Source organism: Pan paniscus, chromosome 1 (assembly GCF_029289425.2).
Source record: "Pan paniscus chromosome 1, NHGRI_mPanPan1-v2.0_pri, whole genome shotgun sequence".
Classification (NCBI taxonomy): domain Eukaryota; kingdom Metazoa; phylum Chordata; class Mammalia; order Primates; family Hominidae; genus Pan; species Pan paniscus.
Window position 1 is genome coordinate 47,936,697 of NC_073249.2, and position 70,026 is coordinate 48,006,722.

The following is a 70,026-nucleotide window of genomic DNA, read 5'->3' on the forward strand; positions in this document are numbered from 1 at the left end:
TGCTTCCCTTCTACCAGCCTCCTATGGTCTGACCACAAAGAGAGGTTGCAGGATCTCACCATGCCTCTGCTTTCTCCCCTTCAAACTTTTGCTTGCGTAGCTCCCTCTGCCTTTCTCTGCAATCTTAGTCAGCTGGGGCTGATAGAACAGAACAACATAGACCCGGTGGCTTAAACAACAATTTATTTCTCGTAGTTCTGGAGAACTGTGAAGGAGGCTGGGAAGTCCAAGCTCAAGGTGCCGGCAGATTCTTTGTCTGGTGCGGGTTCTCTTCCTTGTTTGCAGATGGCTGTCTTCTTATTGTATCCTTACATAATCAAGAGAAAAATAATCTGTCTCATGTTTCTTCTCAAAAGGGCACTAATTCCATTCATGAGGGCTCTACCTTCATGACCTCATCACCTCCCAAAGGCCCCACCTCCTAACACCATCACATTGCAGGTGAGGATTTCAACATATGAACTTTAGAGGGAGGCTGGGCGGGGTGGCTCACATCTGTAATCCCGCACTTTGGGAGGCTGAGGTGGGTGGATCACCTAAGGTCAGGGGTTCAAGACCAGCCTGGGCAACATGGTGAAACCCCATCTCTGCTAAAAATACAAAACTTAGCTGGGCATGGTGGCAGGCTCCTGTAATCCCAGCTACTCAGGAGGCTGAGGCAGGAGAATCACTTGAACCCGGGAGGTGGAGGTTGCAGTGAGCCAAGATTGTGCCGTTGCATTCCAGCCTAGGTGACAAAAGCAAAACTCCATCTCAGAAAAAAACAAAACAAAACAAAACTGTAGAGGGTCACAGTTTCAGTGACCCTCACAGTTTCAGGGTCACAACATTCAGTCCATGGCACCTGCCTGTCCTCACACCCTCCTCCGGTCTGCCTGTTCAAATCCAATCTATCCTTCTCAGAGCCTGCTCCATGGTGAGACCCATCATACTCCAGAGCCTGCTGCTTCTTGCTCTCCTGCCCCTTCCCCTCTCTCAGGCTTCAGACGCCTGCACTAAGGTCACCGTCTGGACTCCCTGGCCCCAGACAGCCATCAAATCCTTCCCTGGCCCTGAGTGTCTCTGTGGAACTAGGCCTTGCCTGCCTCAGCCCGTTCCCTCCCTCCCATGGGCTCTGGGCCTGGGGAAGCAGGGTTTGCAGGGGCACAGCTGGGAGAGAGGCTTCCAGGTGCAGGGAGCAGGAATGAGACGAAGATGCTGGGAAAGCTGCTCTGGTGTGTGAGATCCAGAGGCAGAGAGAAGGCTGGGCATCATAAATGTAATTGCCTCTTTGACTTTTTTTTTTTCAGAAGAGGAAAGGGACTTCAGTTGAGAGCTGAATGGTTTTTAAGTTGTTTTTGGTTTCCAGACATATATTTTATGTGCATCCCTGACTCAGAGGAGCCCTAAGACAGGCATGGGTGAGCGTGCTTCCTCATCCTCACCCCACCCCACCTGGCCCCCACTTTTCCTGCATTTTAATAAACACCCTTACCTTTTCCTTCCCTGAGAAAGCCAACTATTGGATGCGCTTAACCTGATTCCATAAAAATGCCCGGCTTCTCTCTCTCCACACCTCTCTCCCCTCCTGCCTCAGGGATCATGTTCCTTTTCCTGTTGAAGCCAATCTGGCCACTGGTGCTCTTTTCTTTTTTCCTTTCTCTTTCAATTTTTCTTTATTATGGCAAGTATGCTTAACAGAATTTACCATATTAACCATCCATGTTTAAGTGTAGATTTTCGTGGTGTTAAGTACATTCACATTGTTGTGCAGCCATCACCACTGTCCATCCACAGAACTCTTTTCATCTTGCAAAGCTGAAACTCTGTACCCATTAAACAATAACTCCCCACGCCCCCTCCCCAAGCCCCTATTCTACTTTCTGCCCTACGAATTTGACCACTCTAGGAATCTCCTATAAGTAGATCATAAAGCATTTGTCTCTACTTTTTTTTTTTTTTTTTTTTTTTTTTTGAGACTGAATCTCACCTGGTTACCCAGGCTGGAGTGCAGGGATGCGATGTTGGCTCACTGCAACCTCTGCCTCCTGGGTTCAAGCGATTCTCCTGCCCCAGCCTCCTGGGTAGCTGAAATTACAGGCATGCACTATCACGCCTGGCTAGTTTTTTTTTTTTTTTTAGTAGAGACGGGGTTTCACCATTTTGGTCAGGCTGGTCTCAAACTCCTGGCCTCAAGTGATTTGCTGGCCTCAGCCTCCCAAAGTGCTGGGATTACAGGCATAAGCCACCACACCAGGCCTGCATTTGCCTTTTTGTTACTGATTTATTTCACTTAGCATAATGTTCTCAAGGTTCACCTGTGTTATACCATGTGTGAGAATTTCTTTCGTTTTTAAAGCTGAATAATATTCCATTGTATGTATATATCACATTTTGTTTATTCACAAGCTTATTGGTTTTAGATGGGGTCTCTTTCTGTTGCCCAGGTGTACAGGTATTCCATTGTATGTATATATCACATTTTATTTATCCATTCATTTGTTGTTTTAGACAAGGTCTCACTCTGTCACTTAAGCTGGAGTGCAGTGGCACAATCATGGCTCACTACAGCCTCAACCTCTCAGGCTCAAACAATCCTCCTGCCTCAGCTTCCCTACTATAGTAGTCCCAGCTACTTGGGAGGCTGAGGCAGAAGCCACCATGCCTAGCTAATTTTTTTTTTTTAAATTTCTTGTAGAGGTGGGACCTCACTATGATGCCCAGGTTGGTCTCAAACTCCTGGGCTGAAGTGATCCTTCCACTTTGGCCTCCCCAGGTGCTGGGATTACAGGTGTGAGCCACCGTGCCCAGCCTCCATTCTTTTGTTGATGGACACTTGTGTTGCTTCTACCTTTTGGCTATTGTGAATAATGATGCTATGAACACAGGTGTATAAATATCTCTTCAAGATCCTGCTTTCAGTTCTTACACTCAGGAGTGGAATTGCTGGGTCATATGGTAATTCTATTTTTAATATTTGAGGAACTGCCATAGTGTTTTTCACAGTGGCTGTATTTCTGTTCCCAACAACAGTGCACTAGTGTGCCAATCTCTCTATATCCTCACCAACACTTGTCATTTCCTGTGTATTTGATGGGAGCCATCCTAATGAGTGTGAGGTGGAATGTGGTTTTGGTTTGCATTTCCCCTATCAATTAGTGAAGTTGAGCATCTTTTCATGTGCTTACTGACTATTCATATATTTTCTCTGGAAAAATACCTGTTCAAGTCCTTTGACCATTTTTTAATCTGGTTGGTTGTTTTTTTGTTGTTGAGTTGTAGTTCTCTATATGTTCTGGATATTAATATCTTATCAGATACATGATTTGCAAGTATGTTGTCCCATTCAGCAGGTTGCCTTTTCACTCTGTTGGTAGTGTGTTTTAATGCACAAAAGTTTTAAATTTTTATGAAGTCCAATTTGTCTATTTTTGCTTTTGATGCCTGTGCCTTTGGTGTCATATCCAGGAAGTCATTGCCAAATTCAATGTCATAAAGTTTTGCCCTACATTTTCTTCTAAGTGTTTTGTAGTTTTTAGCTCTTATATTTGGGTCTTTGGTCCATTGTGAGTTAATTTTTGCATGTGGTGTTACGTAAGGGTCCAACTTCATTCTTTTTCGTGTGGATATCCACTTTCCCCAGCACCATTTGTTGAAATGACTGTCTTTTTCCCACTGAAGGGTTGTGGCACCCTTGTCTAAAATCATTTGACCATATATGTGAGGGTTTGTTTCTGGACTCTCTATTCTATTCCATTGATTGATATGTCTGTCTTTATGCCAGTACCACACTGTTTTGATGACTGTAGCTTTGTAGCTAAGTTTTGAAATCAGAAACTGTGAGACCTCCAGCTTTGCTGTTCTTTTTCACAATTGTTTTGGGTTTTAGGGTCCTTTGAGGTTCCACATAAATTTTAGGATGGATTTTTCTATTTTTAAAGAAGATGTTGTTGGGAGGCACTAATGCCTCCCAACAACAATCCTCTGTTCCTGTTAGCTCTTTCTCCACAGGCACCTTCTCTTTGCTATAAACATGCTCACTTCTTTGTCATCCTAACAACTATTCCTTTGACCCCATGTCCACCTCAGATATTTGTTCTATTTATCTTTACATATTTTAAAATCCAACCTCCTTGAAAAAGAAGCTCACTCTCTCCTTCCCCACATATGCCCACGTGCTTCTTTTTATTAGCTGATTTTAATTTTTATGAAGACAATGAATGGCCACAGTTTAGAACGATGAAAAAGTGCCAGATTTCTTATAATGAAAACAGCAGTTTCCTGTGCCCCACTCTCCCCAAAGGCAGCCACTTAATTTTTCTGATATTCCAATGTGTATTTGCAACAACAGCCTGATAGTGCTCTTTGTAGATTTTTCAGTTTAAATACTATCTAGCCCAGGTGTGGTGGCTCATGCCTGTAATCCCAGTGCTTTGGGAGGCCGAGGCGGGATCACCTGAGGGCAGGAGTTTGAGACCAGCCTGGCCAACATGGCAAAACCCCGTCTCTCCTGAAAATACAAAAATTAGCTGGGTGTGGTGGCAGGCCCCTGCAGTCCCAGATACTCAGGAGGCTGAGGCAGGAGAATCACTTGAACCTGGGAGGCAGAGGTTGCAGTGAGCCGGGATCTTGCCACTGCACTCCAGCCTGGGCGACAGAGCGAGATACTCCATCTTAAAAATAAATAAATAAATAAATAAATAAATAAATAAATAAATAAAATTAAAAAAATAAATAGATACTATCTAAACTGACTTCTTGTGACAGAAGGCAAGAACAGTGCAAACCTCACCCCAGCCCTCATGCAAACCCATCCCCCATCCTCTCAATACATTTAGTTTCATCTCAAGTTTTGGTTAAGTTAAAAATAGTTACATAACTTTGATTAGATAAATTTTCTTACATCCCATGTAGTATATTATGATTAACCTTCCCTACTTATATGATTTTTGGTTTTCTCTGAAGTTAAGTTTTGCCATGTTTTTATTTGCTTAGTTGTCTATATATGTTTCATGACTAAATTAGCCTCTTTTTCCTCTTGGCCTAGAGGGCTCAGTAGATCCAAACCTGTGAGGAAGTTATGAGCATTCTTCTCTCTTCTCTCTTTTCTTTTTTTTTTTTCCTTCCATACCCCTCGCCTGCCCCCAGTCTCCCGCTCTAATCTGTGCTAGTTACTTACTGGGCCTCATATACAGCTGTTAGTGATCCTAGAGCTTCCCTCTCCACTGTCCTGGGAATTCCCTTTGCCTCTTATCTACAGGATCCCAGATTCCCTGAACCCCATGCCTGCCTTTTGCTGATTTGCTCCTTCGTTTTGGTGAAACCCAATCTCTAGTACCTTCCTGAGAAAAGAGGCAAGAGAATTTAGAAACTTTGCATATATGAAAATATCTTTCTTCTGCTTCTTTTTTTTTTTTTTTCTTTTTTTTGAGACTGAGTCTCAGCCTGTTGCCCAGGCTGGAGTGCAGTGGCACCATCTCGGCTCACTGCAAGCTCTGCCTCCTGGTTCAAGTGATTCTTCTGCTTCAGCCTCCAGAGTAGCTGAGATTACAGGCATGTGCCACCATGCCTGGCTAATTTTTGTATTTTTAGTAGAGACGGGAGTTTCACCATGTTGGCCAGGCTGGTCTTGAACTCCTGAGCTCAAGTGATCCGCCTGCCTCAGCCTCTCAAAGTGCTGGGACCATAAGCATGAGCCACCACGCCCAGCCAGAAAATATCTGTCTTCTACCTTGACAGTTAATTGATAATTTACCTGGGCATACATAGAATTCTAGTTGAAAATTATTTTCTCTTAGAATTTTTGGGCCAGGTGCAGTGGCTTACGCCTGTAATCCCAGCACTTTGGGAGGCCAAGATGGGCATATCACTTGAGGTCAGGAGTTTGAGGCCAGCCTGGCCAGTGTGGCAAAACCCCATCTCTACTAAAAATACAAAAATTAGCTGGGCGTGGTGGTGCGTGCTTGTAATCCTTCCTACTCAGGAAGCTGAGGCAGGAGAATTGCTTGAACTCGGGAGGCGGAGGTTGCAGTGAGCCGAGATTGTTCCAGTGCACTCCAGCCTGGGTGACAGAGGGAGATTGTCTCAAAAAAAAGAAAAAAAATTTTTTTAAAGAGATTTTTCTATTGTATTCTAGTTTCCTGTGTTGCTCTTGAGAAGCCTAAAACTATCCAACTTTGAATCTTTTGTATGTGACCCATTTTTCTCTTTGGAAGTTTCAAGTGTCTTCTCTTTGTCTCCCGTGCCTTAGGTCTTTGTGAATAATACAGCTGGGACTTGGTAAGCCCTAGCCCCTGGAACGTTGTGCGTTCAATTTCTTTGGTAACTATCTCCATTTCCAGCTCTTTGTTTTGTTTTTCTGGAGTTCCAAGTAGTAAAATATTGGACTTCCTGGATGATCTTGAATTTTCTTATCTTTCTTGATCTATTTTCCATCCTTTTTTTGTGCCTCTGGAATCTTTCTTCAACTTTATTTTCTAGCCCTTCCAATTAACATGTTATTGTTGCTGTCATATTCCTAATTATTAAGAGTTCTTGCCGGGCGCGGTGGCTCACGCCTGTAATCCCAGCACTTTGGGAGGCCGAGGCGGGCGGATCACGAGGTCAGGCGATGGAGACCATCCTGGCTAACACGGTGAAACCCCGTCTCTACTAAAAATACAAAAAATCAGCCGGGCGTGGTGGTGGGCGTCTGTAGTCCCAGCTACTCGGGAGGCTGAGGCAGGAGAATGGCGTGAACCCGGGAGGTGGAGCTTGCAGTGAGCCGAGATCGCACCACTGCACTCCAGCCTGGGCGACAGAGCCAGACTCCGTCTCAAAAAAAAAAAAAAAAAAAAAGAATGAGAAAGAGTTCCTTTTGTTTTCTGAATGTTATTTTTTCCTTTTTTGTATGGATTCTCTTCCCATTTCATGGGTGCAATATTATCTCTCTGTCTTTGGAAATATTAATCATAGTTTTTTGATGTTTTGTTCTGCTGTTTGCATTGTATGTTTTGTAAACCAACAAGTGTCTGAGACAGATCTCAGTCGATTTAGAAGTTTATTTTGCCAAGGTTGAGGACACGCTTAGGAAAAAGAAACACAAACCACGGTAGGATCTGTGGCCTATGCTTTTTTCCAGAGAGGGTTTTGAGGACTTCTGTGTTATATTAATTATTAATAAAATTAATAATATCACATTAATTAACTATATTAATAGTCCCTTCAGGACTCTGTCTCCCCTTGACTTCTGTGACATCATACTAATCTTATTCTAGCCCTGTCTCTTTTTCTCTCCTCTTCTGAGTTTCTTCCTCTGCCTCCCTTTAAAACACATCAATGGTTGGGTGTGGTGGCTCACACCTGTAATCCCAGCACTTTGGGAGGCTGAGGAGGGTGAATCACCTGAGGTCGGGAGTTCGAGACCAGCCTGGCCAACATGGTGAAACCCCATCTCTACTAAAAATACAAAAATTAGCCAGGCATGGTGGGCGCCTGTAGCCCCAGCTACTCGGGAGGCTGAGGCAGGAGAATCGCTTGAACTGGGGTGGGGGAGGTTGCAGTGAGCCAAGATCACACCACTGCACTCCAGCCTGGATGACAGAGTGAGACTCTGTCTCCAAAGAACAAAACAAAACAAAACAAAACAAAACAAAACACATCCATGCCCCTTGGGGCTTATTCTTAACCTTCGTCTCTTCCATAGCGAGAGTAAACTTGCTAGAGTTCCCCACACACCATGCTTTCTTATGCCACTGTGCCGTGGCCAGGCTGTTCCTTGGGTCTGTAGTGCCCTTTGTCCTTGGTTGCCTGATGAACTCCTATACATCCTACAAAACCTGGCTCAGGGCTTATGCCCCCTGCAAATCTTCTCTTGAGTCCCCTCTGAGAGAATTAATCACTACCTTCTCAGTATGACAGTAAAACACGTTATTGCATGTATTACAAATGTTTGGGGAGTTTTTATATATTCATGTGGCCAACAAGGCAGGAAAAGCAGGCTTCCCTTCTGTCTGGATTTTAGACTGAATCACAAAAAATTCACATTTATCAAGGTAGGTGGAGAGGATACCAGGGAGGGTATAGCAAGAGTATACTTAACTCCAGGCTGAACCCCCTGAATTATTCTGAGGTGGCTGCACCTGGAGTTGGGAGTGAATATCATTTTGTTACAGGCTGTGAGATTCTTGGCTCCCTGGACTCCGCAAGGCACCTTGGGAAACGGGAATTTTCTTCATACCTCAGTCTCCTGAGGCATCAGGGACCATCCACTCACTCCCGGCTCCACATCTCCCTCTAGGGTCAGCCGCCTTCTCTCCAAGCTCTCTCCACTTCTCAGTGTCCCTGTTGGCCACGCCCAGAGAGGAGCAGGGGCTACTGCAGCTGGTGTCTCTTCCTGGGATGAAGCATCTTGAAGTCTTTAGAGACACTTGTGCACACACTACAGGCCTCCTTCCCGTGTGTGTCCTTGAATGGGTTCCAGAGGGTCTCTGAGCCCGCTGGAATTGGTGTGGAATAGCTTTTGGCTTTTCAAAATGATGTGTGTGAATGCTTTTGCATTGCAAAAGTTTTCAAAGGAAGCTTGAACCCCCTTCCAAAAGTTAAGAACCATAGAACACTTAGATCCTCAAGGGAATTCTGGGATTACAGGGAGACCTCACTTTAAGAAAGATAGGTCCAAAGCAACTATGTTGGGGTTACAGTAACTGCATTGCAAGACGCTTCTCTCAGATGAACTGTATTTGTTGCTCTCCAAGCTTTAGCCCTGGAATCCACCCAGATCACCTAGCTGTGAACAAGCGTGCAGGGAAGGTTCAGGGAGTGATGAATAAGAGGCTGGGACTGGAAACACTTTTGATTGTTTATCATGTGGGTGGAGGAAGGAGGGACATTCACATACAATCAGCCACTTTGAAAATTTCACACCCAAGCGATCTCAGGCATATAGTCAGTCACAAACAAGTCACCCACACGTTCTTTCCCTTTCTCTCTCTGTTTCTCTCTCTCTCTTCACACACACATACACACACACAGGCACGCGCACACACATGCACACACATGCACCAAGGCTCACCAATGCTCCCTCTGGTGGCAAGAAGAAGAACTTTATCTCTTTATTCCAGGAATAGAAATACAGCTCATGGGACTAGGTCAGCCAATGCCAGGTTTTTCTCACATAACCCACACGGAGTACTGAAACAAAATTCACAGTTTTATAATGCCACTGTTTCATGCAGTGCCTTCAGGGCATTTTATTAAACCACAAAATACCTGGAGCTCACTAGCAATGACTGATCTTACACACAATAACTTGGATATTAAAAATTCTTGGGCTGGGTGCGGTAGCTCACGCCTGTAATCCCAGCACTTTGGGAGGCCAAGGTGGGCAGATCACCTGAGGTCAGGAGTTTGAGACCAGCCTGGTCAACACGGTGAAACCCCGTCTCTACTAAAAATACAAAAATTAGCCGGGCGTGGTGGCTGGCGCCTGTAGTCCCAGCTACGTGGGAGGCTGAGGGAGAAGAATCACTTGAATATGGGAGGCAGAGGTTGCAGTGAGCCAAGGTTGCACCACTGCACTCCAGTCTGGGTTACAGAGAAAGACTCCGTCTTAAAAAAAAAAATTATTGGTTGAATCCTGTTATTGGCTGCCATTGGACATAATTAAAAATCATACTTTATGTTTTCTTGATTATTTCATCTTTTATGTTATTTTGTAGATGATAATGTGAATCAGGATAATAACAATAATAATCTGCTAAAAACATAGAATGTTGTTCTCAGATTAATACTAAAGGGTGTAAAGTCAGGTCTCAGTGTAGCAGCCCCGGGTCACCAACTTTGAATGAAACATTTATACGCCTGGCCAGGTGCAGTGGCTTACACCTGTAATCCCAATGCTTTGTGTGGTCAAGGTGGGAGGATTGCTTGAGCCTAGGAGTTTGTGACACTCTAGGCAAGAGAGGGAGACCCAGGACTGCTTTACACCCTTTGTTAAGGACTCCAAAGACCTTTTGTTTAAGTCAGTTAAATCTATCAATATTCTCCATATCAGAAATTAAAACTGAGAAAAAAGGTAAACATATATATGTTTGAGACAGAGTCTTGCTCTGTTGCCCAGGGTGGAATGCAGTGGCACAATCTTGGCTCACTGCAGCCTCCGCTTCCTGGGTTCAAGCGATTCTCATGCTTTAGCCTCCTGAGTAGCTGGGATTCCAGGCATGTGCCACTACGCCTGGCTAATTTTTGTATTTTTAGTAGAGAGAGGGGTTTCACCATGTTGGCCAGGCTGGTCTTGAACTCCTGAGCTCAAGTTATCTGCCCGTCTCGGCCTCTCAAAGTGCTGGGATTAAAAGTGTGAGCCACTGCACCCAGCCTAAAATATATTAATTCATTTAGTAGTTATAATAAGTCCATTTTACATGTTAACTTATTTTATTATATGTCATAAATAATGTAACAATATATTATACATTATAATGTAAAAAAAATACAAATAAAATATTATTATTTAATATAAATAAAAGTTTTTGTGATAAAATTACAGAGCAGAAATACCTAGTGAGGAGTGGCATTTTATTACATTTTTACAAATCCTTTTACTTGTCTGGCCTAACAGAAAACAGTTGGATTCTCATATCTGCTTTGCAATCAATCTGTTTGTTAGAAATACAACAAAAAAATATCTAGTCTTGCATAGATATGTAGTCAGAAAACAGAAGTTTTTTTTTTCAAGACAGATTCTCATTCTATTGCCCAGGCTGGAGTGCAATGGCATGATCTTGGCTCACTGCAACCTCCACCTCCCTGGTTCAAGTGATTCTCCTGCCTCAGCCTGCTGAGTAGCTGGAATTACAGGTGCACGCCACTATGCCCAGCTAATTTTTGTATTATAGTAGAGACGGGTTTTACCATGTTGGCCAGGCTGGTCTTGAACTCCTGACCTCGTGATCCGCCCACCTCAGCCTCTCAAAGTGCTGGGACTGCAGGAGTGAGCCACTGTGCCCGGCTGAGAGAAGTATTTTAACAGCTTTTTCAGAGAATTGTGGATATTCTTGGGTACTACATCAAAACTCAATAAGTGGAAGTTTCTTAAGGGTTAGCTACAATGTACAATCTGAAACCTATCAATAAAGTTTTAATACTCTGGATTTTGTGACATTATGCCTTGGTCATTTGGAGGATATTGATGTTCCGAGTTATGCATATTTTCCAAATGTTGATGCATTTCATACATTAAACAATGATAAACAATTACATTCTTAATATCACCATTGATCTTATCTGAAAAGTCTTTACGTGTTTGGGAACCTGTCAAGCTCATGATGGCAGATAGAACTTTTCAAGATTCAAATTTTTGTTGGAAAGCTTGAATTTTAATTGGCAACAAGTACTCTGAACTGTTTTCCTTGGAGTTACAGGCTTAGGCTGGGTGCGGTGGCTCATGCCTGTAATCCCAGCATTTTGGGAGGGTGAGTCTGAAGGATCACCTGAGGTCAGGAGTTTGAAACCAGCCTGCAACATGGTGAAACCCCATCTCTACTAAAAACACAAAAAATAGCTGGCCGTGATGGTGCATGCCTGTAATCACAGCTACCCGGGAGGCTGAGGCACAAGAATCACTTGAACCTGGAGGGTGGAGGCTGCAGTGAGCCGAGATTGGGCCACTGCATTCCAGCCTGGGTGACGGAGCAAGATTCTGTTTCAAAAAAAAAAAAAAGTTACAGGCTTACTTTGTTCATTTTTGAGAAAATAGTCAAGTCCAATTAACAGTTTTTCTTTTTCTTTTCTTATCTCTTTATTTTTTTTTTGAGACAGGGTGCCCCTCTGTTGCCCAGACTAAAGTATGGTGACTTGATCTCAGCTTACTGTAGTCTCGACCACCTGTGCTCAAGTGATCCTCCCACTTTAGCCTTCTGAGTAGCTGGGACTACAGGCATGTGCCACCACGCCTGGCTAATTTTTGCACTTTTTTGTAAAGACGACGTCTCTCCATGTTGCCCAGGCTGGTCTCCAACTCCTGGACTAAAGTGACCCTTTCACCTTGGCATCTCAAGGTGCTGGGATTACAGGAATGAGCTACTGCATCCGGCCAATAGTCCCCTCCCCTCCCCTCCCCTCCCCTTTCCTCCTCTCCCCTCCCCTCCCCTTCCCTTCCTTTTTTTTTTTTTTTTTTTTTTTTTTTTTTTTTTTTTTTTGAGATAGGATTTCATTCTGTTGCCCAGGCTGGAGTGCAGTAGTGCTATCTTAGCTCACTGTAGCCTCGACCTCCCAGGCTCAAGTGATCCTCCTGCCTCAGCCTCCCAAGTAGCTGAGACTACAGGTGCACACGATTATGACTGGCTAATTTTTGTATTTTTTGTAAAAATGAGGTCTTACATGTTCCCCAGGCTGGTCTCAAACTCCTGGGCTCAAGTAATCCTCCCACCTCGGCCTCCCAAAGTATTGGAATTACCAGTGTGAGCCACTGCATCCAGACAATAGTTTTTCAATCAGTCCTTTTCTCAAGTAAAAATGATGCCTTGGCTGGGCGCAGTGGCTCACACCTATAATCCCAGCACTTTGGGAGACTGAGGTGGGTAGATCACCTGAGGTTGTGAGATCGAGACCAGCCTGACCAACATGGAGAAACCCTGTCTCTATTAAAAATACAAAATTAGCCAGGTGTGGTGGTGGATGCCTGTAATCCCAGCTACTTGGGAGGCTGAGGCAGGAGAATCGCTTGAACCCTGGAGGTGGAGGTTGCATTGAGCCGAGATTGTGACATTGCACTCCAGCCTGGGCAACAAAGGCGAAACTCCGTCTAAAAAAAAAAAAAAGATGTTTTATGATGGAATACAGCACTTATAGCTTACATAGATATATAGATACGTATTCCATATACTTTGGTCTATGGCAGAAGTGCTCTATATTCTAAACATATTTAATTTAATACAATTAACATTTTTTTCTGTTTCATCAAGGACGCTTAAATAAAACTGGCTTTTTGGCCCCAATGACTGCAACATGGGAAAGAATAAGTCACCAGTTTTACCCACCATTGCCTTCGCACTATCAGCCCACATGCCAATCCAATGCAAAGACAAATATGGTACCCCCAGGAGTTGGTGGGCCACTCTTCGAGAAGCATTACCACATCGCAAACCCAGGATAGTCTGTGACGGGGCGGAGAGGGGTCTGTCTTAGGGGGCCTAATCCCTCTCCACCTCCTGCTTTGGCTGGGGAAATTCATTCCACCCCCAGCTCCCAAGGCCCCTGTTTGGTTTCCAGCCTCTGCTGCAGCAGATGTACTCTGGGTGTAGTTATAGGTCTGCAGTCCCGTTCCCTGCTGGACTGACAGTGAGCACCTTGGAGCTGGGCTTTGTGTTACCAATTTTCCTATAGCTGAGCCCTGATGAGCAGCAAAGAGATGGGTTGAAGTGTGGCTGGGAGTCTGCATGTATAAGGAAGCAAAGGGAGGCCTCCTCTTTCTTGCACAGAGAGGAGGGTAGCAGCTTGCCCCTCCCCCTGCCCCATTGTGAACAGGGTGAGACCCCATGAAAGCCCTATCCTCAGAAAGAGGCTCAGCCCAGCCTCAGAGTTTTGGAGAGGTTGTCCTATCCTGGCTAGGGTCTGGAAGGATCTTCATTAGATCTGCTGACTGAGAAGGTCCCACCCTTCTCAATTCCTCCCCAAACCTCCTGCAAAACAGTCATGGGGTGGGGGCAAGGGCGTGAGAGCAGGGAAGAAGGACAGCTGGGGTCTGTGGAGTTGTGGGGCTTTGGAGGAGAATGGAGCGGGAGGAGGAAGCAGCCAGGGAGGTGGGAATACACACCAGAAACAAGGGCAGGGCTCTTTGTCTGTGTTGGCACCTGCTTCCCCCTGACATTTCTGGCCCCAGGCTGGGCACAGGGTGGAGGGGTGGTCATAGTTCAGGGTGACCTCCCAGGGCCTAAGTTTAACAACAACAAAGGCCCAGTGCCCAGCTGTTGTTTCTATGTGTGTCCGAGCACATTGTTGGAGGGGCGAGCAGTTCATCACCTATGTCAAGGTCAGTGAGTAGCTGCGGCTGCTTCTCTCTGGGAGAGGGGGCATCTGGTGCCCAGACACTCCAGGTGCCAAGAACTTTAAAGAGATGGCTTCTCAGATGGCCCTTTCCCTGTACCCTTAGCCATGAGCCTCCTAGCCTTATTTCAGGACCCTGAGAAACAAGCAAAGATCCCTCCTGAGCCATGAAAGGCAAATTTCCTGCACTGTGTCTGGCCAGAAGGTGCCTTTCTGTGTTGGTTACTTGTCCATTCGTTTATTCAATGAGCATCTACTATGTGTCAGGCACTGTGGTGGTCACTGAGAATATAAAACTGCATAAGACATAGTGTTGACACTCAAGTTTCTCCCAGATGAGTAAATAGATGACTTCAATATTGTGGATGCCATGTAGAAAGAGGGACATACAGGGCTATGGGGCCTGGAGGAGCGGCTCCTAATGCAGTCGGGTGGTCAGGGTAGACTTCCTGGACGAGTCAGTGCTCCACTGAGACTTGGAGGAGGGTAGGAGTATAGGTGGATTGGGAGAGAAGGGCCTTTGGAGAAGCCTCTGGTGATCTGGGGATGTTGAATACTTCTGTGCAGCTGGGACCAGGGGGCATAGGGGCTAGGGAAGCTGCAAGGGTGTGATCACAAAAGCGCATGTGACTTGACCACAGGTTTGCATTTTATCCTCATATTGTCATTGAAGGAAAGTGGTTCGGGCGGCAGTGGGATGGAGAGGCTTCCGGAGCAGTCAGCTGGAGCAGTGAGGAGGTTGCTGCCATGAAGTTGGCAGAAGACAGCGGCTCAAACAGATACGGTGGCGTGGGTCTGTGGAGGAGGGCAGGTTAGGAGGCCTCGAGGGGAGCAGGACAGGACTTGCTGCTCTCCTGGCTGCGAGGAGGAAGGGAATGGAGCAGAGGGGGGGACCCTCAGATTTCTAGTTTGGCTCAGCGGCTGTGGCTGGGCCTTTGTGTGACAGGGAGAAGAGGAAGGGAGCAGATGGGGTTCAGGGTGGGGCCATCGAGTGAGGAGGGGCTTGGCGGTGCCTGAGCCAGGGTGTTGCCCAGGCAGCTGGGCACATGGGCCTGGTGCTGGAGTGGGCCAAGCTGCCCCAGCAGGCCCCAGGGAAGGACAGCAGGCTGGGATGCCGTCCCCACGGACTCACTCTCCTCTCTTAGCCCTGGCACTAAGTGCGTTCCTCTGGCAAAGAAGAAAATAATTTCTGTCCCTCGCCATCTGCTGCATGGGAAGATGGGAATGGAGTGAGCACGGTATGAGGGGATCAGGAACGTCAAGGGGCTGTGTCCAGCTGCCCAAACCATCCAAGAGGCCGGCACCGTGCTGAGGACAGTGGCGGGGACAGGAGCCAAGGTTCATCATCGTACCCCAAGGCCTGGGTTGGTGCCTGATAAAGAGTGTTTGGGGGGCTCCAGAGTTCTCTGGGTCTGAAGCGTAGGGTGGGGAGGGCAGCATGGGGGATGGACCAGGGCAGGGGCTGCCCATGCCCAGTTCAGGGGCCCCACTGAGGGGTGAGCACAGACAAAAGTGTTGTGTCTGCCTAGAAGGGGTGCTTTTAGATGTTTTTTTTTCAGTCTTTCTATGATTATATTTTCTTCCTTTAACCATAATAATATGATATCCAAAGTTTGTCTTAACTGGTGGATGTTATACAGGCTTATCCATCCCACTTACAGGCAAGACAAATGCTGCGTCCTGCAATGGCCCCACCATGGACCCTCGTCATCCAACCGAAGTTGCCCCCTTGCCTGGCTTTATCTTCACTATATTGTGAGGCTGCTTCATTGAATCTTATCCCAGACTTTAACTTTTCCATGACTGCCATGACTTTGCCATGTTGTTCACACAGAATGTGTCTGACCTTAGCTGCATTGCCACCACCTTTGGGACCCTGAGCCTTCTTGCCAGCACTGTCACTCCCAGAGGTTGCTTCCACTTTCCCCTTTTCCAGAACCACTTGTTCCTTTGGGTGGCATCCTGGAAACTTGCTGTTGAAGTCTCAACTGCCTAAGTGGTTCTTCAAGGGAGGTCCTCAGGCCACCACCTGAGAAATTGTTAGAAATGCAAGTTTCTGGGCTGCATCCCAGACCTGCTGAATCAGAAATTTGGGGAGGTGAGGCCCAGAATCTGTGTTTTAACAAGCCCTCCCCAAAATTCGGATGCCCTATAAGGGTTTGAAAACCACTGGGGGTGGGTGGGGGAGTGGGCAGAGGCCTGTTCTGCTGCACACCATGCTGGGTCCAGAGTGAACAGATGGAGGGGAGAAGCCCCATCAGCTGCCCCTGGGGACAGACTTTTCAGAGGGAAGGTAGAACTGTGCACCCAAAAACACAGGGGAGGCAATGCCTAGAACCAAGTGAGCATCGGAGACAGAAAGTCCTGTGTGGGAGAGCTGGGTGGAACCTGGTGGGTGGGTAGCGTGGGGCAGAATTGGGAGAGAGACGCAGTGACCTGGTGTCCCAGTTCCCAGGGTTGCTAACTGCTCACGTGCCAGCTTGAAAATGATTAGTTTCTAGGGAGGGGTCTACACCCAATTTGCTAGCTCACTCTCCATCACTGTCCTCCACATCCCCCAGTCCCTGGACATACAGGGTCAGCCCCACCGACTTATTATGGGGATTCCTGGAGAGGCAGCCTGTTTTGTGGGGACCTGTCAAGGCACTGCCAGTCCCGGGCTCAGGGTGTGGAGGCTCAGCGGCAGCACAGAAAAAGGGAACCTGGGGCGGGAGTGGGGGTGGTCTTTGGGCCTTCCTCCTTCATTCTAGCACTGGGCTGATGGGAGAAACTAGATGAGCCAGAAGAGAATTCAGGGTGTGGCAATGCTGAGCTCAAGGAGCTGGTAGTTCAAGAGAGAAGTGAAGCAACAGGTTTGGCAGAGGGTGGCGGGTGTGGGGGGGGGGTCGGGGCATGGGGAGGTGTGTGGAGGGCGCAGAGGGTGAGAGATGTACCCCTACCTGCCCAGTGCTGGGACCTGCAGGGACTCACAAGACCCTCAGCCTCTTCCCTCTGCCCTGTCTCTCCTTCACTTCCACTCACCCCATCTCTAGCCCCACCCAGGCCTCTCTGGAGAGGAAGAAGAGCCTCCTCTCATGGCGTCCCCGTGCTAAAAAGAGTGGCTAATATTATTTGTTATTACACAGCCAAACCTCTTACAATAGGTACATCAAGAATCAGTCATTCAAACCATCACTTACGTTTTTTTTTGTTTTGTTTGAGACAGGGTCTCACTCTGTCGCCCAGGCTGGAGTGGCATGTGATCTCGGCTCACAGTAGCCTTGACCTCCTGCTGGGCTCAAGCAATCCTCCCACCTCAGCCTCCCGAGTAGCCAGGAGCACAGGCTTGCACCACCACACCCGGCTAACTTCTGTATTCTTTGTAGAGATGGGGCTTTTGCCATGTTGCCCAGTCTGGTCTCAAACTCCTGAGCCCAAGCCATCTGCCTGCGTCAGCCTCCCAAAGTGCTGGGATTACAGGCCTGAGCCACCATGCTCAGCCCATTTACTGTGTTTAATGTTGGGATGAATTATACAGAGCTTTGGGGTCACAACACTGGTCCATTCCAAGTTCCCTGTGGGAACCACAGTGTTGGCTGAAGATGAGAACATTAAAGTCATAGCGATGGCCCCCGTTTACTGAACACTTACTATTTGCAGGAGCACGGACTTTGGCACCAGAGAGCTGGGTGCAGCTCTCAGCTCTGCGTCATCCTTGCTGTGGGACCCTGGGTTATTGCTGAGCCACTGTGAGTCTGTTTCCTCGTGGGTATAGTAGGGTAAGTAATAGTGCCTACCTCAGAACATTAGTGTGAGGCCTCGAGGGGTATATACTAAGAACCAATATTTGTTCAGCATTTGCCTTGTGCCAGGCCTTTGCAATGCCCTTTATACACAACACCTCATAGGAACCTCACAGCAACCCCCTGGGTGGGCACCATTATTATCCCCATTTTACAGATGAGGAAGTGGAGGCTCAGAGGGATACATTGCTAAGTTTCATTAGTGAGTATTCCTGGCAAGTGGCAGAGCCGTCTACTTCCAAAGTCATGTGTTGACTCACCTCACTATGCTGTCTCTAATGCCACAAACCTTCATGTGAGGCTGATTTGTGGTGAAAAATTGAGGGTGACAGCTTTTGGTTTCTTTGTTCCTTCTGCTCTAGTCCGCTCAGCCCCCAGCCCTGCCCCCTCTCAGAACTCAGCCACAGAAAGCTGGCCCTGGAACCATGATGAGCTTAACAGGGGGTGGGCGGAGAAGGTGGGGAGGGGTGTGGGGTTGGCTGTCACTGAAGCGAATGCCCCTGTGTAGTGGCGGGAGAGCCCGTCTCAGGAGGGGCCGCCCGGAAGACAGATGGTCTGGGCTTTGCCACTTGCTAATTTGGGCTTCTGTGCTTCCCAAACCAAGCCAGGGCAGCCAGGGCTGACAGGTGTCAGCCTCTGAGGTGATAGGCCCTGACTCCACAACCCACGGCCTTACAAGGCTTAGCTCCTCTGGCCAGACACTTCCTTCCCTTGCCCTGTGGCCTCCCCAGCCCTGGGAGGGACAAGGATGATACTGGGAGTCAGTGGCACTAGAGGCTGGAAACCCCTCCAGGCCTTCCCCTCTCACCGACGCCCATCTCACCATCCGTCTTTCCTGGACTTGCCTTTTCCTCCCGCGATCTGGCCAGCTCTGGGTCTCACTCCTTCTCCTGGCAATTCTTCCATCCATTTCCATTGAGCTGGGCAGTCACAGAAGATCTGAGAGGGTACTGACCACAGAGGCCATTCTCCTGAGGCCTGGATTCTGGTCAAGGCTGCCTCAGCCTCTACCTGGACTTTGAAAGAGGATAAAGGGGGCCAGACATGGTGGCTCATGCCTGTAATCCCAGCACTTTGGGAGGCCAAGGCAGGAGGATTGCTTGTGCCCAGGTGTTCAAGACCAACCTGGGCAATATAAGGAGATGCCACCTCTATAAAAAATTTAAAAAGCCAGGTTAAGGAAAAGCCAGCAGCCTTGTCCCAGGGAGGGGGACCTCATGGAAGCCGGGCTCAGCCTCAGGTCCCTGCACACCCTTAACCCACTTTACAAATGAGGAAGCCAAGGTTCAGAGAAGATGCTGCATAGCTGGATCAATTCTGCAGTGAAGCTAAATTCAGCTTAGTGTCTAGAAGGCCTGCAATAAGGCTAGGCCAATGCCATGAGGGGAAACTCATGTGGTATAGACTAGGGCTTGGAGATGAAGCTGGATTAGGAATTAGAACAAGGTCAGTTTTAGCATTTTGCATGCTGTGTGCAGAATGGATTGAGAGGGCAAGCGGCCACCTCAGTAAACCAAGCAAGAGAGTAGAGAGCAAGAAGGTGAAGGTTCTAGTAGGTTAGGGATAAAGACAGGGGCAGGGATTATACTGGGGTTAAAAGGAGAGTTAGGGCTGGGTGCGGTGGCTCACGCCTGTAATCCCAGCACTTTGGGAGGCCGAGGTGGGTGGATCACAAGGTCAGGAGATCGAGACCATCCTGGCTAACACGGTGAAACCCTGTCTCTACTAAAAATACAAAAAAGTAGCCGGGCGTGGTGGCGGGTGCCTGTAATCCCAGCTATTCGGGAGGCTGAGGCAGGAGAATGGCGTGAACTTGGGAGACAGAGCTTGCAGTGAGCTGAGATTGCGCCATTGCACTCCAGCCTGGGTGACACAGCGAGACTCCATCTCAAAAAAAAAAAAAAAAAAAAAAAGGAGGGTTAGTTTTAGGATTTGAATTGGGCTAAAGTTAAGGTTAGGGAAGTGTCTTTGCTTTGTGGGCAGCGTGACAGAGCACTGGGCTGGGAGTTAGGAGACCTAACCCCTCACCCTGTGGCCTCTCCTCGAGGGGCCTGGATTTCCTCACGGGCACATGGATTGGACTGGACGGTCTTCCTGCTCTGGCGTCCTGCGATGCTCTCGGCAAGATCAGAGCTGGCTTTCTGGAAGGCCAGGCCCTGGTAGGGCTGGATTGTGGCCCACTCTTCCTCAGGGCTGCCTTGCTGTGAAACCTGGGCTGGTTTGTTTCACTGACCCTCCCAGGTCACTGCTTTCCTGACTGGTCCTAAGCACAGCCGGAACCATGAAGTCCAGGGCCCATCAAGGCACCGAAGAATGTATTAGTTTCTCATTGCTGCTGTGGCAAGTCAGCACAAATAACCCAAGTTTATTATCTTACAGTTCTGGAGGGCAGAAGTCTGAAGTCAGTCTCCCTGGGCTGCAAGGCAAGGTGGTGGGAAGCCTGCTTCCCCCTGCAGGCTCTAGGGGAGAAGCCATTCCCTGGCCTTTTTTGGCTTCTAGAGGCTGCCTGCATTCCTTGGCTCATGGCCTCCCTCCATGATCAAGGCCAGCAGCATAGCATCTTTTCTGACATCTGCTTCCTTCATCGCATTTCCTTCTCTCAACCTTGCTCCTCAAGCCTCACTCAGCTGAGAAGGACACTTGTGTTTAGATTGGGCCCACCAAGATAATCCAGGATAATCTCCCCATCTCAAGTGTCTTAATGTAATCACATCTGCAAAATCCCTTTGCCATATAAGGTAACAGATTCACATTTGCATTAGGGCATGGGCACCTGTGGGGGCCATTATTCAGCCTAGCGCAAAGGGTGCTGCCTGGGGCTCTCCAGGGCCAGGAGCACTCTCTCTGGCTCTGTGTCTAGGAAGGGTCCTCCCTGACCAGTGAGCATCTGTGTCAGACAGAACCTCAGCTCTGGGACAGCTGTGTCTGCTCTGCAGGGAGAATAGGAAGCCTGGCCCCAGGGCAGATGTGCACTGAGAAGGGGTGACCTTTTCTGTAGGCAAGGAGGGGAGGAGAAAGGCTGCAGAGGCGCACTTGGCTGGGGCAGTGAGTGGGCCACAGGGCTAAGACCTCCAGTGGCGGCCCCTCAGCTGGGTGTGGGCGGCCTGAATCATTGGGGCCTGCTCTGCACCCACTCCATACATGAAGGAAGATGGGGGTCAGGGGCAAGGACAACAGGGCACTGCATTCTTGCTTTTGAAGGCCACCTTTGAGAGACTGCAGGAGAGAGACACTAAAGAAGTCAGTGTGTGAACTGGGGTCAAAGGTCAGGGTGGATCTGAGAGGGTGAGCTGGAGGCTGGATTCCACATGGTGTGCAGGGATGGTGGGGATGGAATTGGGACACTGGGGTGAGGGGTTCTGGCCCCATGCTGTCCAACAGAGTGTGAAGATGAATCACTCCGAGTCTGAGATTCTCCATGGCTCCTGCCCAGGGAGGGCCCCTGGCTGCACTATGTTCTCCACGTCTTGCTGCGGACATCCGGCCACCTACTTTCTTGGCTTGTGTTCACCCTGCTTTGTTCTTCTATTTGTCAGACTGTCTTCTTTTATTTTTCCTTTTCAAAAAGCAGGATAATTCATGCAGAGAATTCATTTTTTGAGAATATCAAGGCCTTTTAAGAAAGTTATTGTATAGGCTGGTCATGGTAGCTCATGTCTGTAATCCCAGCACTTTGGGAGGCCGAGGCAGGTGCGTCGCTCAAGGCCAAGAGTTTGAGACTAGCCTGACCAACATGGTAAAACCCCATCTCTACTAAAAATAGAAAAAATAGCCAGGCATGGTGGCGCGCCTGTAGTCCCAGCTACTCAGGAGGCTGAGGCAGGAGAATCACTTGAACCCGGGAGGTGGAGGTTGCAGTGAGCCACTGTACTCCAGCCTGGGTGACAGAGCCCCTGTACTCCAGCCTGGGTGACAGAGTGAGACTCTGTCTCCAAAAGTAAATAAATAAATAAATAAATAAATGGAAAGTTATTGTATACATTATAATAAGCCAAGGCAATAAACTCCAGTAGGCTCATCTGCAAAGCCCCTAAATTCCTTCTCCCCTCTAGCTGCTCCTTTTGACTGGAGCCCGCCTTCATTATCCATCCCAGCCTCTCCACTTGGAATCCTATGTCCCCAACCCCTATGCCTCCCCAGACCCTGTCATTTCTCCCTGGCAGCCGTCTCACACAGAGGCTTCTCAAAGTTGACCCGACCAGAACAGAATTAGAGCAACCTCTATTAGGCAGCAGAATGTCGGTGTAGAGAGGGCAGGGCCTTTACCTCTGTGGGCACTGGGGTGTGTCTCCTTAGGACACCCCTGCCCATTACTCTCTCCCTCTCCAAATGGGGAGCATGGCTGGGGCTCCCTAACCTCCTGCTTGCGAGGCCTCTCTCTGGCCTCTGAGAGGGTCAGCGTCCTGCCCCAACCCATGAGATGACAGACTATAATAGCCACAGGATTAACATAGCAGGCATTGTCTTTCTCTGACTATAGGGTGGGTATTATGTGTTCATCAACTGTCCTAAAAATACCCGGTAAACAGGTGCAGCCCCTGTGGCTCCAGTCCCCTGGGATCTGTTGGCTTCTGGCTGGAGATGAAGATTAGGGCAGAGGAGAGGTGAATTAGTCTCACTGAGTTCCAGGCATGAGACTCGGGTGTCTTTTGGAACCTGGGAAATCTAGATTCCAGGAAACCCACCTGGAGGGGGATGCAGAGTGTCTGCAGACCCTCAGACCTCCGTGAGCATAAAGGTGTGCCCTGCTGCCACTGCCATTCTGCTCAGCCCTGGAAACACTCATTGGGGTCAGCCTGCAACACTGCTCACATCACTCCCCACAGCCAGGCACCCTCCTATCCCACGTGCACCAGAGCCACTGAAAAATCCCTGAAAGCTGAGTCTTTAGCCCTCTTGGGCTTTTGGGGCATGGGTTCGGGGGCCTCATTTCCATATTGCCTTATAAGAGATGCAGGGTTAGCCCAATGGTCCTCTTCCCCCAGCTGCTACTTGCCCCTCTGGGCCTTCACTGTGGCCCTTTGCTCTCCCTCATTCCCCCTCCCGGTCCCATCTCCGCTCAGTCCCCACACCTGGTCTGGCTGCTCATTCTTTCCCTTTCTGCAGCTCAAGTCTCCCCAGGTGGGTGCTGGTTTCACTCAGTTGGTGGCACCTATGTGCACAGAATTTGCCTCTGCTCCTGAGCCACAAATTCACATGGCTTTCCGCCTGTGTGCCTGTTGTGTGCATCGCAGCACGCATCTGCCCTGTGAGGTGTGTGTGTGTGTGTGTGTGTGGGAGGGGTGGGAGGGAGGAGGGGCAGCAGGAGGGGGCAGTGGGTCTGTTCTATTTTTATCAGCCAGTTGCTGCTGGACACAGTTTTCATAGCCTCCCCTCGGCTCTGCCCCTCACAGTCTGCAGTCTACGGCGAGGCACAGGCCAGCCCAGCTCCACGAGGACTGAACAAGGTAAGCGTCTGCAGCCCAGAACTTCAGATGTAGGTTGATCCCAGGCAGAGAACCTGGGGCTTTTGTTTAAGGAGAAAGCGAGGTCTTGGAGCTGGAGAAAACCATTTCTTGCCTGTGCAGTTGGTTTGTTGGTAGAACATACTAAAATACTAAATATTAAAATACTAAATACTAAATACTAAAATACTAAAATACTAAATACTAAAATACTCCCACAGCATTTTGTCCCACAGAATGGCATCTCTCCTGCAAAACTGTTGTGAGAGGTGAAACTTTTTCCTGGCCATTTGGAGGCTGTGAGCAAGGAGCCGAATCTTCCGTGAGGTTCCTTAGGTGCCCCAGGGCAGAGCCTAAGGGATGATGTTTTCACACAGGATGCCCAGCAGAGTGTGGGAGGGAGAGCGCACCCAGGGGAAGGGGTGGCCCTGGGATCAGAGAGCCAGGGTGAGTGCTCAAAGTCAGCAATGCCTGCAGCGGAAGAGAAGGAGGGTGCCTGGCGCGCAGGACTCCCAGGGAGCCTAGAAGGCAGGGCCAGAGCTCCCTGCTGACCAAGGAAACCATCTTGCTTCTGTGTTCTTTGTCTCTGAGCGACACTGTTAGCTCCCTTTGCCCATCCCTCTGTACTGTAGCACAAGAGCAGGGGAGGGCAGACCGGCAACCCCTCTTGACTGCTCCTGCTCAGAGCTCCTGGCTCTGAGAAGCAGCAGTAGATACTGGGGGTCCTCTTGGAGGAAGGCAATGGTGGCCGCATTTTGGGTTGGGGCACAGGAGCCAGTGAACACATAAGCCAGGGCAGTATCTACAGGGTAACCCAAGGCTTGGGGCAGGGGGCCGTGTGGCGGTCCCTGACTCAGGTGGGGGCTGAAGGCAGCACCTGCCACCAGGTTTGGGAGTCACAGTCCCACAGTAGCTCTGAGATTAGGCTTTGCTGTTCAGAGCTCAAGATGGGGGCAGCCCAGCGCCATGGGCTTGGGAGTGTTAACCGTCAGTCAAGGAAGACAGGGATGCCCTTGAATGGGGGTCCAAGGTCGGGGGCGGGGAGCAGGGGGAAGCACATGAGCCTAACTAGATACTTGTGGACGTGATCATTGGGTGTGCAAAGAGATCAGTTCTTTCCCCTACACATACACTCTCTCTCTCACACACACACTCTCACACACAGTCACTTACACACACTTACACACACAGACTCAATCTCATAGTCTAGTGGATAGTCCCTTCCACGCTGCAAAGCCTCAAGGAAGGGAAAGCCCAGCTCTGAGGCAACCACCAGAGACTCTTTGCTCCCTCCCTCGGGGGGAGGATTTTCTCATTATCTCCTTGCTTGCTACTTGTAGAGGAGATGGAATCCTGGCTCTCCAAGCCTTCCAGTGGCTGCTATCTTCATCCTGACTTATCAGTCCTTGCTTGTCTTCCACAGAGCCTGGCAAGGGCCCCCGTCTGGGGGGTGTCAGAGCACAGGCTGAGGCCTCTTGCCTGACGTGGGACCCCTTGGTCTGGCATTTGTCAGTGAGGCAGGCTGGGGGCAGGCCCCGGAGCTTGGCAGGAGGTGTAAACTGGCCTTGGAAGGTAGGGCCCCACACTGGGGACAGTTGGCTCTCTGAGGGAGACAGGGAGGCATGATCACTGCCAAATGCCCACCAAGGACAAGGCACATCCCAGGGAGACAGACGCAGACCTGGTGCCCTCTGGACACTGGCATTCCTGGAGGCTGATGATGGACAGATGGGCCTGGAGGTGGCTCTTCGCCAGCTGGTGTTTGCTTTGGACTTCCTCAGTGTCTTTGGAGAAGCAGAGCCCTCAGAATAAGCAGCTGCCTATAAAATCTAATACCAGCCAAGCATCTCAGGAATTCATGGATTGTCTCCATACCCCTCCCTCTGTGCCCCAGCATGACAGCTGAGACTCTGGGGTCACACTACACCTCCATCTCCTCCACCCCAGCCTTACCCTCCCCTGGTGGCGGAGGCAGAGGTGGAGGGAGGCCCAGAAGGCTTTCTGACCCATTGGGAGATTCAGGGGAGGTGGCCAAAGCTGTGTTCACTGGGGTTGGGATAGTGCTTCATGGGCACAAAGGGAAAGGAGAGAATTAGGGCAGAGGAAGGGGTGGCTTTGGGATACAATTATTGGCAGGCACTTTACAAGTGTCTTTTAATTCCCCACTTCCCAGACCCCACAACGAGGTTCTTGAACCAAGTCCAAACTCCTGCCCCCGAGCTCCATGCCTGCCCACTCCACACACACTAGGCTCTCCCATCCTTCATTTCACAGCCTGGCTCAGGGCTCCTGTGCGCCCCTGCACACCTGCTCTCCACCTCAGCTGTCCCCTTCCTTTCCCTGAGCTTTTGCACAGTCCCTCCCTTCCCCTGCATTGGAATGCCCTGTGTCCAGGCACAGGCAAGACGGTGAATTATGTCTGGTTTTGGAACATCTCCCTCTGCAGCCTCACGGACCCCCTCTTTGGCCTGGGCCCCAGGATCACCTGGTCAGGGGGCTTCAAATTGTATTCCACAGCCAAGTGTCCTCACAGAAGACCAGAGGGCTGCTATGGGAGCCCCCTTCAACCAGTGCCATTTGGCTCTTTTTGTTTGTTTGACTTTTATTTTAAGTTCGGGGTACATGTGCAGGATGTGCGGGTTCGTTACACAGGTAAACATGTGTCATGGAGGTTTGTTGTATCAATTATTTCATCACTCAGGTATGAGAGACGTACCCATTGGTTATTTTTCCTGATCCTCTCCCTCCTCCCACCCTCCACCTTCTGATAGGCAAAATGCCATTTTGCTTTTACTGATTGAATTTATTTTACTTCCAAGTAAGATTTGGTTAGAACAAAGGATTCAACCAAATAATATTAATTAAATATTATTTTAATTACTTATTATTAATAATAAACATCAAGAGGAAACCCACTGATTTAACCCCTAATTTTGCAGAGAGGAAAACCAACCCAGAGAGGGGAAAGACAGACTAGGGTGAACACGGGATTTGCCCTGCCTTGCGGCTTATTCTCTCCTACTCAAGGCCTCCCACTGCCCCACCCTGGAGGTGCCAGTTGCATTGCCATCTGTGGATGGAGTTGTGCCATGTGGCAGCTACCCGTTTTCCAGCATCCACTCTGCTCATTCACTTTCTAGGCCTTCCTCTCTCTGAGCCCTTCAATGACCGCCCTTATTCCACAGGATAAAGTCTAAATTCAGCCTGTCCTTTAAGGCCCTCATGAGTGAGCTACACTCTCACTTATTTTTTTTTTTTTTTGAGAAGGAGACTCATTCTGTTACCCAGGCTGGAGTGCAGTGGTGCGATCTCGGCTCACTGCAACCTCCGCCTCCTGGGTTCAAGCAATTCTTCTGCCTCAGCCTCCTGAGTGGCTGGGACTATAGGCGTGCACCACCACGCTGGCTAATTTTTGTATCATTAGTAGAGACCGGGTTTGACCATATTGGCCAGGCTGGTCTTGAACTCCTTACCTCATGAACTGCCCGCCTTGGCCTCCCAAGGTGCTGGGATTACAGGCATGAGCCACTGCGCCCAGCTGCTCTCACTTTCCAAACATATTTCCTATGGACTCCATTCTGTTCTCCACCGGGATTGGCAAGCTTTATCTGGAAAGGGCCAGATAGCTTTGTAGCTCACATAAGGTTTCTGTTGCAAATTCTTAAAAAAAAAAAAAAAAAAAAAAAAGCTTACAATTCTTTAAGCAAAAACAGGCTGGGAGCCAGGTCAGGCTTATGGGCTGTAGTTAGCTGACCCCTGCCCTGCAACCCTGTCCCATCTTGACCTGCTGGAATCCAATGTGTCTGATTTCTTCCTTTTGTATTCTGACTCTGTCTCCTAGGCTGGGCTCCCAAGGCCCAGCTGGGCAGGGGCAGGGGTTTCCACTTTCCCTCATGAATGATTCCTCTGTGCCCCCTAGGTGCTGTCTCACTGCCACCATGCCGGAAGTGTAAGTAGTCTCACCGCCATCTGGGGCCCCAGGAAGGCAAGTCCCTTTGCCATAGACTTCAGCCCCGCAGTGGAGGCACCATGTTTTCAACCCCCAAAGCTTTTCCCTAAGAGACCAGGTCCTCAAACAGGGACAGCACTTGATGGTTTCCCCTGTGCTGCCTGTGTCCTCCCAGCCATTGAGCAGAACTCACTCCCAGGTTGCCCTGGGAGTGCCTTTTTGGCCTGTGCCTCAGAGTTTTCCTGTCTTGATCTATCACATGATTGCATGTACCAGGCCACCACTTAACACTGGCACAGTAGGTGAACAAAGCTTTGGGAATTTACCCACGCACCCATGGATGGATGCTTTCATGTTGCTGGAACCCTACGCTAAGGCTTCCCTCCCCTTCCACCACTTGTCCCCAACTTACGATGCCCAGTACCTCCCAATAAGAATGCCCCGTAGTTCAAAGGGCTGTTGAATTTTTATTTTATTCTGCCGGAACCTCAAACCGCTCCCCTTGCCTGATGCCTGATGACTTTCTGTCTCACTGTTGTCACCGGCCCCCTCCTCCCCCAAGCTGGTCTGTGAGGTTCTGTGGCTGCACATGTAATCCTCATTGTTAATACTCACTCTGTGTTCTGCTCTTTCCCCGTCCTTCCTGTGATGGATGCCTGAAGCGAGGTAAGTGATATTTGGGGTATCTCTGTCTTGGTTAACTCTAACGACTGGTAAAAGTGGGAAGGTGGGGTTGGCATCTGAGGAGAGGGAAGAGCTTGTGTTAAGGCCTGGTGGGAGTCCAGGGGGTGTAGGGTATTTAGTGGCTGAACAAATTCCCAGGAGATGGAAACGTCAGGTGAAGATTCTGGATGTGGGGCTTCCTAGTGTCCAGGGAGTTGCTGTGCCAGTGTACCATGTCACTGGAAGGACTGATATTGCAGCAGGGTTGGGTGCGACTCTGCATCCTTGCTGAGCACAAGCTCTTCCTCACCCACTCTGAGAGCTAGTCCAGTCCTGGGGGGACCATCCTATTCCATGCAGAGCTGATCCTGTGCAAAGCTATATTGGAAGGGTAAGGGATAGTCATTGGGTTATTCCACCCTTGCCCAATGGCTGAACATTGATTGAGGAGCAAAGAGATGTCCTTAAATCCCTCAGGTGTTAGAAAACCCTGACACTGGCCATTCTATACACTCCAGACTTACCAGGCTACTGAGATCACAGCCTATGTACAGTCCAAGGATGGGGATGGCAGGGATAGGGGTGTGGGCCCAGGGATGGAAACAGTGAGAATTAGCAGTATTGATGGAGGGGACATTTGGCACAGAGATTCTCAGTAAGAATTGAACATGTTACTTTTCAACATTCATATGAATTTTTAAGTTTTGCTGAGGCTCGTATTAAAGTGAGTCCTCACTGACTGATGGTCAAATGAGGTGGCCATCGGCTCACCAAGTGGTGGGGAAATAAGATCGCAGTCAAACATTTGTCATGTGTACATTACAGTGTGTAAACCATGGTAGTAATGCTTAGAGTCATAGGCTCTTTCTTTTGAAATTGCACTTATCTGAAATGTAACAAAAATCTTTAGGAGAGGAAAAGACAAACCAACCACTCTGAACAGTCAGAATAGAAGTTACACATTCCATTTGCTGAAACTCATCCATTGTCTCTCATGAGAACTTCCCTCTCAAAGCCTAATCACTTCTACTTGACACCCTGGAATAACATTTGAGAGCCATGCTCTGCCGGCTCGCAGCACATTAAGTCTAGGTAGGATGCTTCCTGCTGGCAATGAGAAGTGACCGCCTACGGCCCAGAAGATACTCTAGTGCTCGAAAGGCATCACAGTCTCATTAGTTGGGGGCCAAGCAGCCCTACTACTCACCTTTGCCAACCCTGAGGGACCACTGTCACAGGGCTAGGACTAGTAAGCAAGAACATGTTTAGGATTTTTGATAAGAAGATAAAACAGTGGTTTTATATCTTAGAAAGATTTGTATGGGTGGTGTTAACATTTTTAAAAGTTTTGAGGTCTACATAGATACGTTTCATTTATTTGGGAAATTCACAGCTTATTTATGCAGCATGACGGATCATCAAGGTATTGCTGTATTACTACCTGGAGTGTGAAAACACATAGCTTTTACGATTTTCAAAGGATTTGCACATCCATGATCTCATTTCATCTGCAATAACTCTGTGAACTAAGTAAGGGGGGGGTCCTAATATCCTTATTTACAGATGAGGAAGGAGGTGCCTGTAGAAGCCATGTGGCCCTCATAGTATCTTACAAGATTTCAGCAGCAGCAGAATCAGAGTGGGAAGTTAAGGCTTCAGCCCCTAGGTCAAGGTAGCTGACTGCAGCCTTCTCTGAACTGCAGAGGTTAAATAACAAAGATGAGCTTTTAAGGCACCGTAGGGTGAGCAGAGGATTCCGGATAAAGATAGAGAACCCTGGCTGGCACTTGTCTTGTCCTAGACCAGAATTCCAGTTCTGCAGCCTCTGCCTCACCACCTGTCTCTCTCTCTTCTTGCCCACAGAGAAAACCCAAGATCACTGCCTCCCGCAAACTCTTGTTGAAGGTGAGGCTGGGGGCTGGCTGTGGGGGGATGCCCAGTGGGAGGCAGAGGGGCAGCAGAGCAGACTCTGAAGGGATGTGGAGGATTATGGAAAGGAGAAAGGAAGGAGGCCAGAGTGAGGATGATGAGGGGCAGGAGTCCAGCATTGCTGGAGCCAGTGCCAGGCTCAGGTGATCAGTAGGTGGGATCCTCGAGTATGGATTCTGGCATCCACCTGTGGTCCCTAGAGTAGGTGGTGACCAGCTTCAGAGTGGGAAGCTACTCATGCAGGCAGAGGGACTTCCTTTATTTTCATATGTGTTTCTCTCTTTGGAGTTTTGTGGGTCAAAACAGACAGTAAGTGGGTAAGAGGAAGACTGTCCGGGGAAAACAAGTTCCAGGGCTTGAGGAACATTGTGTGCAGCCACCGGGTGTACCCTCATGCATGGCCTGTCCATGGCTGCTGCATACACTTCTACACTGGACAGTGGTCTCAGAGTTGGCCCAGGCTGTGGCTGCCCTCCCCTCATTCCCTGATGCCGGGTGGGAGATGTGAGGCCCCCAGCTCAGCAGGTGTGTCCTGTCCAGAGCCTGATGCTGGCCAAGGCCAAGGAATGCTGGGAGCAGGAGCACGAGGAGCGCGAGGCTGAGAAGGTGCGCTACCTGGCAGAGCGCATCCCCACGCTGCAGACCCGTGGCCTGTCCCTCAGCGCCCTGCAGGTGAGCCTGGCAGGTGGGGCGGGGCAGGGCGGGGCTGGAGGTGCTGTGTGGGTGGCTCCAAGGACCAGGCGGCAGGAGCCTGAACTAACACCAGCTCAAGGCTCCATAATTTACAGGGCACTCCTCCCTTACATGGTCTCATTTAATCTTCACAACCACCTGTGAGGTGGGAACATCAGATTCCATTTTACGGGCACTGAACTGAGCCTCAGAGGGGAGGCGTGACTTGCCTGGGCTGGGCGGCCCAGCTTCACAATCAGCCAGTGTTGTGGCATGGAGTGGGGAGGTGGCCGGGGTTGGGAGAAGCCCCACTTTTCCAAGGACTTGTCTATCCTTTCCTAGAGTTTGGTCTTCAATGTTTTCAGAACCTGGTAAATTGGTTAAATGCCAGTGATTATAGAGAAAAGAGACTGGAAGGAAGTATATCAAAATGTTACTAAGTATCCCTGGGTGGTGGCATCACTAGGTATTTTAATTTTTATTATTTTTGTTTAATACATAGTTTTCAAAATGTCTAAAATTAACGCATTACTTTTATCATAAGAAAACTATTTTATTTTGCTGGGCACAGTGGCTCATGCCTGTAATCCCAGCATTTTGAAAGGCGGAGGCAGGAGGATTACTTGAACCCAGGAGTTCGAGACCAGTCTGGGCAACATAGTGTGAGACCTTTTCTTTATACAAAGTTGAAAAAAATGAGATGGGAGGGTCACTTGAGCCCAGGAGGTTGAGGCTGCAATGAGCCATGATGAAAGAATACTTTTTTTTTTTTGAGGCAGAGTCTCACTCTGTTGCCCAGGCTGGAGTGCAGTGGCATGATCTTGGCTCACTGCAACCTCTGTGTCCCAGATTCAAGTGATTCTCCTGTCTCAATCTCCTAAGTAGCTAGGACTACAGGTGCACACCACCATGCCTGGCTAATTTTTGTATTTTTAGTAGAGACAGGGTTTCACCACATTGGTCAGGCTGGTCTTGAACTCCTGACCTCAGGTGATCCCCCACCTTGGCCTCCCAAAGTGCTGGGATTACAGGGATGAGCCACCGTGCCCAGCCAAGAATACTAGTTTTTTGTTTGTTTGTTTGTTTGTTTGTTTGTTTGAGACGGAGTCTCGCTCTGTCACCAGGCTGGAGTGCAGTGGTGTGATCTCAGCTCACTGCAACCTCTGCCTCCTGGGTTCAAGCGAAGGAATACTATTTTTTAAGAAATCATGACATTCAGACAGGAGAACAGAGGGCATACCCTTTGAGCTATTGCCCGTCATGAGCCTCAGAGTGGAGGAGACTGTCAGCTCCTCTCTGGATCCCAGGTCTTGCAAAGGGGCTGGGGAGAGGGTCAAGGGCTGGAAACTGATGTTTCTGTTCCCCTCTTCTTCACACCTGCATGATCCATCTGCGGCCCCCAGGACCTGTGCCGGGAGCTGCACGCCAAGGTGGAGGTGGTGGATGAGGAGCGATATGACATTGAGGCCAAATGCCTCCACAACACCAGGGAGGTGAGTCTAAGGAAGGGAAGGGGCATGGCCATAATGGGTTGGGCAGGGGCATGGGCACGGATGCAGCAGCCATGGGAGGTCCCCTCCTTCCACAGGGCCTAGGAAGGGGCCACTTAAGCAGGAAGCTTTGGTTTGTCTGCCCTAGCCCCATAGGGCTGGAGATGGGTAGAGTAGATAATCACACATGAAAAGTACAAACTTCCTCCCTACCTGCCATGTGGGCTCATCAGCCTAACAGAAGCTGCTCTCTTTATCCACCCACACAAATAATCATATGCCTGTTAATAACGTCTTACCTTTGTGAAGTGCTTTCATGTTCGTTATAGCCTTTGATCCTCCTTATAGGCCTGTGGATGAAGTAGGGGCTATTATCTGCACCTTGCAGAGGAGAACACTCAGGATCAGAGAGGCCAAAGACTTGTCCTAGGTTGCACAGTGGTGGTCCTGGGACCAGTGCTGGTCTCTGGCTTCCACTCCGGTGCTCTGTGCTCCCTTAGCATGGGGTGTGGGAGGATTAGCTCCACCCAGACCCTGCTCCAGTGGGGAGGGGCAGAGCGGGGAAGGACAGGGCTCCTTTGGGGCATTTGTCCAGGCAGTGAGGAGGGGGCAGGGAGGGAGCACAAGCCACTTCCCTCCTTCCCACTTCTGCCCACCGGGAATTATATGTGGGGTCACCAAGCTCCTAAGAACTCCCCCTAGAGATCACACCCTGGGAATTCCTCCAGGGGTCTAGGACCTGTAAGTTTATCACCCTGCTGGACCAAGGCTGTGAGCTGCTTTGAAGGCTCACTGGGGAGGAATAAGTTAGAAGGAGGGATGAGGCTGCAGGAACAAGAGGAAGCAGCCCTGCCCTCCAAATAGGGCTTCCAAATCAGACAAGTCTCAGTCTGGTGGAGCCGCCCCTTTTATTCAAGGCTACAGTGTTAGCAACGGCTAATAGGCTTTATCTGTCCACTTAACCATCCGTTTATCAGCAAATGTGCAGTGGTTATTTGCAAAGGGATGGGTGGGTCTGATTGTCCTAGAGCAGGGATCTCCAACTCTTGGGCTGTGGACCAGTACCTGACCGTGGCCTGTTAGGAACTGGGCCGCACTGCAGCAGGTGAGCAGTGGGCAAGTGAGCATTCCCGCCTGAGCTCCGCCTCCTGTCCGATCAGCCGCGGCATTAGATTCTCACAGGAGTGTGAACCCGATTGTGAACTGCGCATGTGAGGGATCTAGGTTGCACGCTCCTTATGAGAATCAAACTCATGCCTGATGGTCTGAGGTGGAACAGTTTCATCCTGAAACCACCCCACCACCTCTCCGTGGAAAAAGTGTCTTCCACAAAACCGGTCCCTGGTGACAAAAAGGTTGGTGACTGCTGATAGGTCTGGCTTCAAGGGTGGACAATTTAAGGTGTATCTCTGGCTGGAACGCTAGCAGTTTGAGGCCCTCAGGAAGGGTGTCCTGTGGCTAGCTGCCTCTCCAGTGAGCCCCGGGCACTTCTCACCTGCAGATTAAGGACCTGAAGCTGAAGGTGATGGACCTCCGTGGGAAGTTCAAGCGCCCGCCCCTGCGTCGGGTCCGTGTCTCGGCTGACGCCATGCTCCGGGCCCTGCTGGGCTCCAAGCACAAGGTGTCCATGGATCTGCGGGCCAACCTCAAGTCTGTGAAGAAGGAAGACACAGAGAAGGTGAGGTCCCTTTCCTCAGAACATTCCACCCTCTGCCCTACCAGCTTTCCCCTTATCAACCCCTCCCATGGCCTCAGGCAGGCCCAGGAGCTCCTGTTGGAGACCAGTCTGCTTGACAGACAGAACATTCTAGAATGCTTTGGGAGACCAGTGTGGGAAGAAAGAAAGAAGATTTGCTCCCTTCCTTCAGGCTGTTCCCAGTCTGACGAAGAAACTAGGACATAAAGAAAGCTAGACCCCAGACGGAGAAATGAAGTAAAAATCTTGTTCCCAGTGTGAAGATAATGTGGAGATTTAGGGTAATGGTGGAGATGACTGCCTGGTCACCACAGGGAAAGGAGACAGCAGCTCATCTTGGTTATAGCCACACACGAGCACAGACATTAGAGAACTGAGTTCAACCACCCAGCAACAAATTATTCAAAGTTGGCTGAATTCACAGTATATGTGCCCCAAATTGATAGGCTCTGTAAGGAACAGGGATGAAGGAACAGTCTCTGGCCCAAGAAGCTTCAGAGGAGAAGAGATAAGCCAGACAGTATACTGAGGAAATGGAAAAGCAGCTGCATTTGCAGGGGAAGGCTTCTTGGAAGAGGTGGCCTTGAGCCTGCTGAGTGCCAGATCAGGAGGGTGGCATGGAGCCTTGGAGGAGGTTTTGCTGAGGTGCACTGAGGTGGGAACTAGCCCCATAGCTGCCCCCCAGTGCTCCCAAGCCACACAGCTTCCTTTTTCCAGTGGGGCCTCGGCTTGGCCTGTGTCCACCTGCCTGGCTGAGTCCTAGGACCTTACCAGCTGGGGAGGGGCATCAGGATTTCTTATCATCTGAGGAGACTGGTTTTCTATCACCCAGCTTCTCTTGAGCTGGGGGGCCGTCCAGCCTGGTAAGTCCCTGATGTGTGTGCCACTTGTCTACAGGAGCGGCCTGTGGAGGTGGGTGACTGGAGGAAGAACGTGGAGGCCATGTCTGGCATGGAAGGCCGGAAGAAGATGTTTGATGCCGCCAAGTCTCCGACCTCACAATAGAGGTACCTAGAGACCAGCTCCCTTCTCTGGGGTCCATCAGAGTCTAGAGGATAATGAGGGAGTCCACAATGGGCAGGCGGGTTGTACTTAGTGTGGTGCACGGATGCACGGACTAAGGCACCGATGAAACTGATTTGAGTCGGCTCTCCTGGGCTCAGTCCTGGCTCCAGCACCATGATACTTGGGCATGTCATTTCTGTTTGGCGGCCCTTTTTGTTCCCATTATCTATGAAATTGGGGGCTGTATCAAATCAGTGGTTCTCCAAGTGTGGTCCTGGGACCAGCAGTGTCTACATCACCTGGGATGCAAATGATCAGCCCCCTCCCCAGATCCACTAAATTGGAAACTGTGGGGTGAGGCCAGCCTTCTAGGTGATTCTGATGCACATGAGAGTTTGAGAACCACTAGGTTAGAGGGTCCCTGGGATCCCTTCATCTCTGACTTTCTGAGAATCTATGCACTTTTAAATACCTCCTGGTGATGTCCTTTATTTGTGCTCCCTGCGAAGTACCCAGCACTCACAGTACCTGTTCCCAAGGAGCTACCACTCACAGAAGCTAAGACTTCCCACCATCTGAGGAAATAGCTGGAGAAACTGGGCAAAGCAAGGAAATCAGGCCACGTAAAACCCTCTACGGAAGTGCTGAGAGAATATACAATAGGGCAGGCATCCACCAGACAGCACTGGTCAGAGCAGGCTTTCTGGAGAGGAGGAGCTCTCTGAGGATGCGACGAGCGAGTGTTAGCTGATAAAGGGAAGGGCACGTTGAAGGGCTGATGGTGCAACAGAAGCATGGAGGTGGGAATTAACCAGCCACAGAGTAGCATGGCAAGGCTAGGTAAGAGCTGAGGGCCGCAGTGTGGAGGAGTGGTGTGAGGGGTCCCAAAAAGGGAGGAGCTGTGCCCGAGGGCCGAGAAGCTGAGGTTTTGTAGGAGCCCTTATGAATGAAGATCCAGTCAGGGGTGCGCTAGGGCTGAGAAGCCCTGGGGACTGCATGTGCTGTAGGTAAGTCAGGGATTCATGCGCTGCACACAGGTCCCCGGGAACTGATGGCTTCGCCTCTTTGTCCCTACAGGCCAGCTTGCTGTGCTGCGCTCTGAGCTCCTGCTTCATGCTTCTTCTCCAACCCAGCTCACTCACCTCTCTGCCTGTGTCTGGAGCATCCCTTCCCACCTCTCCCCCACTTCTTCCCTCCAGCCTGCATGCCCTCCTCTGGAACTGGGATTAAACAGATACCCAAGAGGCAGGAAAAACGCGAGTGTCTGAAGACCTCACCCTGGCAGGGTGGGCTTCTATCCACCCATGAGGCACCTGGGGCTTCTCAGCCACCCCGTGGTATAACAAGTGGAGGAGGAGGAGGGGGTGAGAACACCTTTCCTCCAGCCCTGTGCCACACTCCTTCTATGTGTGTACAGTGTCCACAGGCATCACAGCTTCTTCATTAAAAACCCAGTTTCCTGGTCATTTCTGCAGCTCTGACTGTGAGCCCTGAGAAGAAAGGGAAGACTTGGGGCTTGGGAAGAGAGGGCTGTGCTGGGCTCCAGTCACCCTGTCTGCAGTCTGGAGCTCGGGATCTGAAGGGAGGGCTAAGGAATTGGTGGCTGCTTGCCAGGGTCCCCTGGGGCCCCTTCTGCCCAGTCCCTGTGACGTCACACAGCACACACTCACCACCCAGGATGCTCAGCTCACCAGAGCCCTGACCTCCGAGAAATGACCCCGTCCTGCCCCTGACTCTGGCCATCAGAAGAGGCCTCTCCATTAAGAGCCGCTTCTCCTGCCGGCTTTCATACTCTCCTTCCTCTGCAAACCTGGATTAACTCTCCCTGATGTGTGCTGGGTTGAGAGGTCAGGGCACTTTCAATCCCTCACCTAGTCCTGCTGCACAGGGCAGGAGGCCTCACAGAAGAGATACTTGCAATTCCAGGCCTGGCCACCAGGTGATGCCTTCCTTCTCTCCTGGGCTCTCCTGTCCCTCCGGCCTCTGCTCTCCCCACCTTCACCCACCCTCCTCCCAATTGTTTCCCCTTCACACTCCTGCACTGGTCCTATCCCCCAGGACTGATTCTTTCCCGGAGATGGGGTGGCCACTTATCTGTCCTCTGGATCAGGTCCTTTCTCCATCCCACTAACTTCTGGGTCCAAAGCCTGGTGAGAGCATAGGGCCTTCGGGGGTGGAATGGGGGTCTGGGGCAGCCCCTCTTCCCCCAACATACTCACGAGAGTGGCTCCTGTGAAGCAGAGACCAAAGTTCTGACTTTTCTTTTTCCTTTCTTTCTTTCTTTTTTTTTTTTGAGATGGAGTCTCGCTGTGTCACCCAGGCTGGAGTGCAGTGACGCGATCTCGACTCACTGCAACCTCCGCCTCCCAGGTTCAAGCGATTCTCCTGCCTCAACCTCCTGAGTAGCTGGGATTACAGGTGCGTGCCACCACACCCCGCTAATTTTTGTATTTTTAGTAGAGACAGGGTTTCACCATGTTGGTCAGGCTGGTCTCGAACTCCTGACCTCGTAATCCGCCCACCTTGGCCTCCCAAAGTGCTGGGATTACAGGTGTGAGCGACCACATCCGGTCAAGTTCTGACTTTTCAGGGCAGTGGAATGGTGACTTCTGAGCTAAGCCTGCAAGGGAAGTGGCTGTTCCCAGACCTGGGGTCCCTTGGCTTTTCGACCACCCTAGCACTGGCCCTAGGAGGGGCTGAGTTATCAGAGCAGCAACCCTTCTACCCACCCTACTGAGTCCCCATTCTACCCTCGAATCCCATGTATTATCTGCCATAAGTGCCAGAAATTGGTACAAAGTGCAGTGCCAGCTACTCCCCAGGGCATGGTCTGGCTCTCTGGGCTGCTGGCCTGCCAGCCCCTTTCAGAAAGCATGGCAGTGGGAACCAGCAACTTGGGCTACCTTAGGGGAAGCAGCACTCTGCCCAGGGTTCTTGCTATAAATAGGTCAGTGGGCAGAGAGGCAGACGTGTGCGAAAAGCACAACCCCAATCACACACAGAAACCCGTAGGCACGGACACACCCAGTCTCAATGCACGAAGTTGGAGAACCTGACAGGGCTGGTCCAGGCCACAGAGGATGGGGTTAAGCTTCATGCCTTCATGCCCAGGCAGCCACAGAAACCCACTCTTCCCCGCCTCACAGGGCTCCTCTGGTTGGCCTGGATCCAAAGCGATCTCCTTGTTTCACCTCTTTCCAGCCCTTCCCTAGAGCCTGGCCCCAAGTTCCAGAGTCAAATCCCAGTTTTGCAGTCAACTATTAACCTGGGGCCCTGGCAGATTGGGGTATCCACCCAGTCATGTAAAGGCAGGAGACCTGCTCTGGGCCTGACTCAAAGCAAACACGTGGGTGCAGAAGACCCATGGGAGGAGGAGGTGGAGCCCACTCAACACACCTAAGCCAGTGGCCCTCTAGGAGGGGCAGAAGAGCCAACCAGAGGGTTCCTGGAGGTCATCGGGTTCCTCCTTCTGCTTCCAGGCAGCAACAGACCTAATTCATCTCCTGTGAGGATGGAGCAAGGGCGAATATAGGCATAGACATATCTGGAGCGCAAGGATTGAGAGGCCCTGTGGACAAGGGGAAGGAAAGCTTGGGGGTGGGAGAGGGATTTATGGAAGGGGCTGTTGTAACCAAGAATGGGGCCTGGGGGTGAGAGGCCTGGCCTCTGGAGAGCCCTGATTCTACTCCAGTCTTCTCTCACCATGGAGACAATGCCAGTAGAGCTGGGAGCTGGGGCCTGCCACTGAGTAACAGCTCACACATGTAGCACACTTATGCGTCAGGCACCAGCATGTGCACCTTAATTCATTTAACTTTCACAACAACCCTAGGAGAAAGGTACGGCTACTATTCTCATGGTACAGTGGGGAAAACTGAGGCACAGAGAGGTTAGGGACTTTTCATGATCACACAGCTAATAAGTGGTGGGCCCAGGATTCAACCCAAGAAGTCTGTTAGAATCCATACTCTTCTCGACTATTTTAATAACAGCATTTCAATAATAGTAATATGTGATGTTAAATGCTTTATCTGAGTTATATCATTGCATTCTCACAAAAATGGTACCTAAAGGCTTTATCTGAGTTATATCATTGCATTCTCACAAAAATGGTACATTTGTTAGCTCAAATTTACAGATGAGGAAATGGAGGCCTGGAGAGTTCAAGTAGCTCACTCTAAGTTACAGGGTTTGCTAGCTGCAGACTGGAGACTAGATCTCAGATCACTCTGCCTTGGGGTTGCCCTTTTCTGAGATCAGACTGGCCTTAACAGAGCCCAACTTTCTTGGAAGGACACAGCTGGGGTTCGAGGGTCCTGCATATGCACCTGGGGAGTCCCCACACCCGCACCAAAGGGGAAACATTCAAAGGAGATGCAGGTGACATACAGATGGGCTAAGGTGAGGCCTTCCTCCAACATGGGGCCCTGGCTGAGAGTAGAGGCATAGGGTGCTACTTCGGGGATATCTATTACTAATCAGCACACAATAGCTGGGTGGGCACCCCCTCTCTCTGCAGCTGGTGGAGATGGGCCTGGTGCTCCTCTCTGCTTGGTAGGAATGACCAGGGCAGGATGCCACCTGCTACACTCTTGCCTGTCCCAGAGCCCTTGGGAGACCAGCTGTTGCCCCCACCTTTCCCCACAGGGTGCCCGGTCCCCACGGGGCAAGGAGGCCAAGCTCAGCTGTGTGTCTGAGCCCACTCAGCAGCAGGCATGATCAGGGCAGGGCCCAGCGCTAAGGGCTGCTGGGGCTAAAGTGCCTTGCTGAAGGAGGGGCAGAGTTAAACATTAGCCACAATGGCCCCCCACGAAGTGAGTCATACTCCCCACAAGGCTCTGGGCTGGGCAGCCGGGGGCGGGCGGGGGGTAGCTTCGTTCCAGGTGGGTGACCAAGCTGCGGAAGCCCAGGACAGTTCGCTGGGACCAGTGCTAATGGCAGCTTCTTCTCCTGACCCCCATCAGGTCTCTTTCCTCAGACATCCCCAAAGCTTGTCTGCCTGTGGGTCTTTCATTAAAGGTGAGGGGCAAGGGTTTTCTCTTCCTTCCAAGACACACTTCTAGGCTGGCTTGTGGGTCCCCTGAGACGAAGGCTGAGCAGGGTGAGCCTCGAAAACCCCATAGCACTGGCCCAGAGCACTGCGGTCAATGTCCAAAGGACCAGAGAGGGAGGGTGACTTGCTCAAGGTCACAAACCTAACTGGAGCTAGGAAGTAGGTCCCCAGACTCCCAGTCTGAGAAAATTGGATGTGGACAGGGCTTTGGTCTCCTGGCCAGAGGCAAACGCCCAGGGATCTGAACAGGCTGCCCATCTCTGGCCTCAACTCAGCACCCCAACTGGCTCCAGTGCCAACCATTGGCCTCTCTCACTGGTTGGCACAGGCTGGGTGAGCCTGGCCCTTTGCCCTGGGTTCAGGAGAGAGGTATGGCTTTGCCTGGCAGTCAGGGGAGGTGTTCCAACCTGGGAGCCCCTGGGGGAGGAGCGTGTGTGTGAACGCTTGTGCCTGTTCATCAGAAGGGGTGAGCATGGTGTGTGTGCGTGGGCATGCAGAATGCAGGGTGATGACCTGTCTGCCCACCCTGAGTGTCACAGACACCTGTGTGTCCCCTGTACTAGTGCCTCCCAGATGCTCTTCTCCTGACTGGCTCTTTGTGACCTAAATTTCAACTGCTCCACCCCACAAGGAGGAAACCATGGCCACAAATGTAGTGAGATTTTCATAAAGCTAAATGTATTCGGTGGAAACGACCCTCCTCTGATCTAAAAGCATGCATGCCTTTGTTTTATTACTGGAGTATTAAATTAGCCCTTACTTATGGAATAGGAGGACAGTAGGTGGCAATTGTTTTCTAATGCTCTTACTTCACAAAATAAAATGGTGGCAGCACAATGTCAGTATTTATATTACACAATATTATTAGTTTGTAAAAACCGAAAGCCAGGGAGCTTACTGCCCTGGATTCTTTAGGGCGTGGGTCTTATCACTTCATTCATTTCTTCCCTTCCCCTAAGAGTGCCACAAGCGTGGCAGTTGCTCAGCTGAGACACATGAATGGGAACAGAACTGAAATATCAGGATGTGACCTCGAGCCAGCTGGTTGGGGCTGGGGATCCCCCTGGATCTCCACTCTGCCCTGTCCGAGAAAGGGGAAGCTGCCCTATGAGTCTTTTTTCTGGGGGATTCCAGAGGTTGAACATCTGTTCTGAGGCTCCTCAGAACCTCGAGGGAGGGGACGAGAGAGACGACCCCTTGCCCAACCACTGGCTGAAAAATCTTGAAATTCCCTGACTTTGACCAGGGAATTCCCAGTTGTGCTAAGCCCTGCCTGGTGGAATGTCCCTGGAGGAAGTAACCAGCATACGCATACGTTTTTAATGTACGTATAAAGAATTGTAAAGTGAACACCCATCTGCCAACCACTCATTTTAAGAACTAGGATATCACACATACTTTTGAAGCCCTTATGCGTCCCTCCCCAATCACAACCCCTTCCTCTCCACAAAGGTAAATACAATCCTCAATTTTATGTTTGTTATTCTCTTGGTTCTCTTCATAATGTTACTACGTATTTATGAATTCCTAATACATCATTGAGTTTTGGATCTTTTTGTAAACCTTACTTAAGTGCATGCATTTTGCTTTTTCCCCTTCAATGTTAAGGTTGTAAATTCATCCCTATTGATAATTGTAGTTCATTCATTTTCACTGCCATGAAATGATGAAATGATGAAAACACCATTCATTCCCTTTCCTGCTGATAGACATTTAGATCTCTGCCACTACCAATTGTGCTGATTTGAATATTCATGAGTTCACTTCTGATGCTCATGTTCAAGAGCTTCTCTACCCAGGAGTGCAACTGTTGGGTCGACAAGAATGACATCCCCACCTTTGCTAGTTGTACCACTTACACTCCCATCAACAACTACGACAGTTGCTGATGCTCCACATCCTGGTTTTGGCAGATCCTGGAGACCAGAGATCCTGGATATTTAACCTCGCCTGATCTCAGCTTCTTCCTGACCCAGCCTCCTAATGTTACTCTTGGCAGGGGCTTTCAGGCTATTTGGGTTTTCCTGTTCTTTCCAAATCAAGTTAGTGCAATTCTCTAAACCTTTATTAAGCACCAACTCTGCCAGGCATAGTGTTGAGGGGATACTGAGGCAAATAAGACATTCTTTTTCTTCTCAAGGCACCCACAAGATGCTTGGGGAGCCAGGGCATGGGCACAGATAACTTGAACTCCAACCTCGCCGCTCACAAGGAGTCATTCCCTCCTCCTTCCTACTCAGCAAGGGCCCTTGCATGCTATGGAAAACACAATGCAAAGCTGTCTCCTGAGCTCCCCCGCTCCAACACCCAACCATCTATTGGGCAGCTCCATCCGGCTGTCTTCAGGGACGTTAAATTCAAATGAGTAGAGGCCAAGGATGCTGGTGACCATCTCACAATGCACAGACAGCCCCCGACAAGGAATTATCAGGCTGAAATGGCCATAATGCTGAGGCTGAGAAACCCTCGGTGGTCTAAAGTCACCCCTCCCTAGATCTCCTGCTCTCACATCCCTGTCTCATCAATGGCACCTCATTCACCCAGTCCCTCCAGCAGGGAGATGGGAGTCATCTAGATTTCTCCTCCCTCACAAGCCATAGTCAATCAACTCAGTCCTGGCCATCCAGCCTTCCAAAACTCCTGCCAACACCTTCTCCTCCCCATCCTCCTGGTGCCCTTGCTCAGGGCCTTCATTTCTTTTGTTGACTATAAAAAATAGCCCCCTAAGCTGTCTCCCTTCCAGTGTGATCTCTTGCCACACTGCCTCCAAACCCTTCTCATTTTCTATATTCAACTTAATTCTACAGGATAAAGGCTTTTTTTTTTTTTTTTTTTTTGAGACAGAGTCTTGCTCTGTTGCCAAGGCTGGAGTGCAGTGCAGTTCAGTGGTGTGATCTTGGCACACTGCAATCTCTGCCTCCTAGGTTCAAGTGATTCTTTTGCCTCAGCCTCCCAAGTAGCTGGGATTACAGATGTGTGCCACCACGACCAGCTCATTTTTTGTATTTTTAGTAGAGATGGGGTTTTGCCATGTTGCCCAGGCTGGTCTTGAACTCCTGACCTCAAGTGATCTGCCCGCCTCAGCCTCCTAAAATGCTGGGATTACAGGCGTGAGTCTCCATACCCGGCCAAGGCTGACTGACTCTTTAGCACAACACACAAAGTCCTTACTACCTGTCTCCAACCTTTCCTTTCAGCCTTGGAAGGGGCTCAATGCTTCACGCAGACTAGTTTTCTCTCTGTTCCACACACACCTTTCATGTTTATGTCCCAATGTCTTTGTTTATGCTGTGTCCTATAGCTGGATGCCCTCACGCCCTTTCTGACAATTGAATTCCACTTACCCTTCAAGGCCCAACTTAGATGTTCTTTCTTGTGTGAAGACTTCCCCAATCCCTCCTGATGACACAATTTCCATTTTTAATCACAGTCTGACTTGAATGAGGCTTGGGGTATATGTGTGCTTGTGTATGTGTGTGTGTTCACTAGCATGTGTGTGTCTTCACTGATAGACTGAGAAAGTCCTGAGGTCAGGAACCGAGTCCTTATCATCTTTGTGTCACTGAATGTCAAAGCCACTTGTTGATTATAGTGGGTAGAATGAATTATAATGGGTAGAACACATCCCAAAAAAGATGTGTTCAATTCATAACTTCTGGTACCTGTGAATGTGACCTTATTTGGAAATAGGGTCTTTGCAGGCATAATCAAGCTAAAATGAGGTCATACTAAATTAGGGTGGAGGGATACTTGAACACAAACAAGAGACACAGGCAGAATGCTGTGTGACAAGAGAGGCAAATCTTGGAGTAATGCAGCTGTATGCCAAGGAGCTCTAGGAAGAAGCAAGGAAGGATTCTCCTCTGGAGCCTTTGGAGAGAGGCTGGGTGTGCTCATATCTTGATGGCAGACTTCTAACCTTCAGAACTGTGAGAGAGTAAACTTCTGTTGTTTAAAGCCATCCAGTTTGTGGCACTTCATCACGGGAGCCCCAGGAAATGGATGCACTGATCCAGCACCAAGTACAGTAGCTGGCACTTAGAAAGTATCCCATAAATGTACAGTGTCTGATCTCAAGGAACTTTCTGGGCATTGACATATATGTCATTCACTTTTCCTTACTTCTAGGGTTGTCTGCATACAAACTTTCCATGTCTTTGGGCTTTTATATCTGTAGAGAGGCTATTAGATTTTGGGCTTTTAGAAACAGGACTGTTCCTGGCTTCGTGAAGTGTCCCTGGCATGACCAGGCTTCAGATGACTTCATAGGAGTATTTCTCTTCCTGTGTTGAGGTGTCAGCACTGACCAGCCATGGGAAGAACATTCAATAGGTCCCCAGGGAGACAGCAGCTTCCCTGACAGTGTCAGGCCCCGGGTCAGAGGATCCAGGGACCTAGACTATTGGGGTCCCCTCTTTCTCTTTTCCTGTAAGCAGCATACAGCTCCAGGGCCTGCCTTGGCCTCTGTTCAGAACTCCCTGGAGCCTTGTCGATATTCATCTGTGCACTCCAATGTCACTAGCAGGGAACTCATGATTTCCACAACCTGGAAGGAAGCAGAGCAAGGTATCGTAACATCCACTCCACAGATAAGGAAACTGAAGGAGTTTGTCCCAAGTCACACAGTTCACAAATGTCAGAATCAGAGCTCAAGTGTGCAAGTTACCAGTCCAGTTCTCATGTCCTGGACCTCGTCCCACCCTTGCCAAGAAGGAAGGCTCCCTGGAGGAGGGGGTACTTTGGGAGGGGGAATCTCAACAGGCTGGCTGTGTCTGTGTTTCCAGGCTTCTGCCCAGCAGCTAGCTTGCCCTTTGCCGTGAGATCTCAGAGCTGGAAGGCCTGAGATGAGCACCAAAGAGAGGCTGAGGCTGGGCAGCGAGGCCCAGGAGCATGAGGGCAGTTCTGGCTCTGGCTCAGGCTCCCTTTTGATATTCTCATCCTGGCGCTGGGGCTGTGCCTCCTTCCTCTCAGGGCAGGAACAGCAACTGTGCACTGACCCTGCAGTTCAGATCCATCAGGGAAGATAAGATTCTCCATGCTCAACGCCTGACCCTCTCTTAGCCCAAGCCCACCTGAGGCTGGTTCCTGGATAGAAAGCACCTGGCCCCGCACCAGCCCAGATGGGCACGTAAAGGGAGCCAGGTGGTGTCAGGGGTGCCTGAGCTGTCTCACGGTGCTCCAAAATTCGAGTCCTAGATATCTGTGTTTAATCTTTCCTCGGGGAAGAAAAACTGAGCTTCCTCTGCCCTTATTATACACCCTGCCACTCTAGCCCAAAGTCCAGTATCAGGGAGCAAGGACAGTGCCTTTGACATATTTGTGCTTTCACAAATGTTTGCTGAATTGAGTCTAAGATTCTCCCTTTGGGTGGGGCTGGGTCTACCAGGGGCATGTTTTGTGTGCAGCTCAGAAAGCAATGCCCCATTCATCTCAGCGAGGCCTACTGGGACGGTGGGCCCGGGTGGGTTCCGAAGCCAGGGAGTGGGGAGGGCGCTCCCTGCGAAGGGGCCCCGAAGGCGCGGGCGCTCTAGCCCCGATATCACGGTACCTGCGCTAACTTTTCCGCTCGGCTTCTTGCTCTTGAGCGTCTCCGGGCTAAGTCGGGTTCCCGGCAGGGGTCCCCGCCCCCAGCCCAGCTCCCCGGCACCCCGGGCCGCGGCACAGCGCGGGGAGGCGTCCCAGCGCCAAGCTGGTCGGACTGGTTCTGAGCAGGAAGTCTCCCGCCCTCGCCCCGGGCAGCCGACCAGCCCCACGCCGGCCCCGGGCGTCCGTCGTTCGGTCCCGCGATCCGTCCGACGGTCCACCCAGTGCTTGCGGCCTCGCGGCCGGGCCGGCCTGGGCTGCAATCAATGCGGCTTTGTCTGGGACGCCCACATCCCAGAGGCCATTCCCGGGTCGGCAAATCGGAGCGCGGCCGGGGCGCGCGGGGGTGAGATAAGCGGCCATGTGATCCCACCTGGGCTGGAAGGGGAGGGGCGCCAGGTGAGGCGGCGGCCGGCGGGGCGCGGGCGGCCACGCGGGGCTCCTGCAGCATGGCTGTCAGCAGGAAGGACTGGTCCGCGCTGTCCAGGTGAGCGCCGTGAGGGAGCCGGGAGGGGCGGGGGGTCGGCGGGGAGCCTTTGGGTCTCCTCTCCTCGGGGCACCGGCCTCCTCCCCGCCTGGGACTCTGACACTGAGGCTGGATCCTGGTCTTGCTGCGACTCGCGGGAGACAGGATTGGGGCCAAACTCGGGACCCCTGAGGTTACAGGGTGGGTCTTCTCCCCTCGGGGCCTGAGGCCCCACACAGGGTGCTTAGGGGAAGGCTGGTCCCCAGTCTGGACGCCCGCTGGGATATGGCCCCCCCCTGTGGAAGGTGGAAGCAGGAAGGAACGTTTTGGGGGATTGTGGAGGTGTTCAGGAGTAACCTCCAAGCCTCATTCCTGAGAGAAGCCTCTCTCACTGCCCCCGTGTGTCTCTCGTGGAGAGGACCCCTGGGAGGTGTCCCACAGCCCCTCTTGGGAGGCGGAGCAGGGAGAGCCGTCTTGGAGGGGTCAGTGAAGAGGACTGGAGGGAAGCAGACCCGTCTCCCACTAAGGACGCTCAGAATCTCAGCATGGCATTTTGGGGTGGCATCTGGGCTGGGAACCTTAAGATAGTTGCCATCCCCATCTGTGCTGCTGCAATATTTACTTGTACACTGGTCTCCTAAAGGGTCAGGGGATGAGGCATCCTACCCCTGCCTGCTGGACATCCCATCAGGGTCCGAGAGGCCTGGGGAAGGCGGGTGTTCAGAAGGCAGCACCCCTCATGGAGATTGGTGACCTCTAGCGACTTCTCTTGGAGCGACCCTGCACCTCTGCCAAGAAGGCCCCCTGTGAGCATTTTCACCTCATTCCTCCACTGGGCGCCCCCGTCCCCCATCTTGTCCCTAAGGAAACTGAGGCTCCTGCGGTAGCCCAGAGCTGGAGCCTGCTCTTTTGATCCCTTTCTAGCCAGGTAGATATTAGCCTCTTAGCTCCTCCCAGGTGGGCATTTGGGTCTTGGCCTTTCCTGAGCCAGGGCTATCTCTGCCAGGTGCAGACCCTCCAGCCATTTGGGTCCTGTAGGCTTTCCCCAGCAAGGCATCTTTCACAGGTTTTTCCAGTGCTCTAGTATGTCCTCTACCCTGCTCCTGCCCTCCCTTAATAAGGGCTCCAGAACTACCTCATTGTCTCAGGCTTAGCCTCTCCCTAGCAGCTCATCGCCTGGGACTGGGGGGCCACCTCCCCAGACCCTCAAGACCTCACAGTGCTCTGAAGCACTGTGGGCAGCCCATGGGCTCTAGAGAGGGGAAAAGGTAAGCCCCACGAATGGAGGGAACTCAGTGCTCTGGAAAAGAAACCCAGGCTGCTATAGAGGAAGGTCTATGCTGAGGGTGCGGCTGAGGAGTCAAGGTCTTGGACTTTGCATGTGGGTCAGTGTGCCTGGGGGTTGATGTGGGAGTGTCTTTGCTTCTAGATGTGGGCCTACCTGTGCCTATGAATGTATGCTTATGTGTGTGTGTGTGTGGCATACTTGTGGACAAGTGTGTTTATGGCCTATGAAGAGATGACACATCTGTGTGGGGAGCTGGTTCTTATGTTGCTGAGTCTTGAGCTTGTCAGTCTGCATATGTTCAGTTGAACTGTTTATTGAAGACCTCAGTACTGTGCATTGGGTTAAAAATACAAACCAGACACTCCTTCTTCAGAAGTTCATAGTCTGGTGGGATATATGTGATTTTGTGTCTGAAAGCATGCCTGGATATGCATGGGGGTGTGTGTGTGGTGGGGGAGGCAGCTGGGGCACTGGAACTTTGAAAATGGGAGCAAGGTCTGGCCTAAGCTTGTCCACTGCTCAGATGGACATGGACTCATGTGGCTACAGCCAAGTTCCCACAAGATGTCCAGGGTAAGTGCCAGGAAGCTCTGGGGAACCAGTCCTGCCACAGGGGCCCCTGGCCTGCCCTCCCTGCCGGGTCCCAGCCCTCATAGAGCCCTGTGGGCAGACGCAGCTGCTGCCAACAGTCACCCTGATGAGGCACCTGGAACAGAGGACCGCTCCCGCTCCGCTCCCTGGGTGAACAAGCCTCAGCGGGCAGGCAGGAAAGGGCTGTGAGTCACTGTCAACAGAGCCTCCTGGGCTGGGGAGGACCGTGCTAGGGTGTGACAGCACGGTCCCAGGTGGGGAGGTGGATGGAGAGGTGGGTGGGTAGCTGGGGGCCAGCCTGCAGCCCATCCTTGGCATGGAGCAGAGATTCAAGTCTTCCAGCCCTGGGATGGGGGGGCAGTGGTGAGCTGGCTGGCTGGGTGCCCTGGTCAGAGGCCTTGTCCTTTTCTCCCCGGACTGGCCTGGTGACCAGTGAGGCTGGGCCAGGCCTGTCTGCAGGGGGTGAGGGGTGGATCTGAGAGTGCCTGGGACTGAACAGCCAGTGGTTAATCATTTCCCTGCCTGGGCCTTGAGCCGCCCTCCTACTTCCAATCGCTGCCCTGGGTTCTCCAGACACCTCTCCCTAGACCTTTGGGGCTGGAAGAGACCTGAGTTACCCCCCACAGTGACCATGCAGAAGGGGAGCTTAAGACCTGCCCTGCTTAGGTGCAGGAGACTGGCCAAGGTCATGGGCATGATCCCCCATCCCTCCTCTGTCCTCCCTTCCCTAACCCCAGCCCCCAAGCTTTGCAAATTATGCTCCTTGAGCCCCAGGGTTCCACAAAATGCATCTGGGGCAGCCTTCTCACCCTCTCCCAGCTTTAAGCAGGGCAGCTGAGCCTTAATCTGTTGTATAATGGGCTTCTGTCTATGATTCAATTTGGGAAAATGGCTTGTACTGCTAAATATGACTTTTAACAACCACTTCACTTAAATCCCTGCCATCAGTTGCTGCAGAATAGATGGAAGTTAGACTTCAGGAAGAAAATTCCCAGGGGAGAGGTCAAAACAAGCTCTCTAGTGAGTAACAGCAGAATGTCCTTTAGAATTATTTAAGAGAAAAAGAGGATCCCCATCCCCAAAGGATGGAGTTGAAGTCTGGAGTGGGGAGGAGGATAGCAGCATTACATGGAGACACCGAGAGGGACATGTGTCCCCAGATGAAGGCCAGGAGGTGGGGGAAAGGGTTGTCTAGAGGGAAGGAGTGGTAGGCAGCTGCCTGGGGCTGTGGCCTCAGCTAGTAGCAGCAGCTGAGCCTCCGCAGCTGTTCGGGCCTGTAGGTTTCACCCTGGGCCTGGCTCTGGGGCTTGAAGGTCAATGTTGCATGGGCCACAGGGTTTCCCCAAACCTCTGCCCTCCCAGGCTTTGCCCTGGGCCCCAGCCTGTCCTGGGGTAGGGAATACCACACCTTCAGATGCCCTCTTGGGCCTCTGTTCCCTCCCTTGAAGGTTCAGCTGTTGAGCTCCCTCTGGGTTAGGGCCAGCCCTCCCTGGCCATACCTTTTCTGGCACTTGGTATGATGGTTAAGCGTAGGTGCTTTTGAGAGGCTGACCTAGGTTTAAATCTTGGTTTCTTGTTTTTATTAGCTGTGCGATCGTGGGAAGGTTGTTAACTCTTTTGAGCCTCAGTTTCTTTATATACGAGATGGACAGAGTCTCACTCTGTCACTCAGGCTGGAGTGCAGTGGCATGATCTTGGCTCACTGCAACCTCCACCTCTTGGGTTCTAAGTGATTCTCATGCCTCAGTCTCCTGAGTAGCTGGGATTACAGGCACCCGCCACCACACCCAGCTATTTTTTTTCTATTTTTAGTACAGATGGGGTTTCACCATGTTGGCCAGCCTGATCTCGAACTCCTGGCCTCAAGTGATCTGGCCGCCTTGGCCTCCCAAAGTGCTGGGATTACAAGCATGAGCCACCGCACCCAGTGGCTGTTGTAAAGATGAATGCCAGGGGTATTAGAACAGTGACTGGTGTTAGAGTAAGCACTTCCACGTTAATGTGCTCACTTCCCCCCTTATTCCTTTAGTTATGGATTTATTCATATTCACCATGTTCAAGAAGTGCCTAACACTGTTTTGAGCCCTCAGTTTTTTAATTTATTACCGGGGTTTCAACAGCTGTACCCACTGAGTCCCCTCCTGGGGACTGGGCTTTGCCCTTCCCTCCCTTCCATTTTTATCCTCATAACTTGTGCTTATTGGAGATAACATTTCTCCCCAGGGTGGGGTGGTGCTGCTGAAGGGACTCATGTTTTGCCAGGTGTCAGGGTTGAAGGCAGCCCCATGATTCCCAAGCAGCAGGGGCAGTGGCCACATCACCTTGGGTGAGCTGTGGGGTCTTAGTATAAAGCTTGGGGACACTCAAGGATCCCTGGGTTCTGAGTCCTGCAGCTGAGCCCTGGAGACCCCCAGGAGACCAGGCTCTGAGTGCTCATGCACCATCCAGGGCCCCACAGGAGGATAAACAAATAGGCCACTTCCCCAAGGGCTGAGGGTGGCATGTGGGAGCTGTGTGGCTCAAGACCCAGGAACCCTGGAGGCTCCAGCTCAGCCAGCTGTGGGTGTGGTCAGGGGAGAGGCACTCTGGGCTTTGTGGGCCACTTTCCCCAGTATTTGGATCCCTCAGCTTTGGAGGGCAAGAGCTGTTTCCAGGCTGTGGACAAGGGACGGGGTGCATCCAGAGGAGGGAGCTGGAGGCGTGGCCTCACGTGTAAGCCAGCAGAAGTTGGCGTTTCTAAATCTGAATAAGAAAACTGAGGAGAGGTGGGACTTTGGAGCCTGACTTATAAGAGAGCATCTGTTTGTGTGTAGTGAATGAAGGATGAATGAATGATGAATGTTCAATCTACAAATACCCAGAGCTCACAGCAGTCATGCAGAGGCCCAGGGGAATCTTATTTAAGTTCCGTGGCCAAGGCCATAGGGGGAAAGTTTGATTTGGGCGCCTCTCCATCTCCCCTGAGGAAGTAGAGGTGTGACTGACAGAGGAGGGATTGAGGTTCTCACCAGGAAGAGCTGCCCTGCTGGCAGAATTGGGGGGGTCTGGAAGGTTCTCCTCCAAAGGCACTTCCTTTCCCCTTGGGGTGATGGGCAGGCACTCGCCTTCCCTGGGCAGACAGCTGGGCAGATTGCCTTTGGGGGAGGAGTGGGCTTTGTTCCCCCTTTGTGCGCCTCGGCATCGAGGCAGAAGTTTTGTAATTTCTAGGGAGGAGGAGAGCCCAGCACCCCTGAAATTGACACTTACTTGCTGTTCCACATTTGTCAGCACCTGCTGGGTGCCAGGCACCGTGCTGGGCACTAGAGATGAGACACCCTATCCTGCGGTTGTTTCTCTCACTGCAGGACAACTCAATCACTCTTCACTTATATAGAGATGGGGGTCTCACTTTGTTGCCCAAGCTAGTCTCAAACTCCTGGGCTCAAGTAATCCTCCCACCTTGGCCTCCCAAAGTGCTGGGATTACAGGCGTGAGCCATCATGCCCAGCCAGTCACACTCTTTTCAACCCTCTCAGACCTTCTCCACTCTCTCCTTTGTTTGCTCATCAAAAAAAAAAAAAAAAAAAGCAAAACTTAAGATCTGTACATTAATGTAAATTATACCTTAACTTAAAGCATTCTTTGAGCCCACATCCTCCTCTAGCTACTGTCCCACCTTTTTTTTTTTTTTGAGATGGAGTCTTACTTTGTCATCTAGGCTGGAGTGCAGTGGCGTGATCTTGGCTCACTGCAACCTCTACCTCCTGGGTTCTAGCCATTTTCTTGCCTCAGCCTCCCGAGTAGCTGGGATTATAGGAGTCTGCCACCATGCCCGGCTAATTTTTGTATTTTTAGGAGAGACAGGGTTTCACCATATTGGCCAGGCTGGTCTTGAACTCCTGACCTCAGGTGATCCACCTGCCTCAGCCTCTCAAAGTGCTAGGATTACAGGCATGAGCCACTGCGCCCAGCCACTACTGTTCCATGCTATTTGCTTCTCAAAAGAGTTGTTGATACTCACTAATTCCTTTTTTGGTTTCCATTTACCCCCACCAGCCTGCTCAGGCTCTGGTACAGCCCTGGCATCTGCTTTTCCTGTGGTACCTGGTGCCTCTGTGCTCACAATTCTGTCTTGGTCTCATTCCCCTCGCAGCAGCATCTGACTGGGGCCCTCACTCCCCTGTTCATGCCAACACCCTCCTCTGGTTTCCTTCCAGCTCCCTGGCTGCAGCGTCTTGATCTTTGCCTTTCGCTGGTTTCTTCTCCTTTGGAACAAGCCAGAAGCACAGCTCTTCATCTCCTTCTTGTCCCTCCCCACTACCACCCAACAGCCCACCACACTCCTTCCTCCCCTGGTCTTCCCCATGTTATTAATGGCCCTCCAGAAATAGCTTGGACCCAAAATCTAGCAGTTCTTGATTTTTCTCTTTTCCTCCCCCTCCTCCCACCCAACATCCAATCCAACAGTCAACCCTGGTGGCTGTATCTTCAGAACATGTCCCGAATCTATCACTTTTCCCCATATTTTCTGTCCCCACCCCAGTTCAAGCCACCATAGTTCTAGCTCTCGCCTATGGGATTGCAGGTGCCTTCTGACAGGTCCTCTGTTTCCCCTCTCCCCTGGCCCTTTCAATGTTTTTTTTTTCATACAGCAGCCAGAGAGATTAAAAATAGAGCGATCCCATCATGTTGTTTTTCTGTGTAACACTCTCCAGGGCTCTCCAGCACACCTGGAATAAAACCCAAGTCCTTTCCCTGGTCTCCAAGGCCCTCTGCTCTGGCCTTGCTTCCCTCTCCAGCTTCCCTGTGGGCCACTCTGGCCCTGGTTTCCCGTCTTCCCCTGAATACCCAGCTCCTCACATGCAGGCTCTGCACTGGCTGGATCCTCCTCCTGGAACACTGGCTGCCGGATCTGGCTCTGCTGCCTCCTCCTCATGAACCAGGGCTCTCCGAGGGGGCTTCCCCACCCAGCCACCTTCTCTCATGTCACTTACTTTGTTCCCTTGTCCTAGTGACACTTAGCTGGTGTCATTTTGTTCATGGGCTCGTTTCCTTGCTCATGGTCTGACTCCCCCATGCTGGATGTGTGCCCTGTGAAGGGGAAGACCCTGTTGGTCTCATTCCCAGCTGTTCCCAGCCCCTGGAATCGTGCCTGGCACATAGTAGGTCCTCAAAAGTAATTTTTTAGTGAATATTGGCTCAATCCAGGGGATGCTGGACCTAGAAAAAAATCGGAGCGGTTCATGTGGTTCATCCTTCTCATTTTAGGAGGGAAAACTGAGGAAGAGAAAAGGAAGTAACTTGCCAAAGGGCAGGAGGACTAGAAACCAGATCACCTGACCTTGCCTTACCACAGACTCCCTGTGGAGGAGACAGGCTCAGTGGGAACTAGGGCTGAGCAGCAGGAGAGGCTGGGACAGCAAAGGGTAGAGAGTTTGGCATCTGGCAGTGGCAAGAGGAGGCCTTGCAGTCGTTGCTATAACTCTGGGAGGGAAGAAAGAGGCCTTTTCTAGAAACTTTTAACCTGATTTGCAGACAATGCAGGGGGAACCACAGAGAAGGGCTCCCCCAGCTGACTTTCACAGCCTGGTACTCCCCTGCTCACACCCCCTCCTGCCTCCCGGGGTGAAGCTCAGCCTCCCGTCCCCAGCAAACCCTGAACCTCGGTACCTTCCCTCTGCCTGGACTGCCAGCCCCACCCCATCGAAAGCCTGTTTGTTCACTGAGATGCAGCCCGGTTCATCTCTTCCATGAGCCTTTTCTGATAATCTTGGCCTATAGCATCTGTTCTCTCACACTGAAGAACAACTTATGCACTTTGGTTGGGGGAGTTATTGGTGGACACACTTCTCTTTTTCACTGGATTGTCAATATCTCCAGGGCAGAGACCCTGCCATGTTCTGTGATGCCCACACAGTTCCTGACATGGTGCTGGCTTGTCATAGTCATTCAGTTTTCATTTGCTGTTTGGTTGGACTGGAAGGGGTGGGGTGGATGGAAGATGGGCTGGTGGGAGGTGGTAGGTAGGGCAGGTGGATAAAGATGGTGGAAACAGCTGGGTGGCTGAGTACATGGATGCGTGGGCGAGTAGTAGATGGATAGACTGGTGGAGTTGCCTGGCTGGCTGTAGAATGCCTGCTTGGCCCCATGAATGAAGGGTGACTGGGGCAGGAACCAAAAGTAGGGTGTGGGGTCCCCTTGCTCCCCAGAGAAGTGAAAGCTGTCTGGATTTTCATCCAGATCTGTGGAGCTCCATGGCTCAACTCTTTCCATGAAGCTCTTTCCATCTGAAAGGTGAGGGAGGCTCCAAGAGCCCCTGGGAAGTGAAAGGAAGGCGATATTGGAGTTTTTTCCATGTGTAAATGGTTTTGTTTGTAAGTCTTCCCTTCCCAAAAGCTAAGAAATTCCATGGGGAATTGAGTGAGGAAATATCTCCATGACTGTCCACTGATGGATATTACCTAAGAATCCCAGGACCAAAAAGAGAAAGGCACTTGGCAAGTTCATCTGTTTCCTTCAGGCAGGACCAGGCCCGCCCTTCCACGTTCCTGGTCACCCCCAGGGATGGAGGCCCCCCCATTCTCATCCTGGGGTCCAGAGTACAGTTCAACCCAGTGGTTCCTATCTGGGGTGACTTTGCCCCCCAGGAGACATTTGGCAATGTCAGGAAACATTTTGGTTGTCCCAGCTGGGGAATGTACTACTGGCACCCAGCAGGTAGAGGCTAGGGATGCTGCTAAACGTCCTGTGATCCAGGACAGCCCTGGACACGGAATTGTCTGGCCAAAGTGTCAACAGTGCTGAGCTGGAGAAACCCCAGTTTAATCCAAAGCCCTGCAGCTTTACTAGGAATTTAATAGACGTATAATTTGAACTACATTTAAAATGTTAAGTTTTTTTTGAGATGGAGTTTCACTCTTGCCCAGGCTGGAGTGCAATGGCACTATCTCGGCTCACTGCAACCTCTGCCTCCCAGGTTCAAGCAATTCTCCGGCCTCAGCCTCCCGAGTGGCTGGGATTATAGGCATGCACCGCTATGCCCAGCTAATTTTTTTTTTTTTTTTGTATTTTTAGTAGAGACAGGGTTTCAGCAAGTCTTGATCTCTGGTGATCCACCCTCCTCAGCCTCCCAAAGTGCTGGGATTACAGGTGTGAGCCACCGCGCCCAGCCTAAAATGTTAAGTTTTTGAGTAGTCACATTAAAAAAGTAAAAAGCAGCCCAGCACAGTGGCTCATGCCTATAATCCCAGCACTTTGGGAGGCCAAGGTGGGAGGATTACTTGAGCCCAGGAGTCTAGGACCAGCTGAGCAACATTGTGAGACCTCATTTCTACAAAAAATTTAAAAATTAACCAGGTGTAGTGGTGCACACCTGTAGTCCTAGCTACTCGGAAGGCTGAGGTGGGAAGATCACTTGAGCCTGGGAGGTTGGGGCTGCAGTGAGCTGTGATTGTGCCACTGCACTCCAATCTGAGCAACACAGCGAGATCCTGTTTCAAAAAAAAGGAAAAAACAAAATTAATTTTAATATTATAGCTCATTTACCCCAATATATCCACAATATTGCCATTTCAACACACAATCAATATACACAATTTTTTTCTTTCTTTTTTGAGACAGTCTTATTGTGTCACCCAGGCTGGAGTGCAATGACACAATCTCGACTCACTGCAACCTCTGCCTCCTGAGTTCAAGTGATTCTTGTGCCTCAACCTCCTCAGTAGCTGGGACTACAGGTGTGCGCCACCACACCCAGCTAATCTTTTTTTTTTTTTTTTTGTATTTTTGTAGAGATGGAGGTTGCCATGTTGCTCAAGCTGGTCTCGAACTCCTGAGCTCAGGCAATCTGCCTGTCTCAGCCTCCTAAACTGCTAGGATCATAGGCATGAGCCACCGCGCCTGGCCAATGTACACAGTTCTTAATGAGACCTTTCACTGGTCTTCAAGATCCAGTGTGTATTTCACACAGCATGCCTTGGTTCACACTAGCCACGTTTCAAGCACTTCTGAGCTGCTAGTAGCCAGTGCAGGCCTAGAGGGCATTTGGTCTCTTCTCCCAGCCCTAGAGGAGCCTGCCTCGGGAGGGTCCTGGGTTTCCCCAGCTGTGCTGACCCTCTCCTCCCCTCCCACAGCCTTGCCCGGCAGAGGACTCTGGAGGATGAGGAGGAGCAGGAGCGCGAGCGCAGGCGGCGGCACCGCAACCTGAGCTCCACCACGGATGATGAGGCTCCCAGGCTCAGCCAGAATGGAGACCGGCAGGCCTCTGCTTCTGAGAGGTAGGTGCTCAGGTTTCTATCCTGATGGATGGGGATGGACTGGTTGCCTCAGACTAAGTGCAGCATATTCAGTCTGCTCAGGGAGTTGGGGCCCAGGAAATGAGGCTGAAGGGTGTGATGATGAATTTCCAGTTCCCCACCTTCCCCAGACTCAGTCCTGCCAGCTTCCATCCTCTTCATAACAATGCTTGCTACTATTTGTAGACCATCCATGAGCTAATACTGTGCTGGACATTTTATGGCCATAGCTCACGTAATCCACACAATGTCCCTGAGAGAGAGGTATTGTTAACCCATTTTACAGGTGGAGTAACAGGGTTGAAAAGTACTTAGGTGACTTGCTGAGGTCACGTACCTCAAGAGTAGCAGGGCCAGAATGTCCATCCAGATCTGTCAAGCTCCCGCCTCCTTCCATTATCCAGGCTGCCTTCTTCTAACCCTGACCCTCTATAATTTACTTCTTTTTTTTTTTTTTTTTTTTTTTTTGAGACGAAGTCTCGCTGTGTCGCTAGGCTGGAGTGCAGTGGCGCGATCTCAGCTCACTGCAAGCTCCGCCTCCTAGGTTCAAGCAATTCTTCTGCCTCAGCCTCCTGAGTAGCTGGGACTGCAGGCACCCGCCACCACACCCAGCTAATTTTTGTATTTTTAGTAGAAATGGGGTTTTACCATGTTGGCCAGGATGGTCTCGATCTCTTGACCTCATGATCCGCCTGACTTGGCCTCCCAAAGTGCTGGGAATACAGGCATGAGCCACCGTGCCCGGCTGCCTTTTTTTTTTTTTTGAGATGGAGTCTTGCTCTGTCACCCCAGCTGGAGTGCAGTGGCGCAATCTTGACTCACTGCACCCTCCGCCTCCCAGGTTCAAGCTATTCTGCCTCAGCCTCCCGAGTAGCTGAGATTAAAGGCACCTGCCACCGTGCCCGGATAATGTTTGTATTTTTAGTAGAGACGGGGTTTCACCATGTTGGGCAGGCTGATCTTGAACTCCTGACCTCAGGCGATACACCAGCCTCAACTTCCCAGTGCTGGGATTACAGGTGTGAGCCGCTGCCTATAATTTACTTCTGAGGAGAAGAAACTTGGGGCTAGTTTTGCCATCTAGATTTTGGGATTATGAGGTGGGGGAAGAGCCTGGGGTTTACTGAATGCCACCTACATGCCAGGACTGTCCTGGGCACCCTCATGAGTCTCATTTTGCTTCCTAACAAGCCCAGTTTGTAGATGTGAAAACTGAGGCTCCGACAGTAAGTTAACTTGCCTAAAAGCACATGGAGAGCAGGGTGATGAGGAAGGAAAATAATCTCCTTTTGCTGGAGGCCAGGTGCTGTGGGTTATGGACAATCCTCTCATGTTACTTTTGTTTCTTTGGGTCCCCCAAGAAGGGAGAACAGGGCTGTGATGACCCTCTCCTCTCCTGTCCTCCCCTCCCCCAGCCTTGCCCGGCAGCAGACTCTGGAGGATGTCCAGAGCTGGGCTGCACCAGTACCTGTGGCTGTCACCTAGTCTTGGCTGCACCCACAAGACTGACAGGAGTGTGGAATGGTGCATCGGAAGACTTAGGTTCTGCTCCCAGCTCCCCCACCAATCAGCTGTGTGACCTTGACAAAATCCCTGGACATCTCTAGTCTTGATTAAGATCTAAGGGGCAGAGACTGTGCTTATTCCTTTTGATCCCCAATGCCCCATGCAGGCTCTGGCACATATTAAAGCAGTTATTCAGAGTCTGTTGACTACGTCTGAACATGGAGTCGTTGGACTTCATAGGAATTTATAAGCTTTTTAAAAAGCATAGTGTGCTTTGCTCAGATGATACCTTGGAAGTGCAATATATCGAGTGGATAAAGGTGGTGGTGAGCCGGGGAGGCCAGGGCCTGACATCCTCACCTCCTCCTTGGTGGCCCTGGCAGCATCTCCACTGGGTTAGGTATACTTAGGGTATCTTCCACCTCTATCCTCTGATTCTGTCTCCCATCTTCTGATTCAGACTACCGAGTGTGGAAGAAGCAGAGGTGCCCAAGCCACTGCCCCCAGCCTCCAAAGATGAGGACGAGGACATCCAGAGCATCCTCAGAACACGGCAGGAGCGGAGGCAGAGGCGGCAGGTGGTGGAGGCTGCACAGGCCCCCATCCAGGAGAGGCTGGAGGCAGAGGAGGGGAGGGACAGCTTGAGCCCTGTGCAGGCCACACAGAAACCCCTAGTCCCCAAGAAGGAACTGGAAATCCCACCTCGCCGGAGACTGAGTCGGGAACAGCGGGGCCCCTGGGCCCTGGAGGAGGAGAGCTTGGTGGGCAGAGAGCCAGAAGAGAGGAAGAAAGGGGTTCCAGAGAAGTCCCCAGTCTTGGAGAAATCCTCCATGCCAAAGAAGACGGCACCTGAAAAGAGCCTGGTCTCCGATAAAACCTCCATCTCTGAGAAGGTGCTGGCCTCAGAGAAGACATCTCTATCAGAGAAGATAGCAGTGTCAGAGAAAAGAAACAGCTCAGAGAAGAAGTCTGTTCTAGAAAAAACCAGTGTCTCTGAGAAGTTGCCGGCCCCAGGGATGGCACTGGGCTCAGGAAGGAGGCTGGTGTCTGAGAAAGCTTCCATCTTTGAGAAGGCACTGGCCTCAGAGAAGAGCCCAACTGCAGATGCTAAGCCGGCCCCAAAGAGGGCCACAGCCTCAGAGCAGCCCCTGGCGCAGGAGCCGCCAGCCTCTGGGGGAAGCCCAGCCACCACCAAGGAGCAGAGAGGAAGGGCCCTCCCTGGGAAGAAACTGCCCTCTTTGGCAGAGCAGGGGGCTTCAGACCCTCCGACTGTGGCCTCCCGCCTCCCACCCGTCACACTCCAGGTTGGCAGTGTCCCGTCCCTCCCACCCTTCTACTCTGCCACCTGGCTGGCACTGCTGGCCAGTCCCACCCAGGTAGTCCCTGGTTCCCTGGCTGCCTCCATCCTCCCACCTGCAGGCTGGCCTTGGAAGTCTCTTCTTTCCCTGCCTGCTTCTAGCCATGGTCAGAGCAGGGAGGCTGAGATGGGGCAGGCTGCTGGAGCTTAAAGGGGCACCAGCTGTGGGGCAGGGAGCATCTGGTGCCCCCCACCATATCCTCATCCAGGGCCTGGGCTCCAGGACCCCGGCAGACTAGTGGGGAGCCTCAGATCCTTCTAGAAGCTCCCCTGGAAAGCTCTTCCTGGTGCCCTGGCCCCAAGGGACTTTGTCTGTGAGCCACTCCCACAGCAGATGAAGGAGGCAGGAGAGAAGGCACAGGGCTGTCTCATTCTCCCCTCTTCCTGCAGCTCCTGGGGTGAGCCATGGGGTGTATGGCTGCCCCGGCCTGATGGGCCCTAGACCTCTTATGTGACACTCCCCCTGCTCCATCCAGGTGAAAATCCCCAGCAAGGAGGAAGAGGCAGATATGTCCTCACCCACACAGCGAACCTACAGCAGCTCCCTCAAACGCTCCAGCCCCAGGACCATCTCCTTTCGGGTGAGAGCCCTGGGCACCCTGGTCTGAGAGCCACTGGAGGGCAAGTGGAGGAAGCCCGCATCCATTACAACATAGGAGCCGTAGGTTAGGTAGGAAGGTCCCCTGGATAGAGAGGAGCTTTGGATTCCCATGGGTGGCCCTGAACAGACAAGGTTGTATTCAGCAGAGGAGAACAGGTTAGTGACCTGGGGGGTAGGTGCCAGTAAGCATGAGCAGCCCCACCTAGTGGGCAAGGCCAGGGCTGCATGAAGACCAGACAGGCAGGGCTGGCCCTGGGCTGCAGGGAGGTCCACACCTGCCTTCGTCAGTTCCTGGCCTCACCTAGGAGACTTGTCTAGGAGGGGAGGGGAGGAACAGAGAGCAGCAAGGCTCTCCTACTGCTCCCTGCCCTGCCACTGTCCCAATAGTACAAACTATGTGGATTGGGGAAATCTCATCTTGCTTTGTCTTGGTGTTTATTCTTGGTTCTTCTGTTCACTGGGTCATTCACTCAATCATTGGGTATCATGCCTCTAATGTGTGCTAGGCCCTGGAGAGGTGGCCCGATAGCGACTGGTGCCCCCACAGAGCTCATGGGCAGTGGGAGGCAGATAGGAAACAGGTGGTTACAGGTGCCCTGCGAAGGAAGTCTGAAGAAAGTCTTCTGACCCATATTAGTGGGTGGGAACTTGTGTCTTCCAGATACAAACAAGGGTCTTTAACGAAGGCTTGTCCACATATTTCTTTGGTGGGGTTGACCCCTGGTAGAAGGGGTGGGAGGTCTGAAGAGGAGGACGACATGTCTTGAGAGCTGGGCTCCTCACTCGAGGGGGCCACCGATTTCCCGGGGACTCCCACACAACAATGCCTTTCCTTCTCATTTCAGATGAAACCCAAGAAAGAAAACTCGGAAACAACCCTAACTCGCAGGTGGGGGGCCTGGAGGCTCTGGTTCTTTCCTATTTCGCCATGTTCAGGCTATTTTCTGAGTACCTGCACCCGCCCTCCTTGTGCCAGGCTGTGCGGTAGGGCACATGAGGGGAAGGTGCAGTCCTTGCCTAGGGCTCCAGATCTGGCAGGGGGATGGGATTAACAGGATGGACTCAGGTGGGAAGAGATGGAACAAGGATGGGGAAGGATCAGGGAGAGCTGCTCAGATGAGGCAGGGCTTGGGTGGGGCCCCAAAGGGGGATGAGGGTTTAGCCTTGAGGTTAGGACGGGGAAAGGGGGCTTTCTGGGAGGGAGACTACGAACAGTGTAAGGGAGGGGAAGCCCCTGCTCCAGCAGGCCTGGTTGGGGGGCTGTGGGTCTGCAGGTTTAACAAGGATTCCTGGGCTCGGTGGTGTTGATGCAAGAAGCCTGAGGACTATGCTTTGAAAAAAAAGCAAAACTGAAATAGGATCTGAGAAGCAGATGTGCTTATGTATTAGGAATGTCATCCACTCATGCTGTATTCATCTGCCCCATGAACATTTACTGGAGCCTACTACACTAGGCTAGGCCTGGGGGCTGGGGTGGGGGTGGAGGAGGAGGAGTACAAAGACAAATGACACAGCTGCTGTCCTCAAGCAACTCACACCCACCCAGCAAACCTATAGCAGCTCTCTCAAACATGAGAACATTACATACTGGCCAACCAGGGAGGGACAGGGACACAGGAATATGAACCCAGGGCTAGGAGCTCAGGAGTAGCTGCACCTGCTCAGCCTGTGAGAGCTGGGGAAGGTGTCATGGAGCAATTGATTTTCCATGAACTAGTAGGAAGTTTGCTCATGTAAAACTGGAGGAATAGCATTTTAAATAGAGGGAACAGCATGTGAAAAAGGCAGAGTGAAGAGCATGGTGTCCAGCTGGCTGGCACACAGGCATACTGTGGGGGAGGGAAGGGGAGGGCCCAGATCACTAGAGCCTTGTATGCTGTGCCAAGGCCTATGGGGTCTGAGCTGGAAGGACAGGATCAGATTTGAGGTAGGAGCAGCCATGTGGAGAGCTCACGGTGGCAGGCTGGGAGAGCAGGTAAGTGGCGATTGCTGTGATGGGGAAGATGGAAAGGAAGGACCTGCTTTGGGAGGTGTTTTGCAGTGGAAATGACAAGGTATGGGGGAGAAGGGATGTCCTATTGAATGGGACGTTTCTTGGAAGTGGAGGGAAATCCCTGCCGTCTGTAAGTTCCTCATGTTGGCCAAGTCAACACAGCCTGCTGTGTGATGGAGGGCCACATTCTCTTGGCCACAATGAGAACATGTGATGGGGCTGCTCCTCAGGCCCTGGGGGCAGGCCTGGTCTCCCTGGGTGTCTCACTTGGCTCGCCTGTTCCATCTTCCATCCTGCAGTGCCAGCATGAAGCTCCCAGACAACACAGTGAAGTTGGGAGAGAAGCTGGAGAGATACCACACGGCCATACGGGTGGGTGGGGGCTTCTCCTGAGGGGCGGAGGGTGCAGGATGAGTAGTGGGCATGGCCCTTTCCCCTCCCCAGCATGGGTCAGCTGTTGGTGTTCTTGGTTCCCAGAGATCAGAATCTGTCAAGTCTCGGGGTCTGCCTTGCACTGAGTTATTCGTGGCTCCTGTGGGTGTAGCCAGCAAGCGCCACCTCTTTGAGAAGGAACTGGCGGGCCAGAGCCGAGCAGAACCAGCCTCCAGCCGGAAGGTGAGGGGCTCAGGCCCCACAGGGTCCTTAGGGTGATTAGCCCTGACGTCTCCAAAACCCAAATCTTGGCTGTGGCAATGCTAGAAAACTGTTTTCATGTGTCAATTAATGTTGGCAGAACCTCCATTTGAGTTCCCATTCACGTTCCTGAGCCCATCTCCTTAGCTGGGCACACAGCTCCCTGGGGGAAGGGGAGGGGGCTGTCCCAGGTATATGTGGCATGTGCTGGATGCATAGGGGAGTGAGGGAGAGTCCTATCCCATTCCAGGGCCTCTGAACATGCCTCGCTGCTGCCAAGGGCCCTAAACCCTGAGATGGAAAGTTCTCTTTTTAGGAGAACTTGAGGCTCTCAGGGGTTGTGACATCAAGGCTTAACCTGTGGATCAGCAGGACCCAGGAATCTGGAGATCAGGACCCCCAGGTATCCTCACCCTCCCTGATGTCTCTTACTGTGGAGCCTTTGTGGTAGGATGACTGGGGACAGAGGAGGGACAGTCGGGAGAGGAGGAGTCATTTCAGGAGTGGAGGCAGTCAGGAATAGATGGGTGTGTGGGTCAGACTCTGGCAGAGAGGAGGGGTGGGTCTGGGTTCCTTTTCTCTTCTGGGAAGAGAAAGGACATCCTGGGGTGGGAGCTGGGCCTGGGGTATCCCGAGCCCTTTGGAGCCTGGTCTTAGTCCCTGGTCTCCACCCTGATACCCTCGATCAGGAGGCACAGAAAGCGTCATCTGCAACCGAGAGGACTCAGTGGGGACAGAAATCTGACTCCTCGCTGGACGCTGAGGTGAATGGTGGGGAGGAGCCTGGCCCTACGGCGGAGGGCCACAGTGTACTGTGGGAGACCCCATCGCCCCCGTGTGCACACACTAATTGGCCTGCAATCGCACAGTCCACCCAGAACGCCCCCATCCCTGCTCATGCAGATTGGTCTGAGCCAACCGTGAGAACAAGGTTGAGCCCTCACCTGGTTGTGCTGCCTGCAGCTCTGCAGAGCCCCTCCCTCTTCAGCTGGCAGATTACAGGGCTCTGACTCATTGTGGGTGTGGGGCTTGGGCAAAGGGATGCCTTCCTATCCAGTGGCCCCCTTCCCCTTCCATCCCTGACACCCCATTGACTTGTGCTAACAGCTCTTTGCCCCACAGGTGTGACAAGCCCCGCCAAGACAGATCTGCAAGTCTTCGTCTCAAGGGACCTCCCTCATGCCAGGCCCCTGCCTCTCACAGCAGCACCCTTTCCTCTCATTGTCCCTGTTCCCTTTTTGCCTGTGGATCTGTTTGGCCAGGGCCCCTGGGGTCAGGAATATTTGCAAGACTCAGCCAGCTCCTTCCCAGCCCAGCCTCTTGGGGCTGGGACTTTCTCACCCTGCGGCAGGCACAACAGATGCTGGGACCCAGCCTCTGCCCAGGTCACAGCACAAGTGCACATCAGCACTATGGGGCCTATGTCCTGCCCAGAGACCTCTGCTCCTTCCTGCTCACATCCACGGTCAGGGCACGGCGCCCCTCAAGAACTCCAGAGTCACCCGTCTCATCGGCTCCCAGCAATTGCCCCTGTGTCTATGATGTCCCCCTTCTCTGAGGCCTGGACCCACCCATCTTTGTCCCTGGGGCCTGCTCCCAGCCACTGAGGCCCGCTCTGGCCAGTGGAAAGGAGCTGCCGTGCGTCTTCCCTGTGCCCCGTCTCCCTGCTTGGTTCTCCCCTCCCTTCCCTGGCCGGCTGCCGTGGCCAGGAGCTAAGTGCCTTTTTGTGTGCAACCACTTACCCTTTCTCTGAAAAACCTGTTCTCAGGAAGGATCTGATAAACTCATTTACTCTCAGGCGTAAGAGACTGATGAGACCTTAGAAGCGAATTCCTCTCTGGAGGCCTTGCTTTCTAGCAGAGGTCACCTGAAGTGTGTGAGGAGGATCATCATTTTCCTCATCCCCCCTCTTCTCACATTAAGGTGGTGGCTTGCCACTCAGCAGTCCTAGCTTGGTGAATGGCAACTGCCACATACAGGGCCAGGCCTCCTACCCTCCTTCCCCACAAGCCCCCTCCAACCCCCACCCCCATGCTCTGGACCTCATGGCTCCTATGAGCTTGGAGAATGGTGAACCATCAGAGAATCTAGAACCAACCAAGCTAGGAACATCAGCCTGGTGCCCTGTTAACCCCTTAAAGCTGTGGTTTACAACTTTTCAAAAATTTAAATCATTAGAACTCTGCATCTTGATTGACTGCCCTAGTTTTACCCAGAATCAGCTGGGGATGCGGCCAGGTGCAGAGCCCCCTGCCCACTCCCCCTTTGCATGCCTGGGGAAGCTCCAGGTCTTTTTGGAACACGACCCTTAACACGGCTCCTAAGGGGGTATCACCAGTCCAGTTCCCCAAGTGTGTGGGGGATGAGCCCTAGCCCTACTCTGTGACTCTGGGTGAGAGCTCCTCAGATCTGTGCCCCAGGGGACAGGCCCTCAAAGTGCCATCTGTGCTCAGGTCCCAGTGCCCCAGGCTGACCCACCTCTGGTCAGTGAGTCTCCTGTGCCTGAGTGAGGGATATCGGGACCTGGGGGCCCTGCCCCGAGCACCTCCCACCCACTGCTAGTGCTGGGGCTTTGTGAGTGTTCCAACTTCACAGCCAAGAGTTGGAGGACAAGGCTGGGGCAGGGCCGAGGAACGGATTGAGTCCTGCCTAAGCCTCGGGACATCTAAACAGCTCTGGCTCTGCCCAGACCTCAGGTGTGACCCTGAGCCATTTTCCTTCTCTGAACTTCAAGCAGATGACCTCAGAGAACTTCATATGTTCATGCCATGATAGGTGAACTTTTCCAGTAAACAAAACTGTCCCCACACAGAGGAGAGGCTCCTGGAGGCCTTCACCTGGCAGGGCCTGACCGTGGAGTAAGAGCCTAGGAAGACACTGAGGGGCCTGTTCCTGCAGCTGCAGCCTCAGCAGGGCCCTTCATGCCTGCACCCCCCTCCCCTGGGGTGCCCAGTGAGGGCTGGCTGCTAGGGGAAATGTCAGGGGGTGCTACAGCACAGCCCCCTCCCCTGTGAATCCAGCACGTGAGGGCCCTGCCCTCGTTCCTACTGGGGATGCAGCCAGTAAACAAGGAGACCAGGGTGTGCCCAAGATGACCTCAGCTGGGGATAGATGAGTGGTAGCGACTGGGTGTCCAGGCGGGTGGGGAGGCCTCTGGATGGGTGACATTGGGCACCTTCTGGAGACAGAACAGGGCTCCCACACACCACTCTGGGCTGCACCCTCCTGCTGTCTTGCCACGGGGGCCCTGTGCCCCACAAGTGGCCCGTCCTATTGTGGATCCTCAAATTTACATGCACTGTTTCAGCATAAGCTTCCCATTCCACTCTGGCTTTGTTTTCTCTTTACATCCCTTTGTAAGGACAGGGATATAAAAAAAAATGGGCTAAGAGTAACCCTACTATGCCCAGGAGTGGCTGCTGCATGGGGGCTGGATTTCCTTATCTGAGAGGCTGTCTCACGGCACTCTGAACGAAGCTCCTGCCTTAGAACAATTCGAAGCCATACACGTGTGGCCTGTGACACCAAGGATCTACTGGGCTTTTCCCATGGGGCTCAGTAGTGACCTAGGTGCCCAGATCCCTCTTCTAGGCATCCATGCAAATAAACTGTGGTCTGTTTGAAAGGTTATTGGGCTTACAAGGAACAGTAACCCACCCTCAAGTTAAAAAAGGGTTTGGGAAAAGTAATTCCGAATTTTACGTTACTCCAGGCCAGGACCCAAGGCAGGGCTGGGCCCTGCTTCGTGGGCTAGAATGGGAGAGATGATGGGGCTCCCCCCACTTTCTTGACAGCCTGGCTCCTTCCTCACTATCCCTCAGGAATCTGTCCCCTCCATCTGCCTGTCTCTCTACAAAGTGCCCCTGCTTCCCTGTGGTCCTCCTCAGTCCCACGATGCTGGCCAGCGGGCGGTTGGCTTCAGCTTGCCCTGCCACAGATCTGCTGGCAGTGTGGAGGCCCACGTGGCAGGGCAATCAAGGCCACTGGACTCAGAGGCCACAGGGAACTATGGAGGGGATGGAGTCAGCTGAGTGATGGGACAAGAGTCTGACAGCAGCATGGGTGTGGAGCAAATGGAAGTCCCCTGCGCAGAGGACCCTTTCAAGGACATTAGTGGTGCAGGCAGCATAGTAGCTCCCAAGGCAGAGGGATTGAGAGAAGAGTTTGAGGACTGGGAAGGCGGGACACATGATTGGGTGATGGGAGAAGGGGGCAGAGAATAGCGAGATTGCTTTCTTTGCCCACGGAGAAACAGAGGAGTGTGGATCGGGAATGGGCAAGATCTTTAAGTGCCAGGGGGGTCATGGAGGAGGGGAGGGCCTGCTCCAGAGGAGGACCATTCCTGCTTCAGAGCCAAGCAGGACCTAGGCTGTGAAGATTCGGAGAAAGAGATGGAGGGGAGAGTCAGCTCAGCTGCCTACTGGCTTGCTTTCCTCCTGTCTCTTTCATTTTCATAATCTACCAAACCCTGCAATGGGCCAGCCTTGAACATACAAGTGCATGTGCATGGTCAGACACAGGCAAGCAAGCAAGACCCCTAGGCCTGACCTATGCATCTGCAATCTAGTAGGTTTAGCAGATCATAGCCCCGCACTGCTTGATTTTAAAGCCGTTAGGGGATGACTTTTGACAGTCCGCATCACCCCTCTCACACAACGAGCACCTGTTCAAGGTTCTTGACTGGAAGTTCTACCTTGTATCTGGCCTCCTGTAGCAGTTTAAGTCCATTCCCTCTGAGGAGGGTGTGCCACATGGCTTTGGGGGTCATGGAGAAGACCCACCTTGCAGATGTCCTCACTGGGGCTGGCAGAGCCGGCAACCTGCCCAAGGCTGCTCAGTCCATTAGGAGCCAGTAGCCTGGAAGATGTCTTTACCCCCAGCATCAGTTCAAGTGGAGCAGCACATAACTCTTGCCCTCTGCCTTCCAAGATTCTGGTGCTGAGACTTATGGAGTGTCTTGGAGGTTGCCTTCTGCCCCCCAACCCTGCTCCCAGCTGGCCCTCCCAGGCCTGGGTTGCTGGCCTCTGCTTTATCAGGATTCTCAAGAGGGACAGCTGGTTTATGTTGCATGACTGTTCCCTGCATATCTGCTCTGGTTTTAAATAGCTTATCTGAGCAGCTGGAGGACCACATGGGCTTATATGGCGTGGGGTACATGTTCCTGTAGCCTTGTCCCTGGCACCTGCCAAAATAGCAGCCAACACCCCCCACCCCCACCGCCATCCCCCTGCCCCACCCGTCCCCTGTCGCACATTCCTCCCTCCGCAGGGCTGGCTCACCAGGCCCCAGCCCACATGCCTGCTTAAAGCCCTCTCCATCCTCTGCCTCACCCAGTCCCCGCTGAGACTGAGCAGACGCCTCCAGGATCTGTCGGCAGCTGCTGTTCTGAGGTAAGGCTCGGGCAGGGCTCTGGGGAAGAGGAGAGCAGAGAATGGACGGGGAGATGTGAGGGTCTTGGGCCCTGGCATATTTACCCAGAGTCTGCCTGTGTCCGCAGAAGTCCATGGCCCTTCCTGGTGGAGGCCACACTTCAGAGGACAGGTTGCCAGGACTGGGCTCCAAGATTGGTACAATAGAGCAGAGAGAAAGAGAGAATCCCATGGTAGCCATTGGAGACTAGGGTTGGAGTCCTGGACCTGCCACTAAAGATGTAGAGTTTAAACTCTTGGATGAGTCACTTTCCCTCCCCAGGCCTCAGTTTTCTCATCTGTAGAGTGGGCTAAATATTTGCTAGGCCTCTGCCTGCTCTAAATACAGTGAGGCTCTAACCAACAGAGACTCCCCTAAATTGCTTGTTCCAGGCCGAGGGTCACCTATACCTTTCCAGTCAGGTCCTTCTTGAGTCCCAGGGAGCAGAGCGAGACTGCAGCCCTGTCAGTCAAGTGAGTCTCCTGGTCATATTCTCAAGGCTAGGAACTCAGAAACTGTCCTGGAAGTACTGAGAACGACCAGATGTGCAGGGTCCTCTGCAGCGCCTCTCCAGGCCAACGCGGGAATTCCATTTGATGCCGCTGACTCAGTGCCATTCCCTCCCAGAGCTGAGCTGAGTTCCCAGACCCTGAGCTGAGCTGCACTTGGGTGGCAGATGGGGAAAGGCCCCACTGGGAGAACCTGTCCTTGGGTGTGAGCCCAGCTGGTTGGCATTAAAGGGTTTAACCTGGGCCCCCGTAAGTGTAACCCTTGTCCCATCCTACCCCAACACCCCATCTTGGGACAAGCCTTGCTCTGTGCCCAGGAGTGGTAGAGAAAGATTCCCTTGGTTTCTAGTTTTTCCTGGGCAGGCTGAGGACTATTCAGGGAGGGGGGTTGCCTGGTGTGTAAGGAATTTCAGAGCACATTCCTGGCCTGCTGTAGCCAGGAAGCTACCTGCCCTCCCAAATTCCTTTTCTGACCCATGTCTTAGAGGGCGAATCTTCCTTCTCTCTGCAAAAGTGGAATCTGAGAGGATCAGGTTGCTGGCTGCCTCCTACTTTCTGACCCCCACTTCCACTCCTCCTGCCCTCTCCCCATCCCCTTACCCCCACTCTCCTGGTGGGCTAACAGCTGTTGGCTTAGGAAAATCCCATTCGAGTGCTGGGGACAAGGACTGAGGGGTGGGGCCTGTGTTTCTCAGAAACTCAGAGACTGTTTCTACAAGGACAGAACTCAAGGCTCTTCTGTTTTGTAGTTGGTTAACTGAAGTCAGAGAGGCTAGGTGACTTAAATAAGGCCACACAGCAAAATCTGGGTTTTAAGCCCAGATTTTTTGACCCCAAGGTCAGTATGCTTTATGCCTTCTATTGTCTTTGCTTTACTCCCCAAGAAAGGTGACCCTGTGAACGTGTTAGGCTTCCAACACGTGTTGGCTGTGAACGCATTAGACTAGAAAGCTGCCTGTGGAAGTGGGTGGGACTTGGGTGTGAGGACACAGGTGTTTCAGGACATTCTGGTTCCTTGCCCTGCCAGGTTCTTGACTCTCTCCCATTCTGCAGCCCCTAGTCTCAGCCCACCTCTTTCCCCTGCATCAGGTCCTGCCTTTGAGCCACTGGCATGGTGGTGTTCTCTGGGCTGGCTGAAAGCCCTCCTCCATCCTGCATGTCTGCATGCTATTTTTGGGAGCTGGATGGTGCCCCCAGGAACAGGGAGAGGAGTCCAAGCTGATCTGTCCTCCTGTGAGGCCCCAGCACCATGCCCAGTGGCTCTGAACTGGTAGAAGGGCAGAGTAGGAGAGGAGAGAGAAAGCTAGAAGCTATGCGCCCAGGCTGGCCATGCACGGTTCCTCTGAGAATTTTCTCCCTCCCACTGAGGGACAAGCTTCTCCTGGGGCTCAGGTAGGAGCTCCTCAAGTTCTCAAGTCACTAGTTCTGGCCACTCCCCTGGGGCTTTGGGTAACACTTGTCAGCCCCACCCATCCTAGGGTTAGGAAGGCTATTCTCTTTGGCCACGCTCATCCTAAGACCTATTTGGAGAACCTCTGGGGTTTGAGTCTTTTTTTCAGCAGAATGAAGCTTGATCCCCCGTTATAGCACCTCGCACATTTGATGTCTCTTCTTCTCACCCACTCACCCCACCCTGGGGGTTGGGGCAAAAAAGTGGCTCAGAGCTGCGGTTCAGAGCTCCTTGTAAACAAGGCTCCTCCCTCACTGTCCTCACCCTGCTCCAGCAGAGGGAGCAGGGGAGGGACCACTCTGCTGCAGCCATTTTTGTTGCTAACCCAGCAGAACTGGACATAATGGGAACAGGGTCTGAAGACAGTCAGTCCAGGGCTGCAGTGGGTGCTGAGTCTGGGGAAGTCTCCACCTAGAGGGGCAGCTGGGCAGTGGCAGCTCCCTTGGAATGGCTCAGCCTCTGGACATCACCCCACCCAACCAGAGCCCTGGCTCTTGCTGGATGTCCACAGATGAGTGCCTGGGATTGGTCTCAGCCACTATGGGGGGATGTGCAGGGAGAGGTGATGAGGGAGTGAGCAGGACTGTCTATGTGCCTCTGTCCTCATCCTGAGGCTTGGGTCTGAAATTGGTGCTGCAGCACTGGCACGCGTGAGTGGGGCAGGAGGTGGGCAGCAGGGGAGG

At 51.7% G+C, this 70,026-nt stretch overlaps 2 protein-coding genes and 1 pseudogene across 2 annotated transcripts; 2 read left to right on the plus strand and 1 right to left on the minus strand.

Annotated features, from left to right (window-relative positions):
• Positions 1-14,657: 14,657 nt before the first annotated feature.
• On the minus strand, positions 14,658-15,983 carry LOC134730082 (foldase protein PrsA-like; annotated as a pseudogene).
• Positions 15,984-26,163: 10,180 nt separating this feature from the next.
• TNNI1 (troponin I1, slow skeletal type) lies at positions 26,164-37,768 on the plus strand. The gene is given in 7 exon segments (XM_063597931.1): positions 26,164-27,180; positions 29,703-29,744; positions 30,309-30,440; positions 31,844-31,933; positions 33,432-33,608; positions 34,524-34,633; positions 35,709-37,768. Coding segments are annotated over 6 exon segments (705 nt in total). The 5' UTR covers positions 26,164-27,024; the 3' UTR covers positions 34,632-34,633; positions 35,709-37,768.
• Positions 37,769-45,238: 7,470 nt separating this feature from the next.
• Positions 45,239-63,772, plus strand: LAD1 (ladinin 1). Its single transcript, XM_003823036.7, has 10 exons — positions 45,239-45,754; positions 55,724-55,867; positions 57,852-58,695; positions 59,225-59,329; positions 60,195-60,238; positions 61,642-61,714; positions 61,820-61,957; positions 62,292-62,378; positions 62,665-62,739; positions 63,098-63,772. Exons 1-10 carry the CDS (start codon positions 45,717-45,719, stop codon positions 63,101-63,103), a joined length of 1,554 nt encoding a protein of 517 aa, XP_003823084.3. The 5' UTR covers positions 45,239-45,716; the 3' UTR covers positions 63,104-63,772.
• Positions 63,773-70,026: the final 6,254 nt, after the last annotated feature.

Coding starts and splice junctions, on each gene's coding strand:
- LAD1 (XM_003823036.7), top strand. CDS start 45,717: ATGGCTGTCAGCAGGAAGGACTGGTCCGCGCTGTCCAG. Junction 55,868..57,851: donor CAGGCCTCTGCTTCTGAGAG/GTAGGTGCTCAG, acceptor CTTCTGATTCAG/ACTACCGAGTGTGGAAGAAG. Junction 61,958..62,291: donor AACCAGCCTCCAGCCGGAAG/GTGAGGGGCTCA, acceptor TTCTCTTTTTAG/GAGAACTTGAGGCTCTCAGG.